General features: G+C 32.9%; 7 protein-coding genes across 7 annotated transcripts; all 7 read left to right on the top strand.

Moving 5' to 3' along the window:
- Window positions 1–836: 836 nt before the first annotated feature.
- Window positions 837–3803, top strand: LOC126727157 (F-box/FBD/LRR-repeat protein At5g56420-like). Its single transcript, XM_050432689.1, has 4 exons — window positions 837–1010; window positions 2039–3011; window positions 3110–3265; window positions 3359–3803. Exons 1-4 carry the CDS (start codon window positions 979–981, stop codon window positions 3641–3643), a joined length of 1446 nt encoding a protein of 481 aa, XP_050288646.1. The 5' UTR covers window positions 837–978; the 3' UTR covers window positions 3644–3803.
- Window positions 3804–7095: 3292 nt separating this feature from the next.
- Window positions 7096–10205, top strand: LOC126727156 (F-box/FBD/LRR-repeat protein At5g56420-like). The gene is made up of 4 exons (XM_050432688.1): window positions 7096–7300; window positions 8098–9228; window positions 9336–9485; window positions 9575–10205. The coding sequence occupies exons 2-4, from the start codon at window positions 8113–8115 to the stop codon at window positions 9905–9907; spliced, it is 1599 nt and encodes a 532-aa protein (XP_050288645.1). The 5' UTR covers window positions 7096–7300; window positions 8098–8112; the 3' UTR covers window positions 9908–10205.
- Window positions 10206–13347: 3142 nt separating this feature from the next.
- LOC126729186 (F-box/FBD/LRR-repeat protein At5g56420-like) lies at window positions 13348–15320 on the top strand. Its single transcript, XM_050434874.1, has 2 exons — window positions 13348–14763; window positions 14878–15320. The coding sequence occupies exon 1, from the start codon at window positions 13355–13357 to the stop codon at window positions 14525–14527; it is 1173 nt and encodes a 390-aa protein (XP_050290831.1). The 5' UTR covers window positions 13348–13354; the 3' UTR covers window positions 14528–14763; window positions 14878–15320.
- A 24807-nt stretch (window positions 15321–40127) lies between these two features.
- LOC126728730 (putative FBD-associated F-box protein At1g55030) lies at window positions 40128–66545 on the top strand (the record flags this gene model as incomplete). Its single annotated transcript, XM_050434516.1, has 2 exons — window positions 40128–40192; window positions 65816–66545. A coding segment is annotated over exon 2 (708 nt), but the record flags the coding sequence as incomplete, so codon positions are not given.
- Window positions 45886–49529, top strand: LOC126727153 (F-box/FBD/LRR-repeat protein At5g56420-like). Its single transcript, XM_050432686.1, has 4 exons — window positions 45886–46127; window positions 46949–47915; window positions 48763–48918; window positions 49023–49529. The coding sequence occupies exons 2-4, from the start codon at window positions 46971–46973 to the stop codon at window positions 49284–49286; spliced, it is 1365 nt and encodes a 454-aa protein (XP_050288643.1). The 5' UTR covers window positions 45886–46127; window positions 46949–46970; the 3' UTR covers window positions 49287–49529.
- On the top strand, window positions 59779–62056 carry LOC126728731 (FBD-associated F-box protein At4g10400-like). The gene is made up of 3 exons (XM_050434517.1): window positions 59779–60372; window positions 61434–61655; window positions 61904–62056. Exons 1-3 carry the CDS (start codon window positions 59779–59781, stop codon window positions 62054–62056), a joined length of 969 nt encoding a protein of 322 aa, XP_050290474.1.
- Window positions 66537–68458, top strand: LOC126727155 (F-box/FBD/LRR-repeat protein At2g26030-like). Its single transcript, XM_050432687.1, has 3 exons — window positions 66537–66764; window positions 67658–67813; window positions 67927–68458. Exons 1-3 carry the CDS (start codon window positions 66555–66557, stop codon window positions 68191–68193), a joined length of 633 nt encoding a protein of 210 aa, XP_050288644.1. The 5' UTR covers window positions 66537–66554; the 3' UTR covers window positions 68194–68458.
- The last annotated feature ends 3473 nt before the right edge of the window (window positions 68459–71931 follow it).

Raw genomic sequence — 71931 nt, 5'->3', positions numbered from 1 at the left:
CTGAGCCCGAGTTGTTCATGAACGGCTTGATTCACTTACCGCCCCAAGTGTAAAAGAAAAGGAAGGGTCAGATTAAAAGATAAGGAACTAAAGAAGTGAATGGTCCTTAACCACGTGGATGGACTGAAAAAAGAGGCATGTTGATGTGAAATTTTTGCTCATCTTTCAGACCCACTACAAGTAAAGGAACTGCAATTTGCAAACAACCCACCCCAACCCCAACCCCCCCCCCCTCCCCCCCACAAACACAAGGATAGAATTTATGTTGGCTTTGTCAAAGTGCATTAATTTCCTCTAACCATGCAGAAACTGTAATGCGGAACTTGCACCACTATCTGCAATTACGGAAAATTAAAAAAAAAAATTATTTTTCAATTGATTACATATTATTTGCAATGTCTATTGAATAGTATAGTAGGTTATTAATCATTTTATTGCTATTTTTTATGATTGAATAATAATATCTTGAATAATTGCTACATGTAGTAAATAAAGTGTATGTATATATATATATATATATTCTTTAAAATTTCAAATTTAATAATTTAATAATTTTTTTGTACATTGCACAGGTTTAGAACTAATATATTTCAATTTTGGTCACATAATCAATATATTTGCAAAATTTTTATCAAAAAATATATATATTTGCAAAATTAGTTTTAAAAATAAAAATTCCTACACTTTAGACCCGTTTGATATGTGTGTTTAAAAAACAGTTTAAATCTTTTTAAAAATACATATGAATAAAAATAATATATAAAATTACATATAATGTTCTTTAAAAGCTAAAAACGTGTTAAATCACATATACCAATCAACCCCTTCACTTCGGTTGTGAAAACGTGGGTGTAGAGGTTGTGTTTGAGATTCGTACAGTGGGTATAGGCGGGTATCAAACTGTGCCTAATAAAAAAGAAATCCCAACCCACCTGGACTGGACCTGAATAAAAGAGTCTGGTAGTCAGAGCCTCCACTATGGAGATCGTCCGGCGACGCCGTGCAATCGGGTTGGTTTTTGCTTTCTCTCTTCTTTAAAGTTTCTCAAATGGTACCCAGTAGCTTTGCCTTAGTTATGAAATTGTTGGGTGTGTGTGTGTGTGTGTTTTTTAATGCTTTGTTTCTGCATTTCTATATAGCCAGCCCTTCAAAGTTCTAGCCTTTTTAAAATTTTTATATATTTCTATGCTCCTTATGTTTCTCATATCTTTTTATGTGCTCCTGATTAGTGATTTCTACAGCCCTTTGTTCATAGAAGATGGTGATTGTAATGTTTGCATTTTGTGAAGGGTTGATTTGAGTTTGGGGGGAGAAAATAATAATAATAAGAGAAAAGAAGAAAAGAAGAAGGAAAATGTATGTTTGAATTCAATGAGCCACATGGGTTCTGAGTTTTAAATTTATAGGAGCTTTGAAATGTTGAAATTTTTTGTGAAAAACCGGTGCAAAATGTTTAAAGTATGAAATGTTAGTTATTTTGTTCTTTGTCTTTGGTCAAGTAGGTCAGATTGTTGCTGTTAATATGAAAAAATTGCTTAGATGAGAGTTGCGGGCAAAGTTATAAATACTGTACCCACGGTGGTTTCAGTTTGATTACGGGAACAAAGTTTTTTGATACCGGTTATTATTTGGTATAACATTTTGGGGTTACCGTTATACACACATTTGAAACCACAAAATAACTTCATCTAACGCATCATTAAGTTTAAGAATATATCCATATTATTGGCCGGTACGGTTGATACAGTATGGTATTTAAACCTTTGGTTATGGGTTTCAAGAAATCTTAAATATATAGCTTCATTTGGGTTTGGCTATTTGATTTAAAATTGTATGACAATCATATCTGCATAAGTTCTACTTACTAAAGCAGTTCTTTGTTTACTTCACAACCAATCCGTAAATAAAGAAGTATAACCAATTAACCAAAATGTCTGTTTATATATTGTTTGCTCTAAGTTCTATATTTCTCATAATTATCTTAGTCAAGTTCTTTTCTATGCCACTACCATGTTTGACAATGTATTTTGTAATTTAGGGAAACCATGAATGTAAGTCCTTTAGCACGCAAAGCCAAAAACCAGAAGCTAAATGATGAACAGAACACAGATAGAATAAGCAATCTACCTGATGCAATTCTTCAGCGCATTCTAACCTTACTTGAAACAAAAGATGCTGTTAAAACAAGTACATTATCAAAAAGATGGCAGTACCTATGGATGTCCATTACTGATCTTGTGTTTGTGGAGGATGGGCCAGATAAGAGGAAGAAGAGGGTGCAATTCATGAATTTTGTGGAAAGGGTACTTGTGCTTCGTGACTCCTCAGATTTGACTCTATTCGTGCTTTCATGTGATGTGCTAAATGATGCCTCTCGCATTAATGCATGGATTTCGGCTGCAGTAATGCACAAAGTTCAAGTGTTATCTATTGGCCTCGGTAGTGATGAAGATTCAAGGTGTAATTCTGAAGAACCAATCGTGCTGCCTCATTGCCTATTTACTTCTGAATCACTGACATATTTCTATCTGGAGTTGTTTGTTCTTCTCAAGGTTCCTTCTTCCATCCGGTTTTCAAGTCTTAAGACTTTGAAAATAAGGTTTGCTATATTTCCGGACGACCGCTCAATGCAACGGCTTTTCTCTGGTGTCCCAGTCCTGGAGGATTTAACTTTAGATGCATGCTGTTGGTGGAATGTCAGATCTGTTTGTATTTCTGCTCCCATGCTTAAAACCTTAGCCATATATGAAACTGTAGACAGTCTGGATCAGGATGATTGTCAATTCTTGATTTTTGGAATAAGTCTCAAATACTTTTACTATGGAGGTGCATTGAGAAATGAATATTTCTTCTATAAAACTTCATCTCTAATGAAAGCAGTTATTTATTTGGGTGGAAAAGACTCTATAGAAAAGGGCAACAGACAGAGAGAAGTTTCTTACCGGGTGCATAAACTTCTCAGAGGGCTCTCTTTAGTAAAAGAACTCGCTATCACTCCTTACATTATTGAGGTATGTTTTCACTTGCCGTTTGAATGAGTGAGTTTCTTTATTTTTGCAGTTGGCCTTTCATTATTTTTCTTACCAAAGGTGTATGTTACTGTTTGTAGGGTCTCAGTTATGCAGAGGAATTGTTAACTCATCTGCCTGTGTTTTGTAATTTGACCTGTCTTAAATTTATTGGGGAGCCAATGAATTTTGCTTCTGGAGCACTGGGGAACATAATTCAGAAGCTTCCTTGTGTGAATTCTCTCAAATTTAACGTGGTAATGTTGTTAAAACTAACTATTCCTTTAGGAAGCATCAGTAAATTTTTACAACTCATTGTCTAAACCCCGTATTCATTGATGACCGTGCAGGGGATCTTCCTGTCTCCATTTTGTGAAGAAGGTGAATGGAAGTTGGATCCTGTTTCTCCTTGTTTCTCAACACACCTCAAGTCCATCACAATTAGGGAGTTCGGTGGAACTAAAGGAGAGTTACATGTGGTGAACTTTTTGCTTGAAAGTGCTCTAATTTTGGAGAGGTTGGTCATATCCTGTTCACTTGATAAGTTCTCTGGAGGTGTAGGGCGGCAAAAGGAGGTTCATGATCAACTAATGCTATCTAGACGATCAAGGACTTGTGCAATTGAATTTTCATGAGCCTTTCTTGAAATTCCAACCACAGTTTGGTCATTTCTGAGCGTTTGTTTCCAACATTATCCAGAACATGTAAGAATTATGGCAGGACATCTTTTGCTTCATGTTTTGACTTCCGTCATCTAATTTCAATCATAGCTCCAGAGTTGTTTGTTTTCAACTATTTTTCTGCGTTTCCTTTGGCTATTTGACTGTAGTTGATGAATTAGGTTTGATACAAATTATCTAAGCTGTAAAGTTTATGCTTTGAAAGCTCCCTTAACCTCAACCTCCCTTTTGGTATGTAGTATGCAGATTCCTGACCTGTTACATCTAGGAGATAATTTCACACTGGTAGGTTCCCCAACTAAATTCAACCACCTCACAAGATTTAACCATGTGATTGAATAATTGAAAAACTAATGAATGGCAATTGTTTCAAAGTTTTGCACTTGAGCATTGGGGTTGTTGACCGCTGTAACTTAAATCTTTTTGTAAATATTGGTTGGTTTTCACCTGGGGAGATCTTTTAGCAAAACTGACTTGTCGGAGGCTAATATAGGATAGTGACATGCTACTTTTTCAATTGAGAAGGAAGTCCACAAGAGAAGAGAAGATGAAAAAATAGTCTTACTGAGTTTTGTTAGATGACTTGATACACAGTTTTGGCAGGTGGGGTCATGTCATATATCCGTGGTTTACTCTCATAGGATGGTTTAAAGGTCTTGCCTTGATGAGGTTCCACATCATAAAAATAAAAAAAGTAAAATAAAATGAATATCTTATATATATATATATATATATATATATATATACACACACAAAATATTTGTTACGTACATTCTAAAATATGTATATTATATTGTATATGTATTTAAAAATATTATGTTGTATGTGACACGTATTAAAAAAATATGCTTAGATTCCATTTCTTCCTCCCCAAAAAAGTTTTTCTCTTTTGTATTTTTTTTTTTTTTGTGATAATAAAAAATTATGTTCATATAATTATTTTAAATTATAAAAAAATATAGACTTATACATATATCATAAGAATGTTATTCTAAATATCAATAAAGAAATAACTTGTTATTTTCTCCCAAAAATAAAAATAATAAAACTTAGGGCTTGTTTGGTAGTAGGATTTTTATTTTTGTTTTCAAAACAATATAAAAATAATTTTCAAAAAATTGAATGTGAAACTAGTTTTCATAGAATAATTTTTACATTATACATGTTTAGCTTCTACTTTTAAGAACAATTTTAAAAATACTAAAAACAAAAAATATTATGTTTGGGAAATCACTTTTACTTTTAAATTTTTTATTAATAAAAAAAGTTGTTCTATAGAAAGTAACGTGTAGATAGATTACTATTTACTTCTTTACTTCTTTTTTTTTTTTTTTGGATAATGATAAGTTTCAAAATTGAAGTGTGATAATCACTAATAGAACTAGTGTACTTTTTATTTTATTTTTTATAATGCTAAGTTTCAAATTTGAAATGTGAGAATTCTTTTTGTGATAAAGATAAGTTTCTTAATTTAAGAGACAGAAGAGTTTGAGCAAATCTATGGAATCCACTATTTTCAATTTATTTAAAGCTATGCCATTAAATTTTTTTTTTCCTGTATTTTGAAAACATCCTTTTCACTGTTTTCAAAATCCTTAATTTAAAAAGAGTCCAAATTCAGTAAGAATAGGGTGTAAAACCCATGTTTTACACCATTTAATAAGAAATTGTCACATCAGTTTTTTACTTAAAACTCAATATATACTACTACACATAATCAATAAACTCATAGTTAAATTGGATTTTTAAATGGATATTAGAATTTTTTTTTTTTTTTTTTTTTTTTATACAAGATAGAATTCTACTCTAGCTTAATCTAAGTATATATGTGTGTAAAGCTCCCTCCTGGAGACTTGAACCCCGACCCTTGTCCCCCACACCCCACAAGCACTTATACTTTAATATGTAGTATAATGATGTGATATGTTAGGATTAGATAGGTAAAACTTGATTTTTACACCAAATCCTTATAGAATTTAATCTCATTTTAAAAAAACATTAGCCAACAATAAATTCAAGTGCGGGACTCATCGTTTTATTGTTTCCCAAAAAAAAAAAAAAATTGTCCTATAAAAAAATTGTATTTAAATTTAAATCCTCTTACCAAAAAAACAATCATCATCTCTTCTTTATATATTAAGAGGATTCAGAAAGTTAGTTAATGTCTTTTTGACTTACAAAAATACCTTTAATTTAATTAACTTATCCTTATTCTTAAAAAAAAAAAAAATCGACAAAAATTAATAACAAAAAACTGAAAAATAAAAACTCTTCACGATCCCCACCTACGACTAAAAAAAACCATCCCACATTCTATTAAAAAATTAAAAAAAAAAAAAAACTGTCGTATATCAGATTAAAAAAATAATAAACATATTTCAATGTTATTTTAGTGTTATTTTTTAAAGCTAGCTTTATGATACTTTTGGAATAAGTGAAAAATTATAGGCAAAAATTCAAAACTGACCTTTCAACTTTCAACATTTTTCATTTCAATCTTCTAACTTTCAGTTTTGTTGTTTTAGTCCTCTAAGTTTTAATTTTTGTCAATATAGTATTCCGTTAAAGCTCAGTTAGTTGCTGTCGTTAAGGGTGCTAAAACAATGTCATTTTGGCTATTTTTTTTTTTTTTTTTATAAATTTCGGAATTAAAAGAAAATAAGAAAAATCTATAAAATAAAAAAAAAACATTTAAGGCGACGACGTCATCGTTCCCCTTCCCCTGAAATCAAAATAAAGATGAAGAGTTCTCAACAAGAAGACTTTAGATGTTGCTGTTTTTGAAGGTAAGAAAAAGTCCAAGATGTTCCCAAGGAAGCAATGCAGGAGGTGGCTTTGGAAAAATGACAACCTTCTTGATCAAGAAATTCATCACCTTCTCGGTCTATCTTGGTCTCAATCTATCTATCTCTGCAAATCAATCTTCATCTTGGTCTCTTTCTCAACTCAGTCTCTCTCTCTCTCTCAAACCGACCCATTATCCCCAAATTTACACAATTAGGGATTTGGGTGTCATACCATCGTGTTCTTTGTTTTGATTTCAGGGGAAGGGGAACGACATCGTTTTTCTTATTTTCCTTTAATTCCAAAATTTATAAAAAATAACCAAAATGGCATAGTTTCAGCACCCTTAACTACAGCAGCTAACTGAGCTCTAACAGAATACTATATTGAAAAAAATTGAAAGTTAGAGGATTGAAATGATAAAACTGAAAATTAGAGGATTGAAATGAAACAAGACTGAAAGTTAAATAGTTAATTTTGAATTTTTGCCTAAATTATAATACTAATTAAAAATAAAATAGCCTCGAACAGGCACAATATCTACAGTTTTTTGAGTCTTTCGCGGGCAACATGAAATTGTGGCTCCGAGTTTATTACATTCGTGCCTTCCTTAAAAAAAAAAAAAAAAAAAAAAAAAAAAAGGCGAACACAAAGTTCGTCGTTGATTGAGAGAGATTAACATTGGCGACGGCAATGTCATCGTCGAGAAAAAACCATTCTGATGTATATAAATACACACTCAATCGAACCCTAAAAGTCTCTGTAACTCATTTCCCCTTACTCTCTCAGCCGCTTCACCAGCGCCACCATCATATGACATATACTGAGGTAATCCTCTCTCTCTCTCTCTCTTTAAAACGTAGAAAGTTACATTCTTTTACCTAAATTACTCTTTTTGGTTTCTGGGTTCTCTATTTTTTGTCGTTTGTCTTTGTTGTTTTTAGTGAACAACAAAAACTAGCTAATAGGTATGTGATTTTAGTCATATTTGTGAAACTATGCAATGTGTTTGTGCTCTTTATATCCTCTTCTTGCTGACTTGCTTTGTCATTCTTTTGTTTTGATTTTTGGTCTGTCATGTATAAATGGAAGCATGTGTCTCTGTCTATCGATTTTCTTATTCTCGCATTTTTATATGTCATAGTGAATCAGAAAATGTGTAAGTGTCCTAGACAAAAATTTGGAAACAAAAACAAAAGGTCAGAGATGCTAGAATAAAGATTAAATTAACTATTTCTTGGGAGAATCTGTAATTTTTCATGGTATTAGGGAGAACCTTGTCTCCACTTTAACTCACATTTAAAAGGACCTCACGGATTAAGAGAAAGTCTAGGCTCACACCGTAGGGGAGTGTTAAAATTATTATTAAGTGTTTAAGTTAATGATTTTCTAATAGCTTAAACTTTTAGGACAATTGGTAATTTGTCGAGCGAAGAACATGACATGAAATAAAGAGCAAGGAGTATCTCATGTTTGTAATAATTTGAAATTTGAATGAGTTTTCCTCATTGTACTCTTATCGCTTTGTATTTTGTATTTTAGGCATGTCATATACAAATGGATGCATGTGTTCCTTCCTATTGGATTTTTGTTTTCGCATTTTGATAATGTGTAACGTGTCTTAGGAAAACTAAAAGAGTATGGAGGGTGTGGATGCAAGTTCTTCGATACATAACGCCAAGAACCAAAAGCTTAGCAAAGAACATGATGTGGGTGAAGGTGAAAATAGAATAGGCAATCTGACAGATACAATTGCTCAACACATCCTGTCCTTCCTTCCAACAAAAGATGCTGCTAAAACTAGTATACTATCAAAAAGGTGGACGTACCTATGGTTGTCAATTCCAGTTCTTGATTTTCATGATGGGGCAAATCATTATTCTGATTCTGATGAGCCACCATATAAGAGGAAACACTTCATGGATATTGTGGAAAGAGTTCTTTTGCTCCGTGATTACTCAAACATAACAAACTTTTCACTCACATGCAATGTGCTAAATGATTCGTCTCGCATTAATACGTGGATATCTGCTGTAGTGAAGCATAAGGTTCAAGTTTTAAATATTCGCCTTTATAAAATTCGAGAACCATTCATATTGCCTTGTTGCCTATTTACCTGTGAATCATTACAAGAGTTAAAACTCAATATTTATTATCCTCTCAAGCTTCCTTCTTTTGTATCATTTTCAAGTCTCAAGATCTTGACACTTATCCGCATTGTATTTCCGGATGATCATTCTGCACAAATGCTCTTTAAAGTTTGCTCCATCTTGGAGGAGTTGCATTTAATTTCTTGCAGTTGGGAGAATGTCAAGGCTGTTTGTATTTCTAGCCCCAGGATTCATAAATTGCACATAGAAGACAAAGAACCTCCGCCCAATTATGTTACGGATGATGATATGGATGGTGAGAATAATTCAGTTGACCAGAATGATGATTCAGATGATGAGAGTGATAACATAGATGATCAGAATGATGACATAGATGATCAACATAGTTCGGATGACCAAAGTGATGACACAGATGATCAGAGTGATTCAGGTGGTTGTCAATTTGCAGTGTTTGGGACTACTCTGAAGTACTTTTCTTACTTCGGTGGATTTTTTCTTGATTGTTATATTCAAGACTCATCCTCAATACTGGAAGCAGACCTTATGGCATGCTATAGTGACAGGAAAATTGATTATCGTGCATTTAAGCTTCTCAGGGGGCTCTCTAACGCCAAGAGCCTAAAACTAGATCAGTTTGCAGTCAAGGTATGTTGCTATTTTTTTATTAGATGAAATATTTTTCCCTGATTTTATTTTTGTTCCTAAGAGGTTCATCTGAATTCCTGATGTGTGCATTGTGATATTTGTGCTAGGCCCTCGATGACGAGTTAGTAGCCCATCTGCCTGTGTTTAATAGTTTGACCCACGTACATTTTGATTGGGTGGTCTTGTTTTACAGTCGTCAATTACTGCTGTCCATGCTCCAGAAGTTTCCTTGTCTTTCTTCCCTTAAGTTTGAAGGGGTAACTCTGCTAGAACCTAAACTTCTTTTTTAACCATTATTTACTATTATTATTACAACTGAAATTTGTGTTCTTTGTTATCCATGTAGTTGTCATTCATGTTCCGCTATTTTGGAACATATGATTGGACTTTGGATCCCGTGCCTGGATGTTTTTTGACACACCTCAAGACCATTGAAATCTCTATGTTTTGTGGATCAGAAATTGAGCTACATGCAGTTAGGATTTTGCTTAAAAGTGCAACAGTCTTAGAGAAGATTATTATTTCCTTTAATCCCTGGGAATTAAAAGATGCTGATGGCTTAAAGAAGCAACAGGAGGCTCATGAAAAAATACTATCTTTTCCTAGAGCATCATTGAATTGTCTTATAGCCATATCTTGTCCACCAAAAGAGAAGAAACGCCTCGAGTTCTTCTTATGAGCCTTCTGCTGGTTTCAACTTTTAAAATAAGAATATGGCTGACTATTTCATGGTATAACAAAATTGAATGACATGTTTAGCAATTAGCATCTACTCTTTCACATACACGGTCTAGAAATTACAGTTATGGAATTCTCTTCTTCTCTGCTGGATTGATAATTAGTTTTAGTTTTCCAAGCTTAACTTGTGCTTGATGTTATTTTTTTTGTATGTTTGCATTAGCATGCCTTTTGGAACTCCATGCCATTTGTAAAATACAAATACTAATCTGCATATGAAATTCATGTAACTTTTTTAATTGAATACCTGTTTAAATAATTCTATTCAAAATGTTCCTTTGGCTAGTGAAGCCACTGGAGATCAAATCCTGGTTCTGGTGCCATCACAAGGGTAGAGGAGCCTATAGGCGAAAAGGACATTTACAATTATTGCATGCAGCTTAACTTGCGTTAGAAAGAGAATTGACTTGGTTATGATAGTTTTGTGGAAGCCTGTAAGGGCTTTTTGTGAGACTCTGACCTAGAAGTACTGCATCAACTCGATGCCCTTTTGCTGTCCATATATCAATGCTAGGTCAAACCAAGATTTTTGCATTCTGTGGCACATAACAGGACTCTTGATATAAATAAAGTGATGGTTGGTAACACTAGAATGTTGGCAGAAGATTAAGAAACTACTTTCGAATTACCAAATAGAAAAGCAACCGTTAGAGTCAGAGAGGGAGAGTCAGCCAAAAAAAAGTTTCACTTTCATAGATCATGATTATATTTAATTTTTCAAGCTATGGTTTTCTTTTTGTGATAATTTGTTAGTTGAGAATATAGATTTGAATCCTGTATATTTTCATTGGAAATACCAAAGATTCTAGTTAAACAACAAAACTCACTCTAAACTATATGATTTAGTAATAGTTTAGGAACAACTTATTTAGTTGAAACTGAAAATTTTTTGCTAAAAGTGTAGAGAAAAAAAAAAAAGTTAAAAGTTAGTTGAATAGTACAATAAGACCTATGAATAGTACTAAAAAGTATAATGGAACTTGTGAATAATACTAAAAAAAGGCTAAAAACTCAAATAAACTGAAGCAAATAAACACATTCTAAACAAACTCTTAAAAATTTCTACAAAAAATTTTCCATTTTTTCCCCTACCAAAACCATTTATTCCCCTAATTTATCAAAAAAAAAAAAAAAAACACCATTGCTTCCCCTACTTTGTACTTAATCTCCTTTTTTATTCAAATTTCTAATATTCCCTATATATATATATATATATATATATATATATGTGTGTGTCTATTTATTTATTTTAATTAATGCTCCATTGGTCCATTCACCATATTGCATATACGGATACCTACAGAAAGGGGAAAAAGAAAGTATTTAAATTTTAAAGTCTTTCGCGGCAACATGAAATTATTGGCTCCAAGCCTCCAACTGCCTTCCTTAAATGGAGGCGCAAAACAAAAACAACATTAAAAAAATTCTGTGCGAGAAACCAATCCTATATGTATAAATAGAGAATACACAGAGATTCTAGCCTTTTGTCCTTAATTTTTAAAAAATTAAGCAATATGCCCCTATTTCGAAACAATATAAGGATATGTCCCTGTTTCGATACTTGATTACCTTAAAATCGAGTTTCAATGAAATACTCGATTCGTAGAAAATCGAGTTATACCGAATAAATTAAAAAAAAAAAAAAAAAAAAAAGCATGGAACTCGATTTCAGGGAAGTCGAGTTCCAAAACGCTGCTATAGGGATTAAAAACGCCACTATAGGGCTTAAAAACGCCACTATAGGGCCCCTTCAAGATGGTATGGGACTAAAAAAATTTTGCAGGAAAACGCAGCTATAGGGCTCTAAAACGTCGCTATAGGGCCTAGAAACGCCACTATAGGACACCTAGAACAAAGCATTATTACACATGCTAAAAAATTTTTGCAGGAAAACGCTGCTATAGTGTCTTAAAACGTCACTATAGGGATTAAAAACGCCACTATAGGGCACCCTGAATATGGGCCAATTACCCTTTAAAAAATTTGCATGAAAACGCCGCTATAGGGATCTAAAACGTCACTATAGGGCTTAGAAACGCCACTATAGGTCTCCCTGAATATGGGGCAATTGCACTTGTAAAAATTTTTTTTTGCATGGAACTCGATTTCCTGAAACCCGAGTTCCATGGAAATTTATTTTTTATTTTTTTAAGTTTGATCGGGCATAACTCGATTTTCTACAAATCGAGTATTTAATTGAACTCGATTTTAGGATAATCGAGTATCAAAACAGGGGCACGCTCCTATATAGTTTGCAAACAGGGGCATATTGCCAATTTTTTTAAAAAATTAAGGGTAAAATGCCAGAATCTCCGAGAATACACACTATCAAAACTGAATTAGAAGAAATTAATAAAAGTCTCTTTTCACTCTCTCTCGGTCTCAGCGACTTCAATAGCACCACCTTCATGCACGGAGGTATTCTCTCTCTTTCTCTCTCTCTGAAATATAAAAAGTTACGTTCTTTTAGCTTGATTACTCAATTTGGTTTCTGGGTTCTTAATTTTTTGTCCTGTTATAGTTCAGTGTAGCCAAGGCTGCTTCTAAATAGTCAATTGTATTTGTTGTTTTGGAGAACAACAAAAACTGTCAAGTGGGTATGTAATTTTAGTCAAAAAAGGGGCAGATAAGATGGGATATAGGGCAAGAGGACCTCATATTTGTGAAAAATGCAATGTGTTTGTGCTCTTTATATCCTCTTCTTGCTGACTTGCTTTGTAATTCTTTTGTTTGTTTGTTTGTTTTTTTTTTGGTATGTTATTTATAAATGGATGCATGGGTCCCTGCCTATTGTTTTTCTTATTTTGGCATTTTGATATGTCATAGTGAATCAGAAAAATGTATAAAGTGTCCAAGATCAAATTTTAGAAACAAAAACAAAAGGTCAACGATTTTATAATAATGATTAAATTCACCCTTTCTCAACGTTCGAACCTTTTGGGACAATATGTAATTTATCATGGTTTTAGAGAAAGTGCTCTTGAGTTTCAAAATTTGCCTCTGCTTTACCTCCCATATAAGAAGTTGGAAGTCCCACGTGTTGGGCCTTATTAAGAGGAAGTATAGGCTAACACATGAAGGGGGAGTGTTAAACATTTGATTAAACGATTAAATTCACAAATTTCTAACAGCCTAAGCTTTCGGGACAATTGGAAAATTATCAAGTGAAGAACATGACATGAGTCAATGTGATGAGATGAGATACAGAGCAAGGAGTATCTCATAATTGTAATAATTTGAATAAATTTTCCTCGTTGAATTCTTATTACTTTGTATTTTATTTTTCTTTTGGCGTCATGTACAAATGGATGCATGTGTTCCTTCCCATTAGTTTTTTGGTTTTAGCACTTTGATAATGTATATTGTGTCTTAGGGAAACTAAAAGACTATGGAGAGAATGGATGTAAGTTCTTCAATATGTAACACCAAGAACCAAAAGTTTAGCAAAGAACATGATGTGGGTGAAGGTGAAAATAGAATAGGCAATCTGGCAGATGCAATTGTTCAACACATCCTGTCCTTCCTTCCAACAAAAGATGCTGCTAAAACTAGTATAATATCAAATAGGTGGAAATACTTATGGTTGTCAGTCCCAGTTCTTGATTTTCATGATGGGGCATATCATTTTACTGATGCTGAGGAGCCACCACATAAAAGGAAGCTCTTTATGGATTTTGTGGAAAGAGTTCTTTTGCTTCGTGAACCCTCAACCATAACAAACTTCTCACTCACATGCAATGTCCTATCTGATTCGTCTCGCATTACTACGTGGATATCTGCTGCAGTGAAGCATAAGGTTCAAGTATTAAATATTCGCCTTTATAAAATTGGAGAACCATTCATGTTGCCTAGTTGCCTTTTTAGTTGTGAATCATTACAAGAGTTACATCTCAACATGCTCAATCTTCTTGAGCTTCCTTCTTTTGTATCATTCTCAAATCTCAAGATCTTGACTCTTATCCGCATTGTATTTCCGGATGATCATTCAGCACAAAAGCTCTTTAAAGTTTGCTCCATCTTGGAGGAGTTGTATTTAATTTTTTGTAGTTGGGAGAATGTCAAGGCTGTTTGTATTTCCAGTCCCAAGATTCAGAAATTGTACATACAAGAAAAAGATCCTTCATATTGTACTGATATGGAAGACGAGGATGGTGAGAATAATTCAGTTGACCAGAATAATGATTCAGATAATGAGAGTGATAACATAGATGATCAGAATAGTCCGGTTTACCTTAATGATGACATAGATGACGTATATAGTTCAGATGAACAAAGTGATGATGCCGATGATCAATGTGATTCAGATGGTTGTCAGTTTGCGGTTTTTGGGACTAGTCTGAAGTACTTTTCTTACATGGGTGATTTTGTTCATGGTTGTCACATTCAAGACTCATCCTCAATCGTTGAAGCACATCTTCAGGCATATAATGGAGACAGAAAAATTGGTTATCGTGAATTGAAGCTCCTTTGGGGGCTCTCTAATGCCAAGAGCCTAGAACTAGATGACAATGCAGGTGAGGTATGTTTATTTCCTGAATCGGATGAAATATTTTTCCTTTGATTTTGTTCATTTTATCCAATTATTTTCCTAAGAGGTTCATCTGAATTTCTTTTGAATTATGATATTTGTGTTAGTCTCTTGCTGATGCAGACGAATTATTAGACCATCTGCCTATGTTTTATAGTTTGACTCATATACATATTGATTGGGTGGTCTTGATCTACAAAGAACAACGTGAAGCACTACTGACGATACTCCGGAAGTCACCTTGTCTTTCTTCCCTTAAGTTTGAAGGGGTAACTCTTCTAGAACTTAATCTCTCTTTTTTCTTTTTCTTTTTGTGTGTGTTTCTGACTAGCATAAACAATTGCTATTACAACTTAAATTTGTCTTCTTTGTTATCCATGTAGTTGTCATGCATGCTCTGCTATTCTGGAACATATGATTGGACTTTGGATCCTGTGCCTGGATGTCTCTTGACACACCTCAAGACCATTGAAATCTCTATGTTTAATGGATCAGAAATTGAGCTACTTGCAGTTAAGATTTTGCTTAAAAGTGCAACAATCTTAGAGAAGATGGTTATTTCCTTTAATCCCTGGGAATTTGAAGACGCAGATGGCTTAAAGAAGCAACAGGAGGTTCAGGAACAAGTACTATCTTTTCCTAGAGGGTCCTCAAGTTGTCTTATAGCTATATCTTGTCCACCGAAGAAGAAGAAAATCATTGAGTTCTGTTAACCCTTCTGATGGTTCCAACTTTTCAAATAAGAACATGGCTGGCTATTTCATGGTATAACAAAATTGAATGACATGTTAGGCATCTACCTTTTCACATGCTAGGTCTGTAAATTACTGTTATGGAATTCTCTTCTTTGCTGGATTGAAAATTAATTTTAAGATCCTCCAACCATTAGTGCATGTCTGCTTGATGTTATGTTTTTGGTATGGTTGTCATCTGTCTGGCTTTTTTCGAAGTCCATGTCATTTCTAAAATACAAAACAAAATCAGCATATGAAATTCATGTTAACTTTTTTAATTGAATATCTGTTTAAAAAATTTCATTCAGCCTTTTCTTCTGGCTGGTGAAGCCACTGGAGATCAAATCGCTGTCATGGAGCCATCACAAAGGTGGTCCATGCAGCTTAACTTGTGTTATAAAGAGAAATGACTTGGTTATGATAGTTTTGTTGGTGCTGTGTTTTGGTCTAGGGGATATCTTTGGTGGATGCATAGTAGTCTACTTGCTAGTCTCTTCCGACAGGCTTGTTTTGTGGAGGCTTGAAAGGGCTTTTTGTGAGACTGAAACATAGAAGTACCGCATTAACTCTATCCCCTTTTGCTGTCCATATATCAATACCACATCAAACTAAAATTTCTGCATTATGTGGCACATAACAGAATATAAGTAAAGTGATACTAACACTAGAATGTTGGTTGAAGTTAAGCAAAAATTGAAATAGAGTCAGATTCAAAGAGTGTTCCTTTGGCAAAATTTGGTATTTAGACTGTTTTCAGAAAAAATTTTGTGAACAGTATGCGCGTCAAACTATTTAGGTAGTTGGACTGATTTTGGAACTCGAGTTTGCCAAACTCGAGTTCTGGCCCAAAATTCAAACTATAGTGGCGTTTTTTTTAGTGGCGTTTGTCAAAAACGCCACTATATGTACCCTATAGTGGCGTAAGTTTTGCCGTGTTCCTCTTTTCTTTTTCTTTCTTTCTTTTTTTTTTTTTTAATTATTATTATTTATTTTCATTCAAAACTGTGCTAGAGATTTTTATAGATCATGATTATATTTAATCTTGAAACATGATTATTGTTCATAAAATTTAAAGCAAGTCAAAAAAGGTGAAAACTGTTTTCCGCTTTAAAATAGTGGAAAATGTTACCTGCAATTCCCTGCTACCCCCACCTCCTCCATTCCTTAATGTTGCCAATACCACAGTTCATCATTATTGTCACCATTGTCTACACTATCGCGTTCGTTTCTCTACGACCATCATCACCACGTATCTGCAATGTTGTCACTACCATCATCACTCGCTCACTCCAATATTTCCACTGCCACCATCACCACTCTTTGTCCAACACTGCTTTACCACCACACTATTGTTGTCTCTCCCATATCTACCACACCACCTTTTCCATTTCCATTGCTACCATCACTTCTGTCATATTGATGATTTTCTTGCGGTTCATAAGATCATTTTTTTGAGTCAATCAAACACAAAACAATAAATATAATACTAGCCTCTGAGCACGTGCTAAGAGGCTCTTCTATTTTTTGGGTAAAAGTGCACAGATGTTTTTCTAGTAAAAGTGCTCAGATGCTTTTATATTTTTTGAGTAAAGATTAATAATTTGAATCCATTATAATTTGAGATTACTACATTTTCTAATCATAAAATACATAGGAGTGTGATGATAAAAATATTTCATCAACAAATGCATAACACTCATCACACCTCTAGATATTTTATGATTATAAAATGTAGTAACCTCAAATTATAATGGATTCAAATTATTAACCTTTACCCAAAAAATAAAAGAGTCTCTGAGCACATGCTTATAATAGATTCAAATTATTAACTTTTACCCAAAAAATAAAAAAGCCTCTGAGCAAGTGCATGAGCGCGTGCTCAGAGGCTAGTTGAAGAATACTAGATTATGATCTGAGATATTTTCTAATAAATAGTAATAATGATCTCTTAAATTAAAATTTAATAGGTTTTTTAAAAGAAAAATTAGAAAGGGATAATGATAAGTTAATGAATAATTGTTGATGCTCATTTTTTGAATCCGTACCCAAAAGCTTATATGGAGGAAAGCCTAATAAAAAGCAAGTCCCAAAGGCCCACCAAGAAGACAAAGGGCAAGAGAGGTCCAAAGAAAGAAATGCAAGGGAAAGCGATCTGCAGCAGAATACAAATCTGCTGCAAAATTCAGCTTTGCTGCAGAATACAGTGGCAGAATGGCTTCTGCAGATGAAGATAACTTGGACCCAAGACCCTTTTGATCCAATCAACATTATTTGACCCACAAAGGCCCAAATCCTTTTGTATAAAAGATAGGCGTGAAAACTAATATGAAAAAGCACGGTGAAAAGAAACAAGGAACAGCAGGAAGTGTCAGCAGCAGGAAACGCATGAAGGAAAGAATAGCCAAACTAAAGGAAAAGACAAACACAGCAGGAAACGTGTGAAGAAATAAGACAGAGACACGCAGCAGACCGAAACAAAGCTAATCTTCTACGGCAGAAACGGCGTGGGAGGTAAACACAGAAGATAGTGGAGCAAGCACATAAGGGTCAGAGCACCACCGACCTGTACCCAGTCAATACAAGGGAGGTGGGCCCATGGTCAAGGGGATTCAGAGGGCGTGGTTTGGTGGTGGGGGGAAAAGAGGGTCTATATTTGGTTTCCTACCGTGACTTCTTTTGGGAATATATCTTGCTGGGATGGTATCTTACCCAAAAGAAGTAATAAATGGTTGAGACTATCTGATGCATGCCATAGAGCTAGGTAGTGAGGTAGCCCAATTCTTATTGGTTAGTCACCTAAAGGTAGAGGTATACAGCAGGAATAAACAAAATGGAATTTTGTCGTGAAATGAGTAGTGGTGCAGCAAACATATACTGAGGAATGGCAAGGGCAACTAATGGGTGGGTGGGTAATCTTGAAGGGATGCCCACAACAAACCAAAAACAGTTGGTGAAAGTCCTAGGGGTAAAAGGGAGAAATCCCATTGAATTAGTTTACTATAAAAGGAAGAGGTAACCATGACAGAAAGGGGAGGAGGAAAAACAGGGAAGATAGAAAAACACAGAAAGAGAGAGACCGAACGGGGGGGAAGCACTTAAGGGGGGAAACTCATGGTAAGAGAGTAGTAAGCACTTAGAGAGAAGGACCCAAGAAAAGGAAAGACCAAAAAGGGGGAACAACCCACGGCAGGAGAGTAGTAAGAAATCAAAAGTAAAAGAAGAACGGAGAGAAAGAAAGAAAGTGGTAAAACAAAGAGAGAAAATATGGCAGGAATAGGGGCGTGCATCAATAGATCATCTTTTCCCTCCCTCTTAGCAAACCCACTCTTTGATGTCCTCAAAAGTAATAGCTAGTAGCCATTTAGGCTTATTCTCCAAAATGCACAACTTTGATGGCAAAATCCTATGACAAGGTTGTTCAAGTTGGGGTTTGGGCTCTTTCTTGGTTTACTTATCCTATGGGAAGATTCAATACTCTATTTTGATTGCAAATATATTTGATTTCTCTCATTATAAATTATATTTGCTATATTTAATCATTCTGCTGAAACACTTTTTTATCACGTTTGCTGCATCAGTTGTCCTGTTGTGGTATCTTTACTTTTTGTACTAGTTATTCTGTTGTAGCACCTTTTCATTATATTTACTGTGTTTATTATACTAGCTAAACCTTTTCTGCGGAAGCTTTCTTCTTTATTTGTTATTACGTGTTTTACTTTTGACACAAACTAATCATTATCCTGCCATAAGTATATATATACATATATCTTGTTTCTCATGTTCTGCAAAATATATTTTATATATGTATATGTGAATACGTATAAGTATATATACTCATATATGTATGCATATATTTGAGAATATGCTAACCCATTTAAACTAATATTTGTTTGATGGGTATTTTCTTTGGGTTTTAGATTTGTTTATGTGCAGGAAGTAGAAAAGTATTTCTGCAGTAAAAACGAAGAGTAGTCATTCACATTGCAAAAGGTTTTACTGCACGGCAGAAGGCTTTAAAGCACAACAGATAGCTTTAAATGATAGCAGATAGCTTTAATGCATAGCAAACAGCTTTATTGCACAGCAAAAGGCTTTATGGTAGAAAGCTTTAATGCACAGCAGACAACTTCAAGGCACAGTAGAAAGCTTTACTGCACAGCAGGAAGCTTTATTGCACAGCAGAAAGTTTTGCTACATAGCAAAAAAGTCAGTCCTACAGCAGAAACTGGAGAAAAGTTCCTTTTGCGGCAGAAACTGGAGAAAAGTTCCTTTTGCTGCAGAAACAGAGGATAAGCACCACATTCTGCCCGCCGTAAGCGTGCTCCTGGCAGATGAGACATAGTTTGCGCACAAGCCGGACCAAATTGAGTTGCAGTTGGACCGGTCTCAACTCCCTTACTTAGAATATTTGGGCCTAATACTGCAAGAGGTAGCCTAGCCTGATACAACCAAAAAGGCCCACTACAATAATAATCATAACCTAAAAAATAAAACTAAGCAAAAAAATTAATGAATTTTGTAGGGAAAAAGTAATGAATAATTTCATTCTAAATTATGTAGATTTGATAATTTTCAAATTAAAATGTTACCAAAAATGATAACCTTGGGAGATTTAAAAAATATAGTGGTTGAGAATTTGAAAAATATTGTTGCTAGAAATGTATAAATGAAAAAAATTTACAAAAAAAAAAAAAAAAAAAAAAATTTACCAAGTACTTGATTTCTTAAAAGTAACGTACCACACAAAAACAAAAAGAAATATAAAGATAAATAACTATATAGTCCACACTATAAATACTAATTACTATCTTAAATATTTATAATCCACTTAATAATATAAAATTTACAAAAGAAAAAAAAAAAGTGAAAAAAAAATATCTAGTACTTGATTTCTTGAAAGTAAAGCACCATACAAAAAGAAAAGAAAAAAAGATAAAAATAAATCACTCCATAATCCACAATCTAAATACTAATTACTATCTTAAATATTTATAATGATCCACTTAATAATATAAAATTTACAAAAGAAAAAAAAAGTGAATTTTTTTTTTACCCAATACTTAATTTTTTGAAAGTAAAGTACCATTCAAAAACCAAAGAGTTTAGAATTAATGAAAATATATATTTTTTAAAATATGGACAATTTACATTTTCTACCTAATAATAATCTTACAAGGCTTTTTAAAGATTTAAAAAATATATAAGCATGATATCAATAATGTTTAACTAGTTATCTACTCAAATCAATGGACTAGAATAGGCTGCACTTCTTAATTAGTTAATGGGCTTGCAATATCAATTAATTTGTCACTTGATTTAGTCATGCGACAAGTTAGACAAACAGAGTACTGCTTAAATCCCAAAATCTTCGAGTATGGCTATTACACTTTTCAAGTTCTCTTTGTACACAACAGATGGGGGAATATGTCATAACCACATGCCAGTGGCGACTCCAGGAATTTTTCCGAGGGTGTTCCTATTTTTTTTTTTTTTTTTTAGTTGAAAGATCCAAAGCCATCATCAAGAAGATGAAGATGAATCTTGCATAGGAGATGAATCTTGGGTAGGTGGTTTTTTTAATAAATATTTGTCCATAATTCTAGCAAAAGAATAAAGAATAAACTATAAGTTCATTTGAAATATTAATAAAATTATTAATTATTGTTATTTAGTTGTTTCATTAATTTGTTTGTCTTTTATAAACTATAATTTGTTATATTGTTGTTTCATTAATTATAAAATTATTAATTGTTATTTAGCCTAACATAATTTAATTTGTTTATCTTTTATAATATATTGGTTAATTAAATTATTGTTTATTAGTTGCACTAGCACACATTCCATGTGCATTTACTTCCCTCAATTCAAATTTCTCACCCGGTCCCATGTGCCATGTGCCCATCCACCCCCCACCCCACTCAACAGACAATGAGACAAGTCCCTCAATCACAAGAGCCAGCTGCCAATCAAAAAATTTCACAATCACAAATTACAATAAGACAATTAATTGTATCTCACCAAGTCTCACCAACACCAACGGATAAAGTCAAAAAGAAAAAGTCAAGAACAGGGCCAAAATATTAATAAAGTTAAAGTTAAGTTGAGCCAATCACAGTTGTTCAAAAGAATCAGATAAATTATTAAATTTAAACTGTTAAAGTCTTAAAAGAATAAGAGAGAGAGAGAGAGAGAGAGAGAGAGAGAGAGAGAGAGAGAGTCATTCATTTCATTTTAGTCTAATTTCAAATTTCACTTTCATTTTCATTTTTCAGATAAAGAGAGAGAGAGAGAGAGAGAGAGAGAGAGAGAGAGAGAGTCAGAGAGAAAAAGAGAGAGAAGTTATGAAATACCTTGAGGTTGAGGTTGAGGGAGCACTAGAGCAAGCTGAGCGACAAGCGATGGAGCGAGTGACGTGACCAAGCCGAGCGACGAGTGACGTGACTGATTGACGATCTCCGATGCCCGAATCCCGATGCGATGTGCACTAGACTGGAGCTCGAGTTGTGTTGGCTAACCAATCTCCGATGCGACGATGCTTGATCTGTCTGTTGGCTTGTGTTGCAGCGTTGCTCTGTTGACGTTTTTGTCTTTAGGTTTGCTTTAGTGATATCTGATTTAGTGATTTGAGTTTTCTGATTTAGTAATTTGCAGCGTATATTAGGTTTTGTTTTTTTGTTTTTTTTAGAATCCGTGGGTTTGCTTTACCTGTTTACCATTTGATGGGTTTTTTTTTTTTTTTTTTTTTTAGATTGGGTTTGCTTTATGTTTAGGATTGATGTTGGGCTTTTTTGTGGGCTTGCTCTGTTACCATTTTTTTTTTTTTTTTAGATTTTAGTTCAAAAATTTTTTGGGCCTTTTTTTAAAATTTATTTTTTGCTTGAAAGTAGAACAAATATATATATATATATATATATATATATATATTTTTTTTTTAAATTTGAGAGTGTTCCTAATTTTTCTTGAGGGTGTTCCTCAAAAAAAAAAAAAAAAATTTAAGGGTAAACAAATAAAAAAAATTTAATTATTATATATAATTTTTTTTTTCAAGTCAGGGTGTTCCTGGGAACACCCTAAGGTAGCATTGCCACTGCCACATGCCACTGAAGACGTGTTTGGGCACACATTTTATTAGATGTTAACTGTCCATTGTATTTAGTGAAAAGTAATCTAAAGCAATTAAGTGTACAATGTGATTTTGCTTTGAATATTTTATATTACCCAATTTATATTAATTGATCAATAATAAAATAAACTGGTATAAATTCACTTCAACTTAATTGTATTTTGCTTCTTTTTACCTCGGTTCTAACAATACTGGCAATGAAAGGGCTGGCTTTTCCTTCATTAGTTTGCAAGAGTTTAATGGTGCTACACAGAAATGATTGTAGGACGTACCTGGCATTGAAAGGCTGCTTCAACATTCACTAAATGTTCAGGAATTGGTTATCCACTTCGAACCGCCCTCCCACACATTTTCATATGTATGTTTTTCGTAAATGCATGTTTCTTAGTTCAATGTGTATGGCCATATGTATGTTTTTCTATAAATGCATGTTTATTAGTTCAATGTGTATGGTCATATGTATGTTTTTCGTAAATGCATGTTTACAGATTGTTGATGGCCATTTCGGAAGCCCAAGTGTAAGGGAGAAGCCTAGCAACATGGACAGAAAAGAGTTGACAAATGGATAGAAAACCCTTTAAGCCCAAGCGGCAGAAATAATGGATCACAGGCCCATGAGATAAACAAATGGGCGTTGAGGAGGTAAATGGGCTTAAAGGAGCCTGGAAAGAGAGAAAAAGTAAACCATGGGCAGTATATGATGTGGAAAAGTGAGAATGGGCCACGGCAGGCCCAAAGTAACAAAAGCAAAGAAAGTAAGGGGTTGATGGCATGCCCATGAACCCTAAGGATGAGGGATAATGTAATTGGGCCGAGGAAGCCCAAAGAATTCAATAAAAGCCCATGGTAATGCAAAGTTAAGAAAAGGGCCGAGAAAGCCCAAGGGAAGCAAATGGGCTCGGGATGCCCAAAGGAAAACAAATGGGACACAGGAGCTCACTAGTGATATAATAAAAGAACCAATGGCCGTACTGGGCCATTGGGAGAAGAATAAATGGCAGGCCCAAAAAGGCCCATCCAGATTGAGGCAAAACAATTTCGCAGTATGAATGATAGAGTGGTATGACAGGAGAGGGTAGTAGGAAAAAGGGTGGGCTGAAGAAAAGCAAAGCCCACCGCCAAGCAAGGCCCAGCCCCTGAATAGGGCAAGCTATAAAAGAAAGGGAAAATCAGAAAATAGTCAAAAATGGATGGTAGACTGTGCAGGCCAACCACGACAAACGTATGAGCAGCAGACAGGTTTTGGACATACATAGAAGAGAGGCACGCGCACGGCCCAGACCTCACAGCCTATACCCAGCCAATACAGGACACGGTGAGGTCATGGGTCAGAGGTAAGAAGGCATGGTTTGGTGGTGGGGAGAGGGGAAAACCCTATTTTGAGGTTCCTACTAAGGCTCTTTTGGGGGAAGTGTCCTACTGGGATGACATACCCCCCAAAAGAGCAAAGCTGAGCTGGAACCACTAGGTGCACGCCATGAGGGATAGGGAGAGAGAAGGCACCCACACCATAGCAAGAAAGGGTGTCACGGCAAGTAAACAAACAAAATAGTTTTCTTTTTTCTGGTGATGGGGAGTGGCACACAGACGAACCAGTGGTGGTCGGTAGGTACACCCAAACCAGATAAAGGTGGTTAAGGGCTAAAATAGTAAAATCTGGTCACGGCAGGCACTATAAAGAGGCCCTTGTCGTGTACAGGAAGGAGAGACAACAAGAACCACGGTATTAGAAATTTGTAAACGAGGAAATAGAAAACAAGGATTAAGAAAAAGAAGTAGAAAGAAAAAAGATAAGAAAATGGAATATTAGAAGAGAAGAAAAGAAAAGGATAGAGAGTTAGAACGGCAGGCATGCACCAATAGGTTGATTTCCCTCTCTCCCTTTCAAAATCTTGCTCTCTACTGGAAACAAAGGGTGTTCTTGTGTACCAACCATTCAGGTCCGCTTCTCTCAAAGTGATTAATTTCTACGGCAGGATCTCCTTGAGAGATTATTCACTTTGAGAAATGGCATTCTTCCCTCTATGGTTTTGGTCCTGCAGATTATATTTAATCTGATTTATTTTCCTCTCTCAATCAACTCATATACTACCCACTTGTTTCCCTAACTTTTCTTATAAAATAATTGTTATTAAACTGTGATTATTTTTTCTTAAGTAGGGATTATCTGTTTACCTTAATAAAGATCTCAAAGTACTTTATTTTATCTTGTTATTATCATATCTGCCTGTCGTAACCCATCTGAAACAGTTCTACTTGTCGTAAGTGTGCTCCTGGCAGACAAGGCATAGTTTGTGCACAAGCCAGACCAAATTGAGTTGCAGTTGGACCAGTTTCAACTCCCTTACTCAGAATACTTGGGCCCAGTACCGCAGGAGGCAGCTAAGCCCACTTTAACCAAAAAGTCCCACTACACCGATTCCTCATGCCATTGTCTCATGATTGGATCAAACAGGGAGTCTATTGTGTGGTTTTCGAAGCTCTCCATGGGGTAGATTGTTTGCTGTGGTGGATGCTTCTTTTGCAACCAACGTTGCTGCCAAATATTAAGATTTTCTCCACTTCCTATCCTCCATATTGCCCCCCCCCCCCCTTTGAATGATATCTCTCCCTTTAAGGATACTCTTCCAGCATAAGATCCCATCCTTGTATTAGCAGCCTCCATGATTGTTGTGTTTAGGAAAAAACGTGCTTTGAACACCTTATAGAAGAATAATGTTTTATTGTGCAAAAATCGCTAGGCTTGCTTTCCTAAAAGTGAGTCTTTGAATATGGCAAGTTCTTTAAAACCCATACCTCTAATTGTTTTTGATTTTGTCATCTCCTCCCATTTAACCCAATGAATTTTTTTGCGGTCTCCTCTTTGTCCCCACCAATAATTCTTGATTAGAGCTTCAATTTCATTACACAAACCCAGTAGTAATTTGAAACATCCCATTGTGCATGTAGGGATGGCTTGTATGACTGACTTTAAGAGCACCTCCCTTTCCTGCTTGAGAAAGTAATTTACCTTCCCATCCTTGAAGTTTTTGCCACACCCTCTTCTTTATGTAGTTGAAGATTTCTTTTTTCCCTTTGCCAACGAAAGAAGGAAGCCCAAGATATCTTTCATATTGCATAATTTCTGGAACTCCTAAAGCCAACTTAATTCAATGCTTCACTTCGGCAGGGATAGATTTGCTAAAGAATAAAGATGTTTTGCTCTTGTTTACTTTTTGTCCCGAAGCCTCCTCATAGATATTTAGAACTTCCAGCACCTTTTCACATTCTTCCATGACTATCATCTACAAAAGGCAGATGTGTTAGTTTTGGACCTCTCCTACAAAGGGAGAAGCCATGAATATCTCCTTGTAATTCTGCATTCTTGATCAATCCATTCAATCCTTTAGTACAAAGTAGGAAAAGGAATGGGGAAAGTGGGTCTCCTTGTCTAATCCCCCTAGTAGAATAAATCATACCACATGGCTCTCCATTTCCTAAAACAGAATAAGAAACTATTTTCACACACCCCATTACAAGATTTATCCACCTTTCATTGAAACCCATTTTCCTTGTAAGCTCTTCTAAAAAATACCACTCAACCCAATCATATACCTTACTCATATCTAATTTTAATGTCATATATCCATAAGTGCCCAATTTATAATTTTGTATGCTATGTAGGGTTTCAAAAGCCACCAAAATGTTGTCCAATATTAATCTACCCTTGGTAAAGGTTGATTAATGTTCTGTGATAATGGATGGGAGTAATTTTTCCAGTCGATTGGCAAGGACTTTAGAATATATTTTGTAAAGCACATTACAAAGATTGATGGGTCGAAATTGGTGTGCATATAAATGACAATTTGTTTTCGGAATAAGTGTGATGTATGTATGGTTCAAGGTTGTAGGAATAGTACCTGAGTTTAACCATGACAATATGGTTGTTGTGACATCGTGATTTACTATGCTCCAATAATGTTGATAAAAAGGCAGAGGCATACCATCTAGGCCTGGAGCTTTGAGAGGTACCATTTGTTGTAGAGCTGTAACCACTTCCCTTGCATCAAACTCATGGCAAAGGCTTTCATTCATCTCCTCACTGATAACTGTGGGCGCACAAGCTAGCACACTTTGAGGGACACTTTTCTCAATAGAGGAAAAGAGTGTCTTGTAGTAGTTCACCATAACCACAGCTATCTCCTCTTGTTTAGCTCTCCATATTTCACTCTCATCTCTGATTCCCTCCATTGAATTTATTCTAAAACTCTTTATGGCACAACAATGGAAATATTTGGTATTTCTATCTCCCTGCTTTGCTCATAGTATCCTTGACCGTTGAGCCCACATTGTTGATTCTCTATCTTGCAAGACCTCGTTATCCTTCTTTACTTGTTTAACCCGAAAATTATTCCCACTAAGCATGGCCGCCCTTTCTTCTTTAGCTAGTAATTTCTTCAAACGAATTAATTCCATTTGGACATTGCCAAAGACATTTTTATCCCACCAACTCAAATCTTTCCCCCACTTATCAACCTTAGCCAATATTTCTCCATCAACCCCGACTCCATCAATACTATTCTAGGCCGAATGGACCACTTCCTCATAACCAAAATTTGAAAGCCACATTTGTTCGAAACAAAACCTTTTTCTAAATAGGTGGATCCAAACCCAAGTGTGAATTGTAGATAGAAACATGGTCAGATGAATTGCATGTCAAATGATGCACCCATGATCCTAGAAATTTAATGAACCAACTGTTTGTAACCAAGCACCTATCAAGTCTCTCCCATATTGAATTGCCATTTCAAAGTGCCTACTCCAAGTATATTTTGAGCCCTCGTACCCTAAATCCATGAAACCACGCTCATCAATCACCTCCCTGAATTGCTGCATTTGGTTGTAAGGTTGCCTTGCTCCTCCGACTTTCTCATCCATCTAATAATTTCTTTAAAATCACCGTAACACATCCACGGCCTCTTAAGTCACGAGTTTAGAGCACTTAAATTATCCCAAGCTTTGTGTCTTCTTGCAGTATCAGGTTCACTATAAAAACCAGTTAATCTCCACTCATTTTCCATATTCTTATCAGTCACAGCATCAATATAATGTTTGTCTGAACCTTACACTGTTAAATTTATTAATGCTCTCCAATAGAGAACTAATATAATCCCCACCCTTGGCACAACCCATCTGTGATCAAAATCAATACTCCTTTGAATAAACTCTAGCCTTGCATCATCTATAAGTGTCTCGACTAAAAACACCATAGAGGGATCTTTTGCCTGTACAATTTCAACAAGCTCTCTTCTTGTATGTAGGTTCACAAGCTCACGATAGTTCCATGCTAAACAACTCATTGTTGTTGGTGGGGCTAACTGTCTACCTCCACCAATATAAAAGATGTTTTCCCTTCACTGTGAGAAACCTGAAAACATTTGGCTAGCAACTCTGTGTGAACCTCATCTCTAATTGCTAATCTTTTCTTCCCTAGAGTTTGTAAAGTCTCTATTGTATTTTCACTGGTCTGTGTTATGTTTCTTCGTGTCCAGGTTGAGAGAACACGTTTGTTTTCTTCTGGATCATAAACCTTAGCCGCTTGAGGTGCACGTGACATATTAAGTTGTGTATTTTCACTTAAGTTGTCACGTGCATCAGGGTTCTTGACAGACTTCTTGGCCGAACCAAACTTCTCAGCTAAGCCTATCTCTTCATCAATATCCTTCAATGTTGTTTCAAACTCATTAGGAGACTTTAACTCCTCAATTATCACCATATCTGTTTGATTTTGGATTACCGTTCTAGCCCAATTTACTCCACCAAAAGCATTACGCATTGATGGAGAGTTATTCTCGGCTTCACTGCTAGCCGTCTCTTTTTGTGCTTTGCTCCGGCACGTTTTCTCTCCCTGAGCCTGAGTGCTGGCTTGAATTTCGGTCTAACCATATTTTCAGCATTCATCTTCTTCTTTGCTGCATAGAAATCAGGGACTGTGATCACATTCTTTGTTGAAGCAACGAATGGAGGTGCTCGCAAGTTAGGTCTAGACTCATGTTGTTCAGGTGTAAGTGTTCCTTCACTTTCAATCCAAAGCTCGCTGTCTCTATCATCGTGTGTAAGTCAACCACACCAATAACAAATATTCGGCAACTGCTCGTACTTGAAAGAAACCCACACTTGTTTCCCATCATCTAGCGAGATTAATCTACCACAGCACAGGGGCAAGGACAGATCAATGGATACCTGAACATGTATAAAGTGACCACCATCAAAGAGTTTTGGGCCAGCTAGCGTGAAAACCTCCCCCATGACATTACAAATTTTCTTTGCCGCTTCAATAGTCATGTATTTGATTGGGATTGCATGCATCTCTACCCAGAGAATAGTTCTGTCAAATTTAATATCTTGTAGTGGAGACTCGTTTTCTAGCGATGCATGACCACTAGGTGTTTGTCAAAACTCCATGGCTTGCCTTCCAAAATCCTATCAACATCCTCCCTATTATTAAAAGTGAACAAAATTTTATGATCACCAAAATTCTGAATCTTAAAACCATTCCTAGCACTCCATAACAAGTTAAAAGTTCTAGCTATGACATCAATATTGATAGCTCGCTTAGTTAAAAACTTCGCAGCAGTGGAGAAATCTACGATTCTATCATCATTAAGCAGACAACAACCCGGTCCATCTTTGTCAGAGAGTGTAAGCCAGCTCAATGATTGAACCAAATCATCCATACTCTCACTCCCTCAAACTATTTCCCAAATCCCCTAAAAGGAAAACCCAACAAGCCTAGGAATAACAGTGTTACTCCAAGGATACTAAAGCACCTTTGTAGAAGGGACAACCAATTCTACTGTGCAAGAGAAATTAGAGAGAGAATTCTATATCCTAAGCATAGAGAAACGTTATATATTTATAAATATAGCAAGTTTGAATGCTAATATAGACTAATTGTAATGTAAATAAGTTAATATATGCTTTCTTAAAATTTAAAAAAAAAAAAAAAAAGTTAACATATGAAATGTTCAACATTAACAATATTTTAGAAAAAAGGGGGAAAATTATACCTAATGTGACAACACTGTAGTTTTTGTTATTAAGTGGTGTAATTCTCCTCAACTCATAAATTTTATACAAAAATTTAGATAAATTTAAGTTTGCTTGATTTTTATGTGAACAAAATTAATTAAACTTTTACATGTAACACTAAACTATAAAATTATATTATTAAAAAACTATAAATAGATCAACTTGTAATTAATTATATACAAATTTTTATTGAATTTGTAGAAGACATGTCATTTCAAGTAAAGAGTATCTAGAGTCATAATCCTTATATTGTAACTTGTAAGGGAAGACTCTTAAATAAGTGTACCTTTATAGCAACTTACCCTTAGCATATATTTTCTTAAACCTAAACCTAAACATATTGTTAAACATAAACTTTATTATGAATATAATTTTTTACATTCATTCAATGTAAAAGTTCTTAGAAAAGAAAAAACAAAATAGAAGAGGATAAGAGGATACATATTTTTTATGATTCCAACATTTAAGTAAAACCAAATAAAAAAAAAAATCAAAGCAACATTATTATGATGTTAGTGTTTCAAAATTCATATTTTATTTGCTTAAGTACCAATTGGTTTATGTGCAATTAACTGTTATGTTTTTTTAATATAAATATTCATATTTTTTTGGATTTAAGTGGAATAATTACCATGTGTATTACAAATTTACAACTCATATCTTAGGCATCATCTACCGCATAAACTTCTTGTAGGATCTTTTTGACGACTTTCTTTGAAGCATGTTATCACTCAAATAGAACATAATATGAATGACAGAATGAATAAAATAAAATAAAAAACTGTATTAAAACATTTTTTCCAAGGCAGCTTGAATCGTAATTCAATTGTTGGTTGATAAAAATAGTTTCATTAAGTAATATTTTTTATTCATAAATGTGTCCTTTACACTATAGAGGCCAACTATTGCTGATCTTCATGTTAACATTTTAAGATATACTAGCTTGTAACCTACCAACACCTGGCACACTTGCACCATAAGTGCAACCCAAACTTTGTCAAAGGTAAATTCCCTGCCATTTATTTTAGTAAAACCTACCTAATTAAACATTAAAAATAAAATCAAATTAGAATTTCAATTGAATTCCAATTGGAGATCCTATGTAAATTTTTTAATTTTTTTGCTAGGTGAATTACAGATTTAAATTAATGTCAAATTTTATGCCACGTGTTCACTTTTTTTTCTTTTTTTTTTTTTCTTTTTTGTGACAAGTGAATTAATAGGTGCAAAAACTAAAGATCCTAAGTCCAATTAAATTCTAAATCATATATATAAACCATGACATATATATAAAATGTTTGGTTTAAAAAGGTATAAACAAATATTTTGTATAATTTTCAACATTTTCTTAAAAAATGTATAATTTGAATCATATAATTATGATTTTTTTTATAGGAACATGGGGTAGTTTTGGTTGTGTAAATGGGGTAGTGGGAAGTTTTATAGAACATGGGTAGGTTTTTTTTTTTAATCAATTTACAATTTTAACCTCATTTTTATGTTTTAGGAATAAAGATAAGTTAATTAAATTAGGAGCATTTTTTAAATAAAAAAAACAATAACTAACTTTAAACATGGGTAGGTTTTTATTTATTTATTTATTTATCAATTTACGATTTTAACCTCATTTTTTTGTTTTAAGAATAAGGATAAGTTAATTAAATTAAGGGTATTTTTGAAATAAAAATAATAATAACTAATTTTATGAATCCTCTTAATATATAGAGATTATATTGTTAAATTACAAATTTACAACTCATATCTTAGGCATCATCTGCCGTATGAACTTCTTGTAGGATCTTTTTTGACAACTTTCTTTGAAGCATGTTACCACCCAAATAAAACATAATATGAATGACATAATGAATAAAACAAAATAACAAACAGTATTAAAACGTTTTTTTTCCAAGGCAATTTGACTCATAATTCTATTGTTGGTTGATAAAAATAGTTTCATTAAGTAATATCTTTTATTCATAAATGTATCCTTTACACTATAGAGGCCAACTATTGCTGAACTTCGTGTTAACATTTTAAGATATATTATATTGATGAATAAATGCAATTACAATGTATAAGTGAAAGCAATCAGCAATGAAGCTATAGAAAAAAAAGAAAAAGAATAGTGGAATGCATAAGATAGTGCGCGCATTAAATTTGAAAAACCTAACATGACAGTGTTCTATTCAAAGGTGCAAATAGAAGTTTTTATCAAATTTACTCTCATGAAAATGATCATTTGGATAATTTAGGTTTGTTTGAATTTTTGTGAACAAAATTAACATGAAGCTATAAAATTATATTATTAAAGAAATATAAAAATATTAATTTACAATGATTTATTTGCAAAACTTTAATTAATTTGTGCAAGGCATGTATTTTCAAGGGAGAGTCTTAACTAAGTGTACCTTTAGAGCAACTTATTCTCTTTATACATTTTTCTATACTTAAACATAAACATGTTGTTAAACATAACTTTATGTAATAAATTAAATAATTTTTGTTAGTCATTCCATTTGTGCATATTTTTTTTTATAAAAAAATATATAGAGACTTTTATAGCCATAACCAAAACTTGAGCAACAAAATATTTTTTGAAATCTAGTGCGTAATAAAAAACTACTAAGAAACCAAAAACCAAAACCAAAATAAAATGGAATAAGAGTGTACATATTTTTTTAGATTCCAACGTGCAAGTGAAAAAAAAAAAATCAAAAATCAATGATGCATGATTATGATGTTAGAGTTTCAAAATTTATAATTTATTTATGCCAATGAAATAAAAATTGGAGCTTGTGAAATTAAGTGTCATGATTTTTTCGTTGAATACTTAATGTGTTTTTCATTGTATTATATATGAAAGATATAATTCGTATTGTGTGGACACATGCACCAAGCACCTTATTGGGGTATTGGCCATGCCTGAGGACGAGAGAATGCCCGAGGATAGTTAATTGATCCATACGAACTCAAGATAATGGGCCAAGGAAAAAGGAAGAAGGAGTCAAGGTAACTGAAGATAAACTTTAAATATTCCATTTTTACCTTTACACACACACACATGCACACACACATATATATAATGTAAATCTTTACACATACCTTTAAGAAAACTCTATATATTCCTTTTTCTTTTTCTTTTTCTTTTTTTTTTGGATGTGTAAAATTATAGACCAATGCTCTATAATTTTAGTGGCTAATTAATTTTATATATATTTTTTTAGTGATCTCATTTGAAATGCTTCTTACCATTATCGTATATTTACTAACTGATGATTTGCATAACAAAGACATTAAATGAGAGGTAGCATTGTTCATTAAATTTTCAAAAGTAATAGCATATGAAAATTATATATAAATATATATATATATATATATATATATATTATAAATAAGGTTAAATGAAAGGTCAAAAAAGAAATTTTAAAATTATCTAACTTTATTTCTTATATAATTTCTACTACTACCAGAGAACATCTTTTTTTTTTTTTTTTTTGTTATGATTAATATGGTTTCCATAGTTAGAGTTTGATTAGTTTTAAATTTAAATTTAGTACCGTGATTGTTTTTAATTATTGATTTAATTTTTTAAGTGAATTTAACGGTTTATTTTACTACACTGTAAAGTTTTTAAAGTTCTCCACACAATAATCTCTATTTTATTTTTTACTTATCCTTACAATCTCTTTGTTTTCCAATCAACGGTTACTAATTGACACTTGCTTTTTTTTTCTTTATCTACTCTTTATTACTTTGTATTTTTTTTCTTTATCTCTCTCTCTCTCTCTCTCTCTCTCTCTCTCTCTTAGCAACCTATCGTTACCAAAATTTGATGATGATTCTATGATATTAAATATGCATTATTAGTTTTTTTTTTTTTTAATTTAGTGCTTGATTTGTTTTGTATTTCATTTTTGCTTTGATGCATTGGGTGTGAGAATGAGTGTTTCCCTAGCATTACTTCACTTAATAAGGACAATTTTATTTATTTAATTTAGGCAAAATATTATATTTTAAATTTTTTAAAATTAAAAAGGAGAGGAAATATAAATAATTTAATGATATATATGGGGGATGTGGCTGAATTTAAATGTTGAATAAAATTATATGAAAAAAAAGTAAAAATAAAATATATAACAATAAACACTAACTTATCCAAATCATTAAATGTAATATAATAATAGTATATTCTTATATACTATCTTTAATTCTTTATAATGCAATATGATAACATTTAACAATCAAAGTAATAAAAGAAATAAAAAAAATAAAAATAAAAAACTTAAAACACAAAACTAAATTTCATCAACCAAAATAGAATTCTAAAGAATACAACACTTTATCTAGCTAAAATAGAGATGCAAGAAAAATAAAAATAAAATCCACCAAAAAATTGAGGAAGAGTGGGAAATAACCCTTTTTTTGTGAGAGAAAATTATGTAAAGAATAGAAGAGTGAATGACAAATTTATACTAAGAGAATGATAATAAAAAGAAACAAAATAAAGAAAGATAAAGGGAAAGAGGAAGAGTGATATCAAGGTAGAATGTTTGAGGAGATGAAAAGGTAAAGGGAATGAGAAAGGTTGGGGAAAGTGTAAATGTTAAAAAAATGAGTATAATTTGATGAGCACAATTTTCTTTTATTTGAATTTAAGTAAAATATTACATCTTTTTATTTTTTAAAGCAAAAAGAGAGAGAAAAAGGATGTGGTTGAATTTGAATATTGAATAAAATAAGATGAGAAGAAAAAAAAAAAAGAAAAATCAAAAGGCTGTGTAATGGAATACTATTATATTTTTATCTACTATCTTTAATTTTTTATAATGTAATTGGATAAAATTTAACGATCAAAGAGAAATAATAATAATAATAATAATAATAATAATAATAACAACTTAAAACACAAAACTAAATCGTATCAACCTAAATTAGAGTTCTAAAAAACAAAAAAATTTATCAACATAAAGCGAAGATGCAATAAAAACAAAAATGGAAGGCACAATAAATGCTATTAACTTTTATCAACAAAAGTTAATAATTTATTTATATATTTTTTTGTAAAAAAAAAAAAAGAATAATAATTACGTGGCAAATAATGTGGCAATGAGGTGTCGCAACAGGAGCTCAGCAGCAATAAATGTTATGCTTCAGTTTTTAGTAATATATAGATATAGATTATATAGGTAAGAGTTATACTATGCATTTTAATGTATATATTTTAAGTATATTTATATATATGCATGGGGTTACAAGCTAGTTAACATTAATAAGCTCCAATTGCTTCCATTTCAGACTTAATCAATTCCAAATTTACCCCAATTAAAAAGAATGTAACGCAAACTCATCTCTTGGGAATCGAGAAATTATCTTTGCATTAAGCTGTTCAACATCATCATTTATAGGTGTTAGCAAAGCCCTATCAACCATATATCTTGCATCATTGGAATGTTCTTGCAAACTTGGAAAAACTTGATCAATCAAGTTGTATATAGAATGCTAACCCTCCTATTGCATTGCCACTGAAGGGGGTCGTTTAATCAAATCATCCATTATAAATGGTTTATTCCCATCACCGATGCGTTATATATACTCAGCAAACTCTTCATCATTGACAGACCTCATATTCTGCTTCAAATGTAACACTTTGACATCTTTCCATAATAGGGACTTGACTATGCATGCATCAATCATTTCTGCCTTTGTACCCTTTAGAACAACCGGAAGTACTTAACGAAAATCTCCCCCCAAAATTAGTACCTTCCCTCCAAAAGGTAAATTTACTTCTATAATATCTTTCAATGTTCTATCTAAAGATTCAAGTGCACGTCGATTTACCATTGGGGCTTCATTCCAAAAAATTATGGTGGCACATCTAATAAGTTCAGTTAAGTCTAATTGTTTACTCATTTAGTAGATGAAGCATCAGGAGTTAAAGGAATCTTAAACCTAGAATGTGTTGTTCTTCCACCAGGGAGTAATGTTGTTGCTATGCCAGATGTAGCTATGGCAATTGCAATGTGACCGGCTTTTCTCAAGGTTGCCAATATAATGCGATATAAAAATGTTTTCCCAGTTCCTCCTAGCCCATTAACAAAGAATACCATGCTTTCCTTACGATCAATAACTGTCATGATTGTCTCATATGCAACTCGCTAGTCGTTATTCAATATCTCGAGTTCTTCATTTACATTAGGAATAGTTAGCTCATCTTGTATGAGTCTTGGTATAGCTGAATCATTGTCACATTCTCTAGTTGAAATATGCAAATCATACTTTGTGATGTGATTTTCATGTTGTAAGAGTAATGCTTCTAAATCATTGAGAAGTTTATTTGTACAACGTGTCTCTGTTGTAACAGATGTTGATGGGTAATCTTTTATCATATATGGGTAGAACTCATTCCACAATTCTCTTACTCCAGTTGGTAGACAAAATACCAATATTGTTGGAAACAATCTTCTTAAAGCTGACGGCATTCGAATGTCTCTTGCCTCAAGCAAACAATGTCGTATGCTGTTATCATTCTCTAGTAAGCCCCTTTGTTCAGCTGCTTGCTTAAAAGTTAGATAGGTTATCCCATTGACAGTCAATAAATCATCAAATCCTGTTGGCCCCTTGACATGATTAAGAAAAACACGCAGATTGAACTTCTCTCCATCAAATGGTAAAACAGTGTATATCCTACCCACTACTTTTTTATGAGATCTTCTTCATGTCCTTGTTTTGTTTTTATAATCCCAACAATAATGCTTAGGAAACTCTCTCTATATAGATAATTTTATACATCATGATCAATCATATTCATATAAAAAAATTCAGTGAGCATTGTCTTTTTACTTTGCTCCAAAACATTAGCAATAGGTTCATGTGGTCTAAAGTGTACCTGTTATCTATTTGGAAGATGAATTTGGAAGTGAAAAACAGCAGGGTACATTCAATACATAGGAAAAGAAAATATCTTCCAACATAACTCTTGAGCACATACCCATCTTGCATCAATGCACTATTGGACCTCATCATAATTTGGGCTTGGTCTAATTTCCATAGAGACACAATCTGGGCCTTTATACACATATTTATATAAGTGCTTTACACTCTTGATACTGCAACATATTTCAACATTAATATGACAATTATATTTCAGCAATAACCAAGGATTATATGGAACAACCTAAGTTTTATCTACCTTAATTAGGCAATGATAATTTAATGGCACAAGATTATTAGTATCATATCATTTGTAAATAGGATATGAGTCATTGCCTTGGTAGGTTTTTGGCGAGAAAGGCTTTGGGTGTCCTTTTTTACATCGCCCATTTTTCATGCACGATAATCTTGGAATTGTACTCCGCAAGGACCATGTATCATATGCTTTAGTACAGCTTTATGTAATTGAGGTTGTTCCTCCTTACACGGTATTTCTGCTTTAACAACCCGATCGTAATCCTCTGGATTATGCAATTTATCATTTTCATCGAGAATTATAAGCATGTGTGCATGTGGTAAACCCCCTTTTTGGAACTCAAAGACCTACACATACAATAACTCTTCTGAGAACCCCCTTGACAACGATATCATCTTTCAATTCTTCAAATTTCAATTTGAAACTCTTGCAAGCAAGTCTGGACGATCTTGTGCGGGTAAAAGCTCATTTTGGATTTCTTCCCATCCTATATTGCACGTCATTGTGATGAATAAATCTGGCCTTGGACGATCTTGGGAAGGAGCTATCTGTAGTAAAGATTTTGCTCAAGAATGCAGTGGCCTTGGACAGGATAGTTATATCTTTTTCAAAGAATTTTCCAGGGGACTTGGAGAAGTGGGGCAAGGTTTGTGAGCAGTTTTTGAAGCTTCCTAGAGGGTCAAAAAATTGTGAATTTGTTTTTAAAATGAGCTTTTACACTCAGAAAAGCCTTTAATACTTATTTCTTGGAACATGTAAATGTATGGCTAGTTATTTCATTATAATTTGAACTTTAAAGACTACATTTCCTTTGTTCCTTTCCTTAAACCTTCTACCTAAGTACCTAACTATGTAACTTGCTGTCATGTGATGATCATTTGTGCTAGTTATTTCTCCTCCAGCAGGCTTATTCTGTGGAACCTGAAAGAGCTATTTTTGAGAGATTTAAACCTAGAAGTACTGCTTCAACTCGATTCTCTTTTGCTGTCCATATATCAATGCTACATCAACCTGAGATTTCTACATTCTATGGCATATAACAGGAGTCTTGATTTAAACAAGCTGAAGGTTGGTAGAACTTGAATGTCTCAAGGCTTTTGGCCATTATATTGCTACCAAAACTTTTTTTTCCCCTACTTAGTACAAAGAGCAAGGGGTTGAAGTTATCTATTATGTGCTAATTTTAAATACCTCTACTATCATTTCTATCTTTTGTGGAGTAGTGAACATCACGCCAAAGGTGCGTAATAGGCTATGCATTATTGATTTGCCTTCAATTTTGTTTTCCTTTGTTTGCATTTTTATCTCATAATGCTTTAGCAAAAGAAAGAAAAGGTATCAATGTGGCTAAATGTGGACCTTGAGATCGATCTAATTTTCTTTTTGTTTTTGTGGAAAATGATTTTCTAGAAAAGTTGCCTGTTTTTTTCAGTGAGTACAACCAAAATCAAAAATAAATTGAAAACGTTTTTGTGGTCAAACAAAAAACAAGCCCACAGTGGTGAAAATCATTTTCCATTTTTTTAAAATAGTAGAAAACATATTTTGTAATCCGTGTGTCCCAACTCCTTCTATTCCTTTGTGATGCCAATATTATCACGGTAGGGAATATACATGAAATTTCTAAATCTGTAAGATGCAAAAATAGAGAAAAAAAAATGCGTTAAAGAAAATAATTATACAAGACAATATTTATATAGTTCAGCAATTTGCCTATGTTCTCTCTCCAGACAACACACTAAACCCTAATCTAAAACCACTATATTTATATCAAATTTTTCCATGAGCACTCCACCTTGGGCCGATACCATGAACTAAGCCTCAAAAAATTTGCCATTAAAAATAGTAATACTTTTTATATCAGGCTGGGTTATAGTTCAGATCAAACATAATTAGGCTCCACATAACCCAACAATCGCCACCATCATCACTACTGTCACTACGACCATGGTCACTCTCCTTTGTTGCAGTGGCGGCTCCACTTGTATGTGAGGGTCCTACCCTCACTTGCCAATTTTTTATTTTTTTATACTCAGCAAAAAAATAAAATAAAATAAAAATAGTTTAAACTAATCTATTCTGTGACCATTCTGACTTGAAAAACCAAACGTATATATATACTTACAAAAAAAAAATTATATACTAAATTAATCTATTTTGACCACCCTAATAAAAATATTAAATACTCTAACTGGAAAATCACAAGAATTTGAGTTTAAAAAAAATAAGATTAATGTTACATCTACAATATTTTCACAATAAAACTTATGTGGTAAGCTGTTACTAGTTTTAATTTGGGCTCAATATTGACATGTTTTATCCACCAATAACAGCTTGTTGCGTAAAATTTGTTATGAAATTGTTATGATCACTTTATTATTCTCATATTAGCATTTTCAATTTCCACTTTATCTCTTATTAGTTTATTTTTTCTTCTCTTAGTTAGTACAAAAAAATTGTAATATTTCATGTATTTGCATTTTTTTTTTTATGACATTGATATATTCAAGTTGTTTTTATATAAGATTTTGTATAATTTAAATTTCTCAGTGACTACCCTAAAAAAAATTCCTAAAACTGCCACTACTTTGCTGCCCTACCACCATCATTATCACCTTTGTCGCTGCACCATTTTTGACATGCCATCATCGTAGCCTTCACCACCATAACCACTATATAATAATTATGATTTTCGTGGAATCAAAACAAGACCAGTTACAGTCTTACAGACACAAATTGAAAACTATGAAAATATGAAGTTCTATTATTTGTTGAGATATACAAATGAAATGCATCTCCTTATATACAAAACAAAGATGCATGAATAGAAAAGAATAGAAATCTAAAACGACTATACATATCCTTTCTTACAAAATAGTCATCTACAAATTTTACCATGACAAATGTCTTACAAAAGCAGAAAAGGTTTTTTTTTTTTTAATTCATTTATTTTCTTTTATAACTTTTTGACTATATATACAATTCATGTTCTGGCACTTTCAAAGCTACAAAATATTGGCACTTGTTAATTATAAGAGTTAGTCGACAAAGGGGTTCACAATGCTTCTTGCAAGCTTATCTTTATCCCTCAATAAACCAAGTAACCATTAAAGAACTCACAGCACATGTTCAATGACAAGAATAAATATAGTCTTGTTGAATAATATATGGAGTAGTTCTAGTACCACATAAATTGCTAGAACTATTTTATGTGTCAGACTATGACTAGCTTTCTGTCACTCTCACCTTAACCTATCATTTTTCCTTTATCATTTACCATTCAATCTCCGCCTAAGAACTGTCATCAGAAGTGGACGTTACAAGAGAAAACTCTAAAAAAAAAAAAAAAAAAGTGATTTTTCTAGTACATGGGCTTCACACATCTAAATAATCAGCCCATAGTAATGGGCCCAGGGTCACCAAATCATTTCTCCATCTTTGGAGGGAATTATTCTCACGATTTCCCGCCATAAAAAACAAGCCTATATTTATGTGAAGGAGATACCTTTTCATCGTCTCCATCTGAAAAAAACAAATTCCCATACCACAACGCTGTCGTTTCGTTCCTGCCAATGGCATAAACGGTAATTACCTTACCTAGTCATATCTTTTCTCTTCCTTTTTTTATTGATGAAAAAGCAGTACTGTTTTTTTTATCTTCCTTAAACATTGTTCTTTGAGGATTCTATTTATGTGCTTTTGTTTTGTTGATAATGGTTATAATAATTATCTTGTCTAGTAAAAAAAAAAAATCAAATTATATTTAATTAGATGCTTGATTTTCCCTAAATCAGAAGTTTATTTTTTTCTTTTCAAATTAATTAATAATTTACATACAATCTTTTAGGTGTGCTTTAAGTTTGCAACACTTAAATGTGTGAGCATGTGCATGATATTATATATTCTTGTAGATATAATAAACTAGTCGCTAACCCGTGCGATGCACGGGATAGTTAAATAAAAATTAAAAGTATTTATTTTGCTTAAAGGTTTATGACTTGACTTATTAAAAATGTATAACTTGAAAATGAATTAAATTAAGTAATATTTTACTCAATATAATGGTTTAAAAAAATTCTTTTTCTTTTATATCATTGGTTCCGCATAAGCAATTAAATCTACTATCCACCACAAATCTAATCTATGTTATCTTGATAATAGATCTACAAATTACATTCTCATATCCTTTATCATTTAGAAAGTAATGATTGTATGTAATGCATAAATTTTATTATTTTACAATATAAAATTATTATGATAGATGATTAAAATAATTAAAATAAAATCTAATGTTCTGGAAATTTTTTGAAATAGAATTTTAAATTTCTTAAAACTTAGTAAGTAAAGTTTCTATTTTACCTAAAAGTGAAGATAACCATAGGCCCAATTTTTATTTTATAGCATAGGATGTTATAGTTAGCTCCGTACTATGTGTAATACATTAGTCCATTATGATAGTTCCAAATAATATCCCAATACCTATCTATATGAGTTTTCTTTTTAATGATGCCATAAAGGATGAAGTTTAATGGAAGTCATTTAAGATCCAACGTATCTATATTGTGTGCATCTCAACTCTTAAGTTTTTCAAGTTTGGGGGTTTTCAAAAACAAAATCGCTTCATCTAAGGCAAAGCCGCATTGCTTTATATATACACTAGTATGTAACCCGTGCTACCGCACGAGAATGGATATAATTAAATAAGACAATGAAAAAAAAATTGCATTTTATTAGTTAAGTGTTACTATTGGTTTTTTTTTTATTTTTATTAATCATGAGTTTATTCATGTTTAGAAGGCTTAGTTAAATCTAAATTCATATTATTAACTAAAAAATTTTATTAACAAAACTTAGCATTATGTAATTATTTTACAATTTCAGTCGAGCAAACCAGCAAACCTTATATGATATGGCTTATCAACTGGTGCTTTACTTGTAATTGCTTATAAATAATTGGCATAAGAGTGGTTTGTGTGTATAGGTGGATTGTACGTTGGGCGTATATGAAATTTTGTTTGTATTGTCTATCTTCTAGCTTAGATGAGTATAGTTTTATAGAATTCATATAATTGATTTCTGGGAGGTATGTGATGTGTGATCAGTGGATGGTTTCCTTTTATTTTTTTATTATTATTGTATGGTTCCACATGAGTATGGTTCAGTGTCATCACAGTGACATAAAATATGCTTTGGACAAGAAAGATTGTGCTTTATTATTTAGTAGGTATTGTTTGGTAGATTAGATGTATAAATTTGGAGATTTTAAGTTACAAATGATGGTTCTAATTTATGATTTAGCAAACTTTATTAGAAAATGCAGATGATTCAAATTTTATGGTTCTAGCCTGTAACCCTATGCATATGCATGGATATACTTAAAAAATACACATTGAGGTGCATAGTATAATTCCTATATATATAATTTAAATACTATTGATATATAGTTATTCTTATTTTTTGTTAACTCTTTAAAAAATCTTGTAAGAATATTATTAGGTAGAAAATGTAAATTGTCCATATTGTTTTAAAAAAAAATTATTAATTCTTAATTTTTGATATTGTGAAGCACTTTTTTTTTTCTTTTTTTTCTTGCTTATTTTCTAAGTGATAATTTCCTACTTCATAATGTTTTTTTTAATTATTATTTATATATAATTCAAAAACAAAATTTTCACAAAAAGAAAGGAAAACGTTTACTCACCTTTTCTTAGGAGTGTGTGATTTGTTTTGTTAATGGAGACTCTGCTTTTTTTATCTTCATCATACCACTAAAAAAAAAAAAACGATTGCACAAATTGCAGCCCAAATTGGGGAAAACATAAGAATATGAAAGCAAGGGAGATAGAGAGAAACTACCTTCAATGCCTTTAAAAACTCAGAGAAAAGATTATGCATTTGAGAAATAGACGAAAGTTAATTGTGAAGATCTATGCGAGAGTGAAAGTTTGTGTTAGTTTTAACTTTTAAGTGGTGAAGGTGTAGGAATGTTTTTTTTTTTTTTTTTTTTTTTTTTTTTTGTGTGGAAAATGTGGCTGAATGTTTCTGGAAGGTTGTATGTTTATGCTTATATGAACAATGAATGGGATGGTAGGGATTTTATAGTGTGCAAGTTAAATGTTTTTGCTTAGGTGAATGAACTTGATTATTGTGGTTTTCTAACTTCCGTGTTAGGTGTTAATGCATGCACAAAAATTTAAAATTTTAGATAAAATACATGATGCAAAATTAACTATCCAATTTAGAATTTAAATTATATTTTCTCTCAGTTTTGATTTAAAAAATATATATTCCTTTGGCACAAAAATTTAGAAAGGATTTTAGAGTGATTGGGACTGATAAAAAAAAAAAAAAAAAACTACGTGAAAAGCCAAGAGACAGAGAGAGTCATTAAAGACTCCTACGTGATTTGAGGAAATTTGTATATTTATGTATGGTGTGGTCTTCACTTGACACCTAAATTTAGAAAAATATATTGGGACACATGGTTTAAAATTAGAACTCTAATTTGGAATTCTATATTTGAATTTAATTGAAAAATCTAATGTAATGTACTTAAGATATTGTACATAAATTTTACCCTATTTAAAAATATTTTAAAAAATCCTTACCATCATCTAATTGATGAAAAATGTTGACATATATAGTAAATGAAATTCATGAAGCCAAGGTCACTTTGTCGACTGAAAGTATGAAGAAATATTTTATTGTATAAGAATGGGTTTGAAATAAGAGTAAAGGTGGAAGACCAAATTTTTAATTTTTTAGCATAGAACTAATGGCTTCCTTTTTACTATTAAGTACAAACGAAAAATTGCATTTTATTGCTCAGTGACAATAGTTGTATGTGTATTGTTACTAATTAATCGCTTGTATTGTTATTTTAAGTATTCAAACAAAAGCACCAAACATAAGTTCTAAGGCATACCATGTTTGTGAAGGACTCCCTTCTAGGGTAAGAAATGAGACCTAATATTGCCCAATACTTTGTCCATTAACCCAAGCTTCCCCTTTTCCCATAGAACCAAGGTTTAATGCAACAGGGTCATTTCCTTTGGGTGCATCAAATTGAGTCTATAAAGACAATCCATGAAGATAAGGTTAGTGCTGATTAAGTATACAGAAATAGTTCAGGCAAGAATAATTAGCATGACAAAGCATTAGCAGAATTTATACCTTGTTCTGCGTGAATATTTAATTTCTCTCCTGATAGCCCAACCTCCATGAAATTATTGCATGGAGTTAGCTAGTTCGAGATCATAATCTCATTAGTTATAAACTTTGTAGATGAAAAATGGGTTATGACAATCTTTGAGTGAGCACTTGATATGAAAGAATAACATGAAAATATAATTTGTGGATAAATAAAGCATTACAGATTGAAAATACAAATATAGATATAAGAAATGAACCTGGTATCCCCATGTATAGTCTGTGAAATCTTCGACATCATTTTTGTTTAGTATCCTTACTCTATGTAATCCAGTAACTCTTCTTTCAAGAAATGATCTTGAGTCCTTCATGCCACAAATAAAAAGTAACTCAATACAGTTTTTGAACTCGAAAGCATATATATAAGATAAATGTTACAGAATATACACTAATGGGGATGAAACAATAAAGGCATGACTGGATGCAATTTTCTAAAAAAAATGGAATCTAACGAAAACTTAATTCTCCTCATTCATGTGGCTGAATGTTTGTGGAAGGTTGTATGTTTATGCTTATATATATGAACAATGAATGGGATGGTAGGGATTTTTATAGTGTGCAAGTTAAATGTTTTTGCTTAGGTGAATGAACTTGATTATTGTGGTTTTCTAACTTTTGTGTTAGGTGTTAATGCATGCACAAAAATTTAAAATTTTAGATAAGATACATGATGCAAAATTAATTATCCAATTTAAAATTTAAATTATATTTTCTCTCAGCTTTGATTTTATAAATATATATATATATATATATATATATATATATATATATAATTCCTTTGGCACAAAAATTAAGAAAGGATTTTAGAGTGATTGGGATTGATGTGAAAAAAAAAAAAAAAAAAAAAAAAAAAAAAAAAAAAAAAACAAACGTGAAAAGCCAAGAGATGAGAGAGTCATTAAAGACTCCCACGTGATTTGAGGAAATTTGTATATTTATGTATGGTGTGGTCTTCACTTGACACCTAAATTTAGAAAAATATATTGGGACACATGGCTCAAAATTATACTCTAATTTTATATTGAAATTGGTGTGATCCTCACATGAATCTAGACACATGTCACACAATTAGAGTTCTAATTTGGAATTGCAATTTGGACACGTGGCACAAAATTAGAGTTCTAATTTGAAATTGCAATTTGAGTTTCTCTCTACTTCACCTATTATTTTATATATAGATAAGAGAGAGTCCTAATAGGATTACAAGAGTCTCTCTCTTTTTCGTTAATGTGAGTATTTTTTTTTTTTGAATTAAATTATATATATATTATTTTTTAAATATTGTGTTGTGCTAATGTGGAAAATTAAATTTTATTAGAATGAAAAAAATATTTACTAAACTATCTACTTAATTATCAATCATTTTGATTATAAATTATTAAGCAACAAAATTTGAGTAGAGGATCAACATCAATACCTAGGAATTCACTTTGTTTTTTTGATAGGTTAACCTAGAAATTCACAATCCTCATCGATCTCAAGAGCTAATAACAACATAAAACATAAAACCAAATTATAGAAATGCACATATATTCCCAAATCTATAGATTGTAATCCATGACTATTCAAATTGGGAGGAAAATCCCTATTTTAATCTCAGACATTTTGTCGAATACTTTTAATGGTGATGAGGCTAGACTCTCTTCATGTGTTTATAGGCCTTAAAATTTCCAGCTATTATAAATTCTGTGAGGGTAAATATAAAATTCAACTACAAAATTTAGATTGAAATTGTAAACTAAATAACTGAATTTAATTGAATTCGTTTGATAGGAGTATATAGACTTTGAATATATTTAAATATTTATTAATTAAAGTTTATATAAATACCTAATATACCTATCTATTAGTACTTAAATTTCAGCATTAATAATAATAAAAAACGTGGTGATATAATCAATTGGATTTGGATGATAACAACATATAATAATAAACACATTCTTTTTGTTACCAAACGAAAGGCTTTTTCTTTTTTCTTTTTTTGAGAATCGCACTTACATGATACCAAACGAAAGGCTTGTTGTGTAAAATTGAAATATCCAACAGTTCTACCAAAAAAAACCAAAAAAAAATATGCAAAGAGTTGTTTCAAGTTTCAAAACAATACAATAAATTCACATGAGAGGTCTAGGTGGCTCTGGCTCATAAACCAAGAGCCACATAAAACAAAAGAAAAATAAATGATGGTCCAACCAAACTACCAAAGCATAAGAAGAAGGAGAAGAATTAGAAGAAAGGGCTTGAGGAGTCGGAGAGGGAGATGGCCGGCAACGTGGGGATGCCAACTGGAAACGTGATAATCACATCAATGTGAGTTCTGCCACTAATTTCTCTTTTTCTTTTTCTTTTTTCTTTTTTTCACGTTTTTGTACTGCCTGATTTAGATTTTCTGATACAGTCCAGTATCAAGTGGTACGTTTTAGAGGAAATTTGATATCGGTTCACTGGCTGGAACAAAAAATATTGGCCAGTATGGCTGGTGAATAACCGGTGAATAAGGTCCAAATTGCAAGGGTGGCTAGATATTCAGGTTTTATGGGTGTGGCTGTGTGGGGAAAAAAAAAAAAAACAAAGAATCACTTAAGTTGATGGCCTTTTATCTGTGGAATAAAAGTGCACAATTCTGAATTTGTAGTTACCTTCTCAATTTTGGTAGTGGTAGAAATGTAATAGTCAATTCTAAAAATAGGACTTCGACTTTGAAAACTTGCAATTTATACCCTTCCCGTTAATTGACCCAAAAAACGACGTTGTTTTGGATAGAAAATTGACATATTTGTAATAGTAGTGTGTAAATTGCAAGATTTGAAAGGCGAGGAGCCTGATTTAAAAGTGATGCTAAACTTAGAGGGCATAAAGCGCATTTTAGGTTTTTAGCTGAATGTAAATAATATCCACTCAAAATAATAATAATAATTGCATAATGGGAATGTTTTTATATATGGATCAATCAATCTGGTCAAGATTATGAAATTTTGAAAATATTGGAATAACTCATGTTAGCTGAATATTTTTATCTTCGTTTCTACAAATTTTTCTACCGTGTAATTTTTTACATATTTCTATAGCTAACGAAGTATTATTTAATTTATATATATATATATATATATATTTTTTTTTTTTTATATTAGGTAACCAACTAACCATTTGAAAATGGACGAAAGTGGTCTTTATCAAAGTTCAAAAAAACATAAGCTAAATGAAGAACAAGGCATTGTTGATGGGAACACCAAATGTTTAGAGAATTTACCTGAAGAGATTCTTCGACACATCATTTCCTTACTTCCAACAAATGATGCTGTTAGAACAAGCATACTTTGTAAGAGGTGGGAATACCTGTGGACTTCCATTCCAAATCTTGGTTTTAAAATAGAATCCGAGGCTAAGAGAACACTTCGCATGAATTTTGTGGAGAGAGTGCTTCTTCTTCATGACTCCTCTGATATCAAACAATTCACTCTCTATTGTGATGATCTACATGATGGCGATGCATCTCGTATAAAAGCATGGATCTTTTCTGCAATAAGGCATAATGTTCAAGAGTTGGTTCTCGACCTCCCCATATTTGAAGAGCAATTTTCATTGCCTCGTTGCTTGTTTACTTGTGTGACACTGACAAAGTTACAATTTGATATGCCCTGTGTACTCAAACTTCCTCCTACAATTTATTTCACAAATCTCAAGATCTTGACTTTTAAAAATGTTACATTTTTGGATGACTACTCAACCCAGAAGCTATTTTCTGGACTACCAGTCCTTGAGGAAATGTTTTTAGAGGACTGTCTCTGGGTGAATCTCACAGCTGTGAGTATTTCTTCTCCCAAGCTTCATTGCCTGGTCATAATAGATGATGGGGAAAATTCGAATGATAAGGATGGTTGCCAGGTCATGATTTTTGGACCTGGCCTCAAAACATTTACTTACTGTGGTCCACTCTGCAATGACTATTGCTTATATAACTCATGTTCACTAGAAAGGGTAGAGATTGAAGTTTGTTACCCTGGTTGGACAGCAAGACAAGTTGCCTATCGCATGTATAGGCTTCTTAGTGGGCTCTCTACCATTAAAAAACTAAAACTTTCTAATGGGGCTGTTGAGGTATGTTTTCCTCTCTCTTTATAAAATTATATATTCAACGTCTAATGTGATTTATCAACAGAAAAGCGGTATGATTTCCCCCCGCCACTTCTTTCACTCTGAAAATGCCTTGAACAAGTTATAAAATTAAATGATGAGGCTAATGTCAACGTAGAGGCTTTAGCATCATACCAATCACATGTGACTGAGGAAACATTATGAAATGAAAGGCTTTACTTAGCAGTCATTTTTTAATGTTGATGCCATTTCACCTAAGTTTGACTGTCCATTTTATGGTTCCTACTTAATTTTTGTTTCAAAAATGTTTTCCATTTGGTAATATAACCATTTTATTGTCAAGCAGATTATTTGAAAGTTAAAAATTTCAGTTTTGTGATGATACTACCAAAATCAGTGGTTAAAACTTGTTTGAGTGTAGTCTTATCTATAAAAAAAATGCTTTATTTTCTGAACACCTGATATAATAAAAGAGATCAAAGAAGGCTTTATAATATTGATTGTCTTCTTTTTTTTTTTTGAAAATATCTTTTTGAGTAATATGACAGAGAATTTTAAATAGGTATGTCATTATAGAGGATTGTCTATATTCTACTCTGGGCTTTGTCATTGAGCAGATATTCTAAGTGCATTACTTTTTCTTTCTTTCATTTGCCACCCCCGCGCCCCTCTTTTTAATTTTTTTTTTCCTTGTTAATACTTGAATCTAAGTTATTTCATGCATTGGTTATCTCCTGATCATAATCCTAGCTCCACCATTGTACAGTCATGCTTGCATTTGTTTTTCTTGTTTGCTCTTTGCCACCGAAATCTCTTTTAATCATGATGCATTTCATTACCCTTTTCTTAGGTTCTAAACTCTGCTGCAGAACTCCTTCCCCATGTTCCTATGTTCAATAATGTGATGCATTTGGAATTTGATGACTGTCCAACATATCTTGATAGAGTGGCACTATCAAAGATACTGGAAAAATTTCCTTGTCTGAATACCCTTGAATTTCCTAAGGTAGCTTCACATGCAATACAATGTTTACAGTTGTGTTACTCTTCCATTTTGTTTTGATGGTGTTCTGTGATGGTTAAAACATTTGATTTATGATGAAAATTCAGGGGATCGATCTGTCTGTAAATTGCAAAAATGCTGATGGTATACTGGACCCAGTGCCTCCATGTTTCTTATCACACCTCAGGTGCATTAAAGTTTGTTATGCTGAAGTGCAGGACCAACTGCCTGCCATAAAAAATTTGCTCAAGAATGCGGTGGCCTTGGACAAGATAGTTATATATTCCGTTAACCATTTTGCACGGGACTTCGAGAAACAGTTGGTGGAGTTCCCCAGGGGGTCAAAAAATTGTAAATTCATTATCTATTGAGCCTTTCTTGAGCTTTGATTCTCAGAAAGAGCCACTCATAAGTCTTCAATTCCTACTTTTTGGAACATCTTAAAGTACAACTTGTTATTTTACTGTACTTTGAACTTGAAAGACCTATTTTGCTCACTACCAGGACCTTCTACCTAGCCAGTATCTACAACTTTTTGTTATGGTACGAGACTGCAATTTGCAGCATGGAATGACCCTTAGTGACATTCACCACTCCGTCTTTTGGTAATCAAACGCAGTCTCTGATAGTTGGGTTTATATATAGTTCATTCATTCAATGTTTGGTCTTTTGTATCTTTTGTGGATGCATGACAGGATGAGTACTATGCTAATTGTTTCATTGACAGACATCATTCGCAAGTGTAGTGGCTGTTGAGACAACTCTTATGGTTGTATGGTTGACATCATCTCATCAAGTACATGCATACTAATAATGTGGAGCATATTATATAATATGCAAACTTCTATGATCAAACTATGAATACAATATTAAATATTAGAACTTAGAAATTGTATATCCCCATATTGTTTTGATAAGAACACAATTATTTAACAAATATTTTAATTCTGTCTGGTATTTAGTTAAAGAATGGTATATATTTAACTTTGAGAAATGGGATCTATATATATGTGTGTTTGTCTGTTTTTGGATTTAGGTGGATTTTTAACGTCCTTTTATTTTAGGGAAAAAATGCACTAGGATCCAATTTTGTGCTCTTCATTATGTTGGAGGAGGCTCAGATCGATTTATTTTTTTGGAAAAATTTGAAGAATTACATAGTATCTTGTTAAATTGTTATGTCAATAAAACAGTCAGTGAAAACCATATAGGTAACAGGTTAATGTAAGGAAAGCTATATTTGCGCCGTTATCTTACTAGTTTTAAAGGTGAAAGATATGCCACAAGAGAATCTTTTGTGCGTTGAAAATGACTGAGTAATTTTGAAGGCATTGTTTTTGTCTTGGTGATTTACTTAGTAATGACGATATCAAGTTTGTCACAAAATAGTGTAATGTGGTAGCTTTGTCAAGTCAACAAGCATGTGAAACTCTTTTCTTGTTGCATTGTCCCAAAGTATGGAGAATTTGTTCTATGCTCCCATTCTTCAAGGCCTTAGAATATATTAAAAAAAGAAAAAAAGAAATACTAATTTTAGATATAATAGCCAAGCTTGGATTCTGGGAATGAGTCTCCAAAACTCTGAAACCATTTAAGTCCAAAGTTCCGAAACCTAAAGCCTATATTTGGTGATTCTATGACAGTTTTTAGCAAATTAAACTGTGGCAATGTAGATAGGGTTAGGGGGCAGCCAGGAGAGAGGCTTATTATGGTGCAGAGAAAGCTCTTTTTCCATCTTGTGGGTTAATAACCAGTTATATGTGGCATATATTAAACAAAGCACAAACCAATCTGGAGGAGTTCAAAAGTAGAAAGTAGAGTACATCACTTGGGGTAACAAGATAGACATGCACCATGAGAGACCTGTGTGCCATGAGAACAAGGTATGCAGCAACCTAGAGTCCAGTTCTATTACCACATTGGAGATTCCTAAAGTAAAGGCCAATTCCAACTCACCCTTTAGGGTCTATAATTTATTTTTCGTGCTTGTAAAAAGGTGCATCTGTGTATGAGTATGCATGTAGAACACCCGTGCTATGAGAAAGAAAATGCATATATTCGGTGTATGAGACACCTTTTCTCTCAAATAAGGATTTCCACTTCCAACTTATACCATAGAATCGTCGGATACATGATGCCTAAAATCACTTCTATGTATTGAGATCTATGTGTTATGGGAAGACCTATAAAGCAGCTCTTTAAAATTCTTTTTTCTATTACTGCTTTTCTATAGGTGTTGTAGACTTGTAGTACATAGTTCTATTTGACAAGAAATTGATTACCATTTCTGCATTTTTTTTCCTTAATACATCTTGCATAATGCATGAATATTTGCAGTGCCACGTGAGGCATATGTTTCAAGTCTTTATTTCTTTGCCTTAAAAACATAAAAGAGCAAATTTTCTTGTTGAATATTGACACTAGAGTTTTAGATGTGCTGAGAATACAGTGACCATTTAGGCAACATTGTCTTTGTCTGTGCAGCTAGGGATCTTCCTGGTTAGGTAATTTGGCAAAGATTCTAATACTGACAATCATTAAAGCCAAAGGCAAGGTTTTTTACATACGGCAGGTATATACACATATAGAGGGTATATATACATATAGAACCCACATATTGTGAGAGACCTGCATATAATCACTGGGTCATTCTATGGTACCCCATATTTTTTTAAGGGTACGGTACCCACTTAAATCTTAGTTATAAATTTCACTTGTTTTAATCTGCTCTGTTTATTTAATTTTAATAAGATACCTACTACCAGTCATCTAGGTTTTCTATAAAACCCAAAAAACAAAACATACGGGTTCTTCTTTTGTCGAGCGCTTGAGAGAGATCTCTAATTAACGGGTTCTTCCCGTAGCCGCCTCTCTCAAACCATCATGGCTCTGCCTCCTTGAGTTATGTGTTTGGTATTCAAATCGTGATTTTGATTTTTAATCATTTTCCTATTTATTGATTGAAGTCACTAGAAAACCCTAGAAAGATCAAATCCTACACCTAAATGACCTTCGTCGAGTGCTTTTACTTAATCATTTTCAGGTTTGATTTTTACTCTTCCCTAATCTGTTGTTTGCTAAGTGGCACAATATGGTTTATATTCCTCTAATTGTTAATTCTTCATCTTCTTCTTCTTGGTTCTTGGAGAAATCCTTTGAACCTTTCACAAAGAAGGATCTCTCTTTGTTCACATGTCTTTTTTTTCCCTCTCTGCTTTTCACTAAATTTTAATTCACTTTTACTTTATTGAGGCACCCTATAACATGTTACTTTTATTACTATGATTTGTAAATATCAAATATCATTTGTGGTTTCATAAGTAATTTCTATTGTTGTTTTATAATATTAATTTCTATGCATAGATTTGGTTAAGGCAATTCCTGATGAGCAGAAGTAGTTTTTTTCTGATTTGGATTGGGTGCATAAAGAAGTCAGTATCACTTTCGTTGTTTTTCTTTTTTATTTTTGCAAACCCTTGATGGGTTTGTAAACTATTGAGAATAAAATCTTAAATTTAATAGGTGCTTTTTTTGGGTCAAATATCTTCCATTTAATTTGTGTTTCTTTTAGTCCAAATTGTATGTATTACTCTGTGTGTGTGTGTGTGTGTGTGTGTGTGTGTGTGTTTTTTTTTTTTTTTTTTTTTTTTTTTTTTTTTTTTTTTTTAATATCAAATTGTGTTATTTATTCATACACACAGTAAAGTTTATAACTTTGTGTTATTTAAGTTGCAATGTTTTAGTGGGCATGCATGCTAGGTGTTTGAGAGAATGATTAAACATGTATACTTGCAATTAGCATGCTCTGTTTCTGTTTTGTTAAAAAATACAAACTCTGTGGTCATTGTGTGGTATAGCATTTTTAAATTTCATTCAAGTAATATAGACCTTGAAAGTGATAGTGAACCCCATCGCATGTTTTCATTTTAAAATGGTTCCTGTCTAATTTTTAGGATGTTTGTGGTCTCCAAGTCAAGAATATTTTATCTAGGTCTTACTATTTTTTGTTTTTGATTTTTAAAGATAATGAAAATGATTTATATTTCAAATTAATTTTTTTTCAAAAAATTATATATTTGGATGAAAAATATGGTTAGATTCAAGTTCAAAAAATATTTATGAAGCTTGAAGTTTGTGTTTGATCTATTGTGCTTTATTAGTTTTTAGTGAGACTGTTTGAAAATTCTTGAAAAAAAAGGGTTTTCTTTCTAGGAATTTTCAATTTATTTTATTCTTAGGAAGGTTCCTTTTAGTTATGAACACAGTAATTCAATTCCCAACCTTTGATGACCACTGATAATAGTTTTTCAATTTGGAAGAAATAGGAATAGAGTTTTAGTATGGTTATCTTACTCAATCCAAGTAAGGGAAAAAGGGATATGCTATCTTGCAACTTGTTCATTAGTGTTCCGGTCATTTACAACAAATAAGTGCTTTAAATACTCATCAAATTGATTTTAAGGGGTGATGACTGCCTTCTTATCCCTTGCTTTTCAGTTTCAAACTAATATATAACTAGTTGCAAACCCGCGCATTGTGTGTGATAATTTTTTTTTTGGTATTCTCATTAAATAATAACATTATTTTAGTTATTAATAATTGGTTTTCATTATCTTTTAAGTTAATAAAAACCTTACATATAACTTTAAAAACCTTTACACACACACACACACACACACACACACACACACACATATATATTTAATGTGAATCTTTACATATAACTGTAAATAAACTCTATATATCCCACTTCTTTAGATGCGTAAAACCATAAACTACTACTCCTTAATGATAGTTGCTAATTAATTTTATCATTTTTCTAATGATCTCATTTGTAATGCTTCTTACCATTATCATATATTTATTGATGATTTTCATAATAGAGACGCTAAATGAGAGGTAGCATTGTTCATTAGATTTTCAAAAAGTAATAGTGTATGAGAATTATATATATATATATATTATAAATAAGGTTAAATGAAATGTCAAAAAAAGGATTTTAAAATTTTCTAACTTGATTTCTTATACAATTTCTATTATTACTGGAGAACATCTCTTTTTTAGTTATGATTGGAAATATGGTTTCCATGGTTAGAGTTTGATTAGTTTTAAATTTAAATTTAGTATTTTGATTGTATTTAATTGTTGATTATTAATTTAATTTTCTAAGTGAATGTAACGGTTTATTTTACTGCACTGTAAAGTTTTTAATATTCTCCATGTGGTCATCTTTATTTTGTTTTTTACTTCTCCTTACCGCCTCTTTGTTTTCCAATTAGTAGTTACTAACGACATTTGATTTCTCTCTCTCTCCATTGGCAGCCTATCATTCTTCATATTTTGATGATGATTCTATGGCAATAAATATGCATTATGTTGGTTTTTAGACCCCTTAAACAATTGGGGGATTCTAGCATTTTACCCTTAATTTTTTAAAAAAATTGGTATATGCCCTTGTTTGCAAACTATATAGGGGCGTGCCCCTGTTTCGATACTCGATTACCCTAAAATCGAGTTCAATTAAATACTAGATTCGTAGAAAATTGAGTTATGCCCGATCAAACTTAAAAAATAAAAAAAATAAAAAAATAAAAAATAAAAAAATTGCATGGAACTCGTCTTTCAGGAAATCGAGTTCTATGCAAAAAAAAAAATTCAATGATACAATATATATTGTTGTAGAGAAGGAAATGTTATGGCACAGAAGAGACTTGATTCCTGACCAATTAATTATATGTGGATTCAGCTTTACTACGTTTGAAATCATTTTATTAACATTGACAAACAATTTCACCATATTCAAGAATTTTTCACTTTTGCTTACAATCTGCATCCTATGTGGGTATATCTGGTCCAAAAAACTCCCAGATTCAAAATCCCATATCCCTATGCTAAGTTGCTAACTTCAAAGATATGATATATTTTGGATCCCAGTGTACCTTTAGTTTCAAAGAATTTTTCTTTTGGTGATTTAATAATTTGATTGTCAAGAAAACCATATGAATGATGAGAACTTTCTTTGTTTTTTTTTTTTTTTGTTTTTAATTAATGATGCTTACAAAATCAAATGGGTTAAAAATAAAGTATATTAATTTAAAAAATGATTTAGTAAAGAATGAATGCTCCCAAATGAGTAGTTTCTATATTGCAATGGGAAAAGCATTGGAGAGGTGCTACTTAAATGAGTTCTAATTGAATGATTAGAGTTTCTGTATATTGTCAATGTTGTACCGTAGGCTGTCATTGTCTCATTGATATTGAATACAATTTTTTGTCTTCTTTCTAGATAAAGTCTGGAACATATGGCGTACCCCAACCCCATCCAATATATCTTATCACTTGACCCAAAGCCTAAGTGACTTCTTACATACATTAGTTTTTAATGATTGGAAATTATTTAAATCTTTGTTTAATTCTAAGTTCTTGCAATAAAAAAAAAAAAATTTCTAAGTTCTTATTCAATTATCTTTAATCACACTTGACAATCGTATTTACACGCTTTTAAAAATGCATTTGTCATTTACTTTCTTTCTTTTTTGCTATGTTCCACGAAGTCTCTTAATTATGATGCATTTCTTTAAACTATTGGTAGGCTCTAAAATATGCTGCAGAATTCCCACGTCATATGCCTATGTTCAAAAACCTGCTGAATTTGGAATTACGGCGAAGGTCAATAAATCTTGGCTCCACAGCACTGTTGAAGATATTGCAAGAATCTCCCAATCTTAAGACTCTGGAATTTAGTGAGGTAACTTCACCAGCACTACCATGATTACTATCTTATATCTGTTCCATATTATTGTTGCTTTTTGCCGTGATGATTAAAACATCTAATGTGCAATGATATATTAGGTGTTCAGTCTGTCCTCAGATTGTGAAAAAGATGATAGCATACTGGACCCAGTGCCTCCGTGTTTATTGTCACAGCTAAACTGCATTAGAGTTTGTTGTTATCATGGAGATGAAAAGGAGCTATCTGCAATAAAGATTTTGCTCGAGAATGCACTGGTCTTGAACAAAATAGTTATATATTGTTCAAAGCATTTGGCAGGGGACTTGGAGAAGCGGGAGAAGGTTTTTGAACAGTTATTGAAGCTCCCTAGATGGTCAAAAAATTGTGAATTTGTTTTTGAACTCTCATGAAAGCGTTTAATACCTATTTCTTGGAAAATGTGATACTATGTCTATTTATTTCATTTTACTTTGAACTTTAAGGACTCCATTTCCTTTGCTCCCTGCCTTAACCTTCTACTTAAATATGTAACTTAGTTTCTCAAAAAAAAAAAAAAAAAACTATGTAACTTGCTGTCATGTGATGGTAATTTGTACTAGTTATTTCTCTCTTAGCAAGGCTTTTACTGTCCATATATCAATGCTACATCAACCTAAGATTTATGCATTCTATGGCGCATAACAGGCATTATATATATTGCTCATGGTTTGTAGAATATCTCAAAACTTTGGCCATTATATTGCTACCAAAACTTTCTTTTCCCCTGCTTAGTACTAGGAGCAAGGGGTTGAAGATTGAAGTTATCTGTTATGTAATTTGAAATTGGGTTATGTTAATGAGTGCTTTAAAGACACAATTATATGTTGTAATGCACATTATATATATGCGCAAGTTAATGATTCATTAGCTTACATGCATAAATTTATTGTGGTTTTGTGTTTTAAAAAAAAAAAAAACCCTCATTTCTATCTTTTGGGGCTGTACATTATTGATTTGCCTTCAGTTTTCTTTTACCATTTTTATTTCATAATGCCTAAGCAAAAGAAAGAAAAGGTATCAGTGTGGCTAAATGTGGGCTTGAGATCAATCTAATTTTCTATTTGTTTCAGTGGAAAATGTTTTCCTAGAAAAGTTGTCCTTGTTTTTAAATGTGTAGAGCCAAAAACAAAAGAAGTCAATTGAAAACGTTTTTGTGGATTGTGGTAAACAAAATACGCCTATTATTGTAGGCCATGGCAATTACCATCGACGGTATGGTCGCCTTTGTTGCCATACCACCACCACCACCACCATTATCACCTCCTTTGTCACCACAAGGTCTTTGATGCGCCATTTGACTTGCCTTCGCCACCACAACCACTACATGTTAATATGATATTTGGTGGGAACAAAACAAAATAATATATTTTCATAATCATTTTCAAAATCGTTACCAAACACAAACACACAGATTTTTCAAAAATAAAATTTTTATATGAAAACTGTTTTGGCTTTAAAATAGTGCTTTGCCATTGCTAGTGCTATCCTCACCACCGACATGTAGATGATTTTCTTGGGAATCATAGGATCTTTTTTTGAGTCAATCAAACATAGGGAACAAATCTGTGACATTTAATAATAGTAATACATTGGAAAAAAAAAGGGAGGTCAGCCTAGCTCAAGTGTGGGAGTGATCCTCTCTCATCCCCAATTCCTTCCTTTCCAATGGTTTTTTTTTTTTTTTTTTGGGACAAATTTGATAGTTATAATGAAAAAAAATCAGACTTTTTTTTTTTTTTTTCACAAATGCATCAATCAGTTTTTGGTGTAAATGGGAATTGAACCCAAAATCTTTTATCCAACTATTATAAACTTTACCAATTGAGCTAGCGAGTAGTTATTGTTAGGACAAGTGACTCTTAAACTAGTGACAACCTATTTATAAACATGTTAAAAAATCTATGGGCATAACCGTCGAAATAATTAGCCCACCAGATATGTGAATAGCACAACTCAAAGTTCATATATATGTGTGATGAGCAGCATGTTCACAACAAGTAGCAAGCACTTTTTCAAAAGATGAGCTTTACGACACCCTTCGCATAAAGGAAGGGAAACATAAAGGGAGTTTACCTCTGCCTTCTTCTTTCCGATTGATCAAATAAATAAATAAATCTAGTTGATTACAAGACTTTCGAATAAAGGATAGTTTCCAGTAGAGCAAGAAGGCTTAGTCATCTTTCTGTCTCACTCAATCCAACGGAAGGATGAATGCTAGAGACTCCTCCTAGTAACCATCTCCAAAATCCAGAGAAGTGTTCTTGAAGACATGGCGGGCTCCAAGCTTGCACCCTTCTACATTACCAAATCATGGATCACCCGAAGGGTGAGCTTCTGGCAATTAGCTGTTAGAACTAAGATAATTTAATAGGCATTCAGCATTTTGAGTTGGAAGGGGGCAAGCAAATGAAGGGAGGCATTACGGGCCCAGGATGTTCCGGACTTACCCTGGCTGAATAAAAAAAATCATAGGGGCTAGATTTTCCTTAAAAAAATAGTATAGTTTTGTCAGATTAATTGATACAAATTTTGGGTGTGTTTTAAGTATGCTACATATAAATATGTAAGCATGCACACTATAATATATTATCTTATAGATGTAATCCTGCATAATAAAACTCCCCCTTTGCTTAGTTTTATAAATTCTGTTCACAACTAGTCAAGTTCAAAATAAGGAGGGTTGCTGTAGTTTAATCTACTAACATAAAATTTAGTCACTTTATTATGGACCAATCTACTACAAATACAACTTGGGGTGTCCTCTACGAATACATGGGGTCGATCCTAATTAATTTGTGGAGGACCAATAGTTAAAAGTTTTGGGAGTAAGGTTTGGTTGTTATTGTTATTGTAGATGTAACTATGCATAGAAAATTTTGATTGCTAAAAAATTGGAACAAAAAAAAAAAAAAAAAAAACCTAAGATCACTAATGTTGATGGTTTATCCGTTGACTGAAGCGCACAGTTCTGAATTTCCTGTTACTTTCTCAATTTTGGTTGTGTTAGAAATGCATATTAGATCTATTTATGACCTTTAGGTCAACTGAAACTTCCAGGTATTTCCAACCACGGCGTTCATGGTTCAAATCCCCCTCCCCCACTTAAGATGTATAAAAAAGAACAGAAATGCAAATAAGATCCATCCAAATATATGAATATATAATGGGACTCATGGGAGTGTTTTTTGTGTAGGGACTAGTCAATCTAGTCAAGATTTTGAAATGTTGAAAATTTTGGAATAGCTTATGTTTTTAGCTGAATGTTTGTACCTCACTCTTTTTTTACTGAGTTTTCTATAACAACATTTGATAGATATTGCTATAGCTGACAAAGTATTTGTTATGGTTCAGACAACACCAAAAGGAAATTGCATTGCAAGTGAATAACAATCTAAGAAGATAAGGATGTTGGTTTTCTAGTTGAATTCAAATAAAGCTCTTGATTTCAAATAAGGTTCTGCAGTAGATTAGGATGAGAATTTCTGCAATAAATTAGGATTAGTATTTGTATTTCAATTCCAATAGGAGTTGGATCCTATATTTTAGGAATTTGTTGTGATGAGGATTATCTCCTCACTAGTATTTATGTAAGTAGGAATTATGAATGAAGCAAGCAGAAATTAAACCAAAAATTCTATTATCCCTCTCAAGTTGAGGAGGTTAGTCACCTCAAATCGACTAAGTTATCTTTTTATTTTTCTGGTTCACAACAGTATTCTTAATATTTAGTATCTTGCAAACCATCTGCAAATGGATGAAAGTGCCCTTATTCAAGAACCCAAAAGGCTGAAGTTAAATGAAGAACAAGATATTGATGAGGACAGAAAAAACTTAGACAATTTACCTGAGGAGATTCTTCGACACATACTTTCCTTACTTCCAACAATAGATGCTATAAGAACAAGCATGCTTTCTAAAAGGTGGGAAAACCTATGGACATGCATTCCTAATCTTGACTTTCAACAAAGGCTGCATTATGATAGAACACTTTTCTTGAATTTTGTGGAAAGAGTGCTTCTTCTTCACGTCTCTAATATAAAAAAGTTCACTCTCTATTTTCTAGTGCAACATGATGCATCTTGTGTTAATACATGGATCTCTGCGCAGTAAAGCATAATGTTCAAGAGTTGCAAATTTGCCTTTCCAACATTCAAGAACCATTTTCATTGCCTCATTGCTTGTTTACTTGTGTGACACTAACAAAGTTAGATCTTACTATGCCTTGTATCCTTAAACTTCCTCCTACAATTTGTTTGTCAAAGCTCAAAATCTTAGTTCTTAAGGGTGTTAGCTTTTCTGATGAGCACTCAACCCAAAAGCTATTTTCTGGTTTTCCAGTCCTTGAGGAGTTGTGTTTAGATGATTGCCGCTGGATGAATCTCAAGGTTGTGAGTATTTGTGCTCCCAAGCTTTCCTCCTTGATGATACAAGACCCTTATAAGAAAAGGTGGAGTGATTCGGATAATTGTCAGGTTACGATTTTGGGAGTTAGTCTCGAAAGTTTTTACTACACTGGTGAATTCTTCAATGAATATTCTTTACATAAGTTAGCCTTACTTGTAGAGGCATACATTAATGTTTGTGGCTCTAGAACAAGACCAAGACTAGTTGCTAACCGCATGTATACCCTTCTAATAGGGTTCTCTAATGCAAAAGAGATAATGCTTACAAGCTTTGCTGTTGAGGTATGCTTGCTTCTCTCTTCATAATTTCATTTTTAAATTTATAGTGTCGACATAATAGTGGAAATTAATCCCTCCTTTTCAATTGCTTACATAAATATGTTATCATTTAATGGAAAAACTAGAGAATGTAACTTATGTTTGAAGAATATTCTTGTGGGGTAGGAAATATTATGGCAGAGAAAGAGTCTTGATTCCTGACCAATGAATTACATGTGGATTCAGCTACCTACATTTGGAATCATTTCATGAACAATTGATAAGCAATTTCATCATATTCAAGACTTTTAACTTTTTCTTACAAGTTACAATCCAAATAACTCCCAGATGAAAAATCCTCCCTATCTTAACTTTAAAGATCTGCTATGTTATGGATCCCACTTTTCCTTTAGTTTCTAAGATTATTTTCTTTTGGTGATTTAATAATTTGATTGTCAAGAAAATTATATGAATGATGAGACTTTTTTTCTTTTTTTAAATTAATGATGCTTACAAAATCAAATGGTTTAAAATTAAATTGTAATTATATGAAACTTTATTTAATGGCGTATCCTAACCTCAACCAATCCCTTACCACTTGAGCCAAAGCCTAAGTGATCACTTAATGATTAATTGGAAATTACTTAAGTTTTTATTTAATTCTTAGTGGTTGCTTATCTTACAACCTTTAGTCACACTTCACTACCATATTTGCATCCTTTCATAAATGCATGTGTCATTTCTCTCCCTCTTTTTTTTTTTTTTTTATGACTATGTTCCAAAAAGTCTCTTAATTTTGATGCATTGCTTTATACCATTTCTTAAGCTCTAAGATATGCTGCAGAACTCCTGCCTCATATGCCTATGTTCAATAACCTGCTGGATTTGGATTTCATTGACGGGTCAATAAATCTTGACTCCATAGCACTGTTGAAGATATTGCAAGAATCTCCCAATCTTAAGACTCTGGAATTTAGTGAGGTAACTTCACCAGCACTACCATGATTACTATCTTGTATCTGTTCCATATTATTGTTGCCTTTTGCCTTGATGATTAAAACATTTAATGTGCAACGATAAATTAGGGGGTTAGTCTGTCCACAGATTGTGAAAAAGTTGATAGCATACTGGACCCAGTGCCTCCATGTTTTTTGTCACAGCTAAAGTGCATTAAAGTTGGTTATTATAATGGAGATGAGAAGGAGCTATCTGCAGTAAAGATTTTGCTCAAGAATGCAGTGGCCTTGGACAGGATCGTTATATCTTTTTCAAAGAATTTTGCAGGGTACTTGGAGAAGCGGGGCAAGGTCTGTGAGCAGTTTTTGAAGCTTCCTAGAGGGTCAAAAAATTGTGAATTTGTTTTTAAAATGAGCTTTTTTTGAGCTTTTACACTCAGAAAAGCCTTTAATACTTATTTCTTGGAACATGTAAATGTATGGCTATTTCATTATAGTTTGAACTTTAAAGACTACATTTCCTTTGTTCCTTTCCTTAAACCTTCTACCTAAGTACCTAACTATGTAACTTGCTGCCATGTGATGATCATTTGTGCTAGTTATTTCTCTTCCAGCAGGCTTATGCTGTGGAACCTGAAAGGACTACTTTTGAGAGATATAAACCTAGAAGTACTGCTTCAACTCTATTCTCTTTTGCTGTCCGTATATCAATGCTACATCAATCTAAGATTTCTGCATTCTATGGCATATAACAGGAGTCTTGATTTAAACAAGCTGATGGTTTGTAGAACTTGAATGTCTCAAAGCTTTTGGCCATTATACTGCTACCAAAACTTCTTTTTTTTCCCCTACTTAGTACAAAGAGCAAGGGGTTGAAGTTATCTGTTATGTGCTAATTTGAAATACCCCTCATTTTCTTCCGTTTCTATTTATTAAAAAAAAAAAAAAAAAAAAAAAAAAATATAATTTCTATCTTTTGTGGAGTGAACATCACGCCAAAGGTGCGTAATAGGCTATGCATTATTGATTTGCCTTCAATTTTGTTTTCCTTTGTTTGCATTTTTATTTCATAATGCTCTAGCAAAAGAAAGAAAAGGTATCAATGTGGCTAAATGTGGACCTTGAGATCAATCTAATTTTCTATTTGTTTTTGTGGAAAATGATTTTCTAGAAAAGTTGCCTGTGTTTTTCAGTGAGTACAACCAAAAACAAAAATAAATTGAAAACGTTTTTGTGGTCAAACAAAAAACAAGCCCACAGTGGTGAAAATCATTTTCCATTTTTTAAAAATAGTAGAAAACATATTTTGTAATTCGTGTGTCCTAACTCCTTCTATTCCTTTGTGATGCCAATATTATCACGGTAAGGAATATACATAAATTTCCAAATTTGTAAGATGCAAAAATGGAGAAAAAAATATGCGTTAAAGAAAACAATTACATAAGACAATATTTATGTGGTTTAGCAATTTGCCTACGTTCATAGAATTGTAATGATTCACTACTTTCAGGGAAAAATACAAGATGCAGCAGCACAATTTATCTCTCTCCAAACAACACACTTAACCCTAATCTAAAACCACTATATTTATATTATGCACATAGGATTCACAATTGGCTAAAAAGGGGCCAAAATTTTTCCATGAGCACTCCACCTTGGACCGATACCATGAACTAAGCCTCAAAAAATTTTCCATTAAAAATAGTAACACTTTTTATATCAGGCTGGGTCATAGTTCAAATCAAACACAATTAGGCTCCACGTAACCGAATAATCGCCACCATCATCACTACTGTTAATACAACCATGGTCACTCTCCTTTGTTGCAGTGGCGGCTCCACTTGTATGTGAGGGTCCCACCCTCACTTGCCAATTTTTTTTTTTTTTTTTTATACTTAGCAAAAAAAAAAATATATATATATATATATATATAAATAATTAATTTAAACTAATCTTTTCTGTGACCATCTTGACTTGAAAAACCAAATGTATATAATATACTTACAAAAAAAAAAAAAAATTATATACTAAATTAACCTATTTTGACCACTCTAATAAAAATGTTAAATACTCTAACTTAAAAATCACAAAGAATTTGAGTTTAACAAAAATAAGAGTAATGCTACCTCCACAATATTTTCACAATAAATTTTATATGGTAAGCTGTTGCTAGTTTTAATTTGGACTCAATATTGACATGTTTTATCCACCAATAATAGCTTGCTGCATAAAATTTGTTATGAAATTGTTATGTTCACTTTATTATTCTCATATCAGCATTTTCAATTTCCACTTTATCTCTTATTAGTTTATTTTTTTTCTTCTCTTTGTTAGTACAAAAAAATTGTAATATTTCATGTATTTGCTTCTTCTTCTTTTCTTTTCTTTTTTTTGGTGACATTGATATATTCAAGCTGTTTTTGTATATGATTTTATATAGTTTAAGTTTTTTAATGACCACCTAAAATAAATTCCTAGAGCCGCCACTACTTTGTTGCCCTACCACCATCATTATCACCTTTGTCGCTGCACCATTTTTGACATGCCATCATCGCAGCCTTCACCACCATAACCACTATATAATAATTATGATTTTCGTGGAATCAAAACAAGACAAGTTACAGTCTTACAGACACAAATTGAAAACTATGAAAATATGAAGTTCTATTATTTGTTGAGATATACAAATGAAATGCATCTCCTTATATACAAAACAAAGATGCATGAATACAAAAGAATAGTAATCTAAAACGACTATACACATCCTTTCTTACAAAATAGTCATCTACAAATTTTACCATGACAAATGTCTTACAAAAGCAGAAAAGCTGCTTTTTTTTTTTTCTTTTCTTTTATAACTTTTTGACTATATATACAATTCATGTTCTGGCACTTTCAAATCAACAAAATATTGGCACTTGTTAATTACAAGAGACAGTTCACAAAAGGGTTCAAAATGTTTCTCACAAGCTTATCTTTATCCCTCAATAGACTGAGTAACCATTAAAGAACTCACATCACATGTTCAATGACAAGAAAAAATATAGTCTTGTTGAATAATTTATGGAGTAGTTCTAGTATCACATAAATTGCTAGAATTATTTTATGTGTCAGACTGTGACTAGCTTTCTATCACTTTCACATAAAGCCACCATTTTTTCTTCACCATTCACCATTCAATCATCGCCTACACTAAAAACTGATTGGTGTCTTGGTCTGATGATAAAAAACTATTATAAGGAGTGAACATCACAAGATAAAACTCTAAAAAAATAAAAAATAAAAAATAAAAAAGTGATTTTTCTGGTACATGAGCATTCACACATCTAAATAATCAGCCCATAGTAATGGGCCCAGGCTCACCAAATCATTTCACCATCTTTGGAGGGAATTATTCTCACGATTCCCGCCAGAAAAAACAAGCCTATATTTATGTGAAGGAGAGATACCTTTTCATCCTCTCCATCTGAAAAAAACAAATTCCCATACCACAACGCTGTCGTTTCGTTCCTGCCAATGGCATAAACGGTAATTACCTTACCTAGTCATATCTTTTCTCTTCCTTTTTTATTGATGAAAAAACAGTACTGTTTTTTTTTTTATCTTCCTTAAACATTGTTCTTTGAGGATTCTACTTTTATATGTGCTTTTGTTTTCTTGATAATGGTTATAATAATTATCTTGTCTTAACTTACCCTGGTAAAAAAAAAAAAATCAAATTATATTTAATTAGATGCTTGATTTTCCCTAAATCAAAAGTTTAATTTTTTTTTTTCAAATTAATTAATAATTTACATACAATCTTTTAGGTGTGTTTTTTTTTTTTTTTGAATGGATCTTTTAGGTGTGTTTTAAGTTTGCAACACTTAAATATGTGAGCATGTGCATGATATTATATATCCTTGTAGATATAATAAATTAGTAATCAGAAACCGGGGAAAAAAAAAACAAAGAATCACTTAAGTTGATGGCCTTTTATCTGTGGAATAAAAGTGCACAATTCTGAATTTGTAGTTACTTTCTCAATTTTGGTAGTGGTAGAAATGTAATAGTCAATTCTAAAAATAGGACTTCGACTTTGAAAACTAGCAATTCATACCCTTGCCGTTAATTGACCCAAAAAAACGACGTTGTTTTGGATAGAAAATTGACATATTTGTAATAGTAGTGTGTAAATTGCAAGATTTGAAAGGCGAGGAGCCTGATTTAGAAGTGATGCTAAACTTAGAGGGCGTAAAGTGCATTTTAGGTTTTTAGCTGAATGTAAATAATATCCACTCAAAATAATAATAATAATTGCATAATGGGAGTGTTTTTATATATGGATCAATCAATCTGGTCAAGATTATGAAATTTTGAAAAATATTGGAATGACTCATGTTGTTAGCTGAATATTTGTATCTTTGTTTCTACAAATTTTTCTACCGTGTAATTTTTTACATATTTCTATAGCTAACAAAGTATTATTTTATTTTATATATATATATATATATATTTTTTTTTTATATTAGGTAACCAACTAACCATTTGAAAATGGATGAAAGTGGTCTTAATCAAAGTTCAAAAAAACATAAGCTAAATGAAGAACAAGGCATTGTTGATGGGAACACCAAATGTTTAGAGAATTTACCTGAAGAGATTCTTCGATACATCATTTCCTTACTTCCAACAAATGATGCTGTTAGAACAAGCATACTTTGTAAGAGGTGGGAATACCTGTGGACTTCCATTCCAAATCTTGGTTTTAAAAAAGGATCAAAGGCTAAGAGAAAGCTTTTCATGAATTTTGTGGAGAGAGTGCTTCTTCTTCATGACTCCTCTGATATCAAACAATTCACCCTCTATTGTGATGTGCTACATGATGGCGATGCATCTCGTATAAAAGCATGGATCTCTTCTGCAATAAGGCATAATGTTCAAGAGTTGGTTTTCGACCTCAACATATCTGAAGAACAATTTTCATTGCCTCGTTGCTTGTTTACTTGTGTGACACTGACAAAGTTACAATTTGATATGCCCTGTGTACTCAAAATTCCTCCTACAATTTATTTCACAAATCTCAAGATCTTGACTGTTGGAAATGTTACATTTTCGGATGACTACACAACCCAGAAGCTATTTTCTGGACTGCCAGTCCTTGAGGAAATGTTTTTAGAGTACTGTATCTGGGTGAATCTCACAGCTGTGAGTATTTCTTCTCCCAAGCTTCATCGCCTGCGCATAATTGATGATGAGGATGGTTGCCAGGTCATGATTTTTGGACCTGGCCTCAAAACATTTACTTACTGTGGTCCATTCTGCAATGACTATTGCTTATATAACTCATGTTCACTAGAAAGAGTAGTGATTAATGCTTGTGACCCTGGTAAGACAGCAAGACAAGTTGCCTATCGCATGTATAGGCTTCTTAGTGGGCTCTCTACCGTTAAAAAACTAAAACTTTCTAGTGGTGCTGTTGAGGTATGTTTTCCTCTCTCTTTATAAAATTATATATTCAACGTCTAATGTGATTTATCAACAGAAAAGCAGTATGATTTCCCCCCGCCACTTCTTTCACTCTGAAAATGCCTTGAACAAGTTATAAAATTAAACGATGAGGCTAATGTCAACGTAGAGGCTTTAGCATCATACCAATCACATGTGACTGAGGAAACATTATGAAATGAAAGGCTTTACTTAGCAGTCATTTTTTAATGTTGATGCCATTTCACCTAAGTTTGACTGTCCATTTTATGGTTCCTACTTAATTTTTGTTTCAAAAATGTTTTCCATTTGGTAATATAACCATTTTATTGTCAAGCAGATTATTTGAAAGTTAAAAATTTCAGTTTTGTGATGATACTACCAAAATCAGTGGTTAAAACTTGTTTGAGTGTAGTCTTATCTATAAAAAAAATGCTGTATTTTCTTAACACCTGATATAATAAAAGAGATCAAAGAAGGGTTTATACTATCGATTCTCTTTTTTTTTTTGCCAAATCATTTATACTATTGATTCAATTCTTATTCCTTTTTTATTTTTTGAAAATATTTTTTTAAGTAATATGACAAAGAATTTTAAATATGTATGTCATTATAGAGGATTGTCTATATTCTACTCTGGGCTTTGTCATTGAGCAGATATTCTAAGTGCATTACTTTTTCTTTGTTTCATTTGCCCTCCCCACGCCCCTCTTTTTAATTTGTTTTTTCCTTGTTAATACTTGAATCTAAGTTATTTCATGCATTGCTTATCTCCTGATCATAATCCTAGCTCCACCATTGTACAGTCATGCTTGCATTTGTTTTTCTTGTATGCTCTTTGCCACCGAAATCTCTTTTAATCATGATGCATTTCATTACCCTTTTCTTAGGTTCTAAACTCTGCTGCAGAACTCCTTCCCCATGTTCCTATGTTCAATAATGTGACGCATTTGGAATTTGATGATGGTCCAACATATCTTGATAGAGTGGCACTATCAACGATACTGGAAAAATTTCCTTGTCTGAATACTCTTGAATTTCCTGAGGTAACTTCACATGCAATACAATGTTTACTGTTGTGCTACTCTTCCATATTGTTTTGATGGTGTTCTGTGATGGACCTGATGGTTAAAACATTTGATTTATGATGAAAATTCAGGGGATCAATCTGTCTGTAAATTGTAAAAATGCTGATGGTATACCGGCCCCAGTGCCTCCATGTTTCTTATCACACCTCAGGTGCATTAAAGTCTATTGTTATGCTGAAGTGCAGAACCAACTGCCTGCCATAAAAAATTTGCTCAAGAATGCGGTGGCCTTGGACAAGATAGTTATATCTTCCGATAATCATTTTGCACGGGACTTCGAGAAACAGTTGATGGAGTTCCCCAGGGGGTCAAAAAATTGTAAATTCATTATCTATTGAGCCTTTCTTGAGCTTTGATTCTCAGAAAGAGCCACTCATAAGTCTTCAATTCCTACTTTTTGGAACATCTTAAAGTACAACTTGTTATTTTACTGTACTTTGAACTTGAAAGACTTATTTTGCTCACTACCAGGACCTTCTACCTAGCCAGTATCTACAACTTTTTGTTATGGTACGAGACTGCAATTTGCAGCATGGAATGACCTTTAGTGATATTCACCACCCCGTCTTTTGGAAATCAAATGCAGTCTGATAGTTGGGTTTATATATAGTTCATTCATTCAATGTTTGGTCTTATATATCTTTTGTGGATGCATGACAGCATGAGTACTATGCTAATTATTTCATTGACAGACATATCATTTGCAAGTGTAGTGGCTGTTGAGACAACTCTTATGATTGTATGGTTGACATCATCTCATCAAGTACATGCATACTAATAATGTGGAACATAGTATATAATATGCAAACTTATATGATCAAACTATGAATACCATATTAAATATTAGAACTTAGAAATTGTATATCCCCATATTATTTTGATAAGAACACAATTATTTAACAAATATTATAATTCTGTATTGTATTTAGTTAAAGAATGGTATATATTTAACTTTGAGAAATGGGATCTGTGTGTGTGTGGATTTAGGTGGATTTTTAATGTCCTTTTATTTTAGGGGGAAAATTGCACTAGGATCCAATTTTGTGCTCTTCATCATATTGGAGGAGGCTCAGAAAGATCGATTTATATTTTTGGAAAAATCTGAAGAATTATATAGTATCTTGTTAAATTGTTATGTCAATAAAACAGCCAGAGAAAACCATATGGGTAACAGGTTAATGTAAGGAAAGCTATATTTGCGCCCTTATCTTACTAGTTTTAAAGGTGAAATATATGCCACAAGAGAATCTTTAGTGCATTGAAAATGACTTTGAGTAATTTTGAAGGCATTGTTTCTGAAAGTTCAAATAGTGTATAAAGCACCCTTGAACGTTTAGACTCTCAATTACAAAATAACCAATTCAAACTTTATGACAAACAACTAGTGTGCGGAAAATGAACAAAAACTATAAACAGAATTGGTAAACAATCTAAGCCAATTAAAATCACAATCACAGCAGATAATAAAAGGCAAAGATAAAAGGGAAGGAAGATGCGAACACAAGAACAACACTCGATGTGTTATCGAAGAGGAAACCGAAGCCCTTGGCATAAAACCTCTTTGCCGCCCTCCAAGCGGTAAGTAATCCACTAGAAAATGTAGTTGGGATACATGAACAGCAATAGACCCTCCAAGCCTAATCTACCCAGTGTACCTAAGCCCTTCAAGCATCTTGCTTCAACGAGGTTGCGCCGAACCTATTTCTTTTCTAGCTTCCCAGATTCCGCTACTTGACCATAGCATCAACCAATGTAGATTGGTTCCTTCCTAATTGCTTCCCAGAACACCAAACAGCCCTCTCACAGTAATGGATATGGTGAGAACAGGTTTTGGTAAAAAAACCTCTCAAGGGTTTAAAAATGGAAAGAAAGAGAGTTGAGGAATTTGAAAAGACTCTTATGTAAAGATTGTAGATGAATCAATCTTGTTTTACTCTAGGGTTTCTCTCTCAAAAATCTCTCTGGAAGCTCTCTTTCTTTTGTGGGCATAAGGGGTATTATACTAGGGTGAGAATGGAATGTGAAGAGTCAGGTTTTCAAAACAGGGCTGGCTCGCGGCTTGACTGAGTCGCGAGATCCAGCCACGAGATAACAGAACGGTCCGTTGTCCTATTTTGTCTTGTGGTGCTCCAGCTAGCATGACGCTTCAACTTTTGGCATGCTTGGCACGTGTGCTGTTTCTAGCGGCTTGAAGCCGCGAGTCACCCGCGAGATTAAGTCGCGAGTCTCTGTTTTCTTGCACACTCTTGAGCATTTCAACACTCTATCTCACTCACTACCCTTACAACAATCCCACCTAAATACAGGGTTACTAAATGCTGAAATACAAGCAAATTTGGCACGGAATAAAGCCAACAAGATGGTTGATTAAATTCAACCTTACAATCTCCCCCTTTGGCTATTCCGTGACAAAACCCTAAAACAGACTCTAGACTTAACATGTGAGTTAGGAATAATTGAGCAAAACTCACTCACACCTAGCTCTAGAAACTGTGAAGCTCTTGAATCATATGAACATGAAACTCCTTAAACACAACAATACACCATGATCATTGTATGCAGAAAAGCATGAAATGCATATGAAACAGGCAATATGTGATCAAGCAAAGATGGAGTTAAGAAACAAACCATGGCTTGATCAACCAAGTAATCACTACAAGGTAGTGACCACAATGCTCATTCACACTTGGAATGAACACTTGAACAAACAAGCTAACAAGCTCAATGCAAGTCACTTGCATGCCCAACACTCAACCAATGCACAATACACTAAGTATATGCATCTAGGAACAATCCTACAAGGGCACAAGAGTGACAGTACTTAACAAGAAAATGCATGACATTTAGTTAACAGTATTGATTTAATCAAAATATAAAAGGCTGCATAAAGCATGGTACAGACCATAAAGCCTACAGATAAAGGACATAAACCCTAAAAGCTTACAGAAGCAACATGGGTAAAAACACACATTATAATCTGAATAACATCAACAATATATATATATATATATATATATATATAAAGTAAACCAAGTTTCACAAACATCCATGTGTTATGAGTTTTAACCAAACATAAACCATAACCAACAAAGTTTCAAAAACATAGAAACAACACTTATCCAAAACATAAACAGAATTAACAAGATAGACACTGTTTTTTGATTGCTCCCCCTCAAAACAATACTCCCCCTCAAGAGCTACTTCTCAAAAAATTCTCCCCCTTTTTGACCGGAATGGCCAAAGGGTCACTGTCCATGATGTGTTGTGAAGCTGTCAAATTTTGCTGATAGAATATCAAGCTGGTCCTGCATGGCTGCTATCCTCTTAGAGTGCTCGGTCTAGACCTCTCTGATTAAATCAAGTCTTCCCAGAATGACCTGAAATGCATCTGGAGGTGTATTTGAAGAAGTTAATGCTCTAGACCTCTTGCCACTCCTTCTGGGAGTTGAAGTTGATGCCTGACCTACTGCCTCTGCCTCAGTCTCCATTGGGACACCCTCTCCTTCATCACCTTCATCTTCTTCACCTAGAAGACGAACACTTATCCTCTTTAAGGTTAGCTTGTTAATTGCTGAAGGTGTGGACATGGGACTGATGTCTCGAGGGATTGCAACACCCTTCTTTCTAAAAATCCTCATGAGCAGACTAGGGAAGATCAGTTTAGGCCTAGAAGTGGTTCTAGTCTCATCCACAATAGTATCAAATATGTGGGAACTGATATCAATGAATGTCTTTTCCTTGAGCTCCATCAGAAAGATTGCTCTCGCATTGTTAATTGTAGTCAATTTCCTTATGGGATATAGGTTAAACATCATGATAATAGTGAGACACCTCATATCTACTGGAAAAGCTGTGGTATTAAGGCATTTCCCTTCTCTCTGTCCACCTATCCTCTGTTGTACAGTTTCAATAGACAGCATCCTATCCTTGTAGTTGACAAACTCATGATCTTCTAACCCCTTAAGACCTGGCACATCATCAATGTCATGTGCATCTAAGGTGAATTCTTTACCTCTAACCCAGTAGCTTAGTTCCTCTTCCCTTATCACAGCATTGGAATAAAGCTCCCTAATCAG

Source organism: Quercus robur, chromosome 5 (assembly GCF_932294415.1).
Source record: "Quercus robur chromosome 5, dhQueRobu3.1, whole genome shotgun sequence".
NCBI classification, from domain to species: domain Eukaryota; kingdom Viridiplantae; phylum Streptophyta; class Magnoliopsida; order Fagales; family Fagaceae; genus Quercus; species Quercus robur.
This window is presented reverse-complemented; position numbering and strand designations above follow the sequence as displayed.

Excerpts from the sequence above, each read along its gene's own strand:
- LOC126727157 (XM_050432689.1), top strand. The coding sequence starts at position 979 with ATGGAGATCGTCCGGCGACGCCGTGCAATCGG. Across the intron at positions 3,012-3,109 it reads TCACTCCTTACATTATTGAG|GGTCTCAGTTATGCAGAGGA; the intron begins GTATGTTTTCAC and ends TACTGTTTGTAG. Across the intron at positions 3,266-3,358 it reads ATTCTCTCAAATTTAACGTG|GGGATCTTCCTGTCTCCATT; the intron begins GTAATGTTGTTA and ends ATGACCGTGCAG.
- LOC126727153 (XM_050432686.1), top strand. The coding sequence starts at position 46,971 with ATGGACGAAAGTGGTCTTTATCAAAGTTCAAAAAAACATAAGCTAAAT. Across the intron at positions 47,916-48,762 it reads TTTCTAATGGGGCTGTTGAG|GTTCTAAACTCTGCTGCAGA; the intron begins GTATGTTTTCCT and ends CCCTTTTCTTAG. Across the intron at positions 48,919-49,022 it reads ATACCCTTGAATTTCCTAAG|GGGATCGATCTGTCTGTAAA; the intron begins GTAGCTTCACAT and ends ATGAAAATTCAG.
- LOC126729186 (XM_050434874.1), top strand. The coding sequence starts at position 13,355 with ATGGAGAGAATGGATGTAAGTTCTTCAATATGTAACACCAAGAACCAA.
- LOC126728731 (XM_050434517.1), top strand. The coding sequence starts at position 59,779 with ATGGATCTCTGCGCAGTAAAGCATAATGTTCAAGAGTTGCAAATTTGC. Across the intron at positions 60,373-61,433 it reads TTACAAGCTTTGCTGTTGAG|GGGGTTAGTCTGTCCACAGA; the intron begins GTATGCTTGCTT and ends ACGATAAATTAG. Across the intron at positions 61,656-61,903 it reads ACTTGGAGAAGCGGGGCAAG|TTATTTCTCTTCCAGCAGGC; the intron begins GTCTGTGAGCAG and ends CATTTGTGCTAG.
- LOC126727156 (XM_050432688.1), top strand. The coding sequence starts at position 8,113 with ATGGAGGGTGTGGATGCAAGTTCTTCGATACATAACGCCAAGAACCAA. Across the intron at positions 9,229-9,335 it reads TAGATCAGTTTGCAGTCAAG|GCCCTCGATGACGAGTTAGT; the intron begins GTATGTTGCTAT and ends TATTTGTGCTAG. Across the intron at positions 9,486-9,574 it reads CTTCCCTTAAGTTTGAAGGG|TTGTCATTCATGTTCCGCTA; the intron begins GTAACTCTGCTA and ends TTATCCATGTAG.
- LOC126727155 (XM_050432687.1), top strand. The coding sequence starts at position 66,555 with ATGATTTTTGGACCTGGCCTCAAAACATTTACTTACTGTGGTCCATTC. Across the intron at positions 66,765-67,657 it reads TTTCTAGTGGTGCTGTTGAG|GTTCTAAACTCTGCTGCAGA; the intron begins GTATGTTTTCCT and ends CCCTTTTCTTAG. Across the intron at positions 67,814-67,926 it reads ATACTCTTGAATTTCCTGAG|GGGATCAATCTGTCTGTAAA; the intron begins GTAACTTCACAT and ends ATGAAAATTCAG.